The sequence below is a fragment of the Phyllobates terribilis genome, unplaced genomic scaffold (genome assembly GCF_046119375.1).
Source record: "Phyllobates terribilis strain yellow unplaced genomic scaffold, ASM4611937v1 Scaffold_10__3_contigs__length_209671492, whole genome shotgun sequence".
NCBI classification, from domain to species: domain Eukaryota; kingdom Metazoa; phylum Chordata; class Amphibia; order Anura; family Dendrobatidae; genus Phyllobates; species Phyllobates terribilis.
The window spans coordinates 19,485,857-19,557,945 of record NW_027362770.1 but is presented as its reverse complement, the minus strand read 5'-3'; positions in this window follow the sequence as shown (position 1 = coordinate 19,557,945).

Sequence of the window (72,089 nt, the reverse complement as noted above, 5' to 3'; positions counted from 1 at the left end):
CTGACGCTAACCCTAGTTGTCCTGACGCTAACCCTACTTGTCCTGACGCTAACCCTAGTTGTCCTGACGCTAACCCTAGTTGTCCTGACGCTAACCCTACTTGTCCTGACGCTAACCCTAGTTGTCCTGACGCTAACCCTCGTTGTCCTGACGCTAACCCTAGTTGTCCTGACGCTAACCCTAGTTGTCCTGACGTTAACCCTAGTTGTCCTGACGCTAACCCTACTTGTCCTGACGCTAACCCTAGTTGTCCTGACGCTAACCCTCGTTGTCCTGACGCTAACCCTAGTTGTCCTGACGCTAACCCTAGTTGTCCTGACGCTAACCCGAGTTGTCCTGACGCTAACCCGAGTTGTCCTGACGCTAACCCTAGTTGTCCTGACCCTAACCCTAGTTGTCCTGACGCTAACCCGAGTTGTCCTGACGCTAACCCTAGTTGTCCTGACGCTAACCCTAGTTGTCCTGACGCTAACCCGAGTTGTACTGACGCTAACCCTAGTTGTCCTGACGCTAACCCGAGTTGTCCTGACGCTAACCCGAGTTGTCCTGACGCTAACCCGAGTTGTCCTGACGCTTACCCGAGTTGTCCTGACGATAACCCTAGTTGTCCTGACGCTAACCCGAGTTGTCCTGACGCTAACCTGAGTTGTCCTGACGCTAACCCGAGTTGTCCTGACGCTAACCCGAGTTGTCCTGACGCTAACCCGAGTTGTCCTGACGCTAACCCTAATTGTCCTGACGCTAACCCGAGTTGTCCTGACGATAACCCTAGTTGTCCTGACGCTAACCCTAGTTGTCCTGACGCTAACCCTAGTTGTCCTGACGCTAACCCTAGTTGTCCTGACGCTAACCCTAGTTGTCCTGACGCTAACCCTACTTGTCCTGACGCTAACCCTAGTTGTCCTGACGCTAACCCTAGTTGTCCTGACGCTAACCCTGGTTGTCCTGACGCTAATCCTACTTGTCCTGACGCTAACCCTAGTTGTCCTGACGCTAACCCTAGTTGTCCTGACGCTAACCCTAGTTGTCCTGACGCTAACCCTACATGTCCTGACGCTAACCCTAGTTGTCCTGACGCTAACCCTAGTTGTCCTGACGCTAACCCTAGTTGTCCTGACGCTAACCCTACTTGTCCTGACGCTAACCATAGTTGTCCTGACGCTAAACCTAGTTGTCCTGACGCTAACCCTAGTTGTCCTGACGCTAACCCTTCTTGTCCTGATGCTAACCCTACTTGTCCTGACGCTAACCCTACTTGTCCTGAATCTAACCCTAGTTGTCCTGACGCTAACCCTAGTTGTCCTGACGCTAACCCTAGTTGTCCTGACGCTAACCCTAGTTGTCCTGATGCTAACCCTAGTTGTCCTGATGCTAAACCTAGTTGTCCTGACGCTAACCCTAGTTGTCCTGACGCTAACCCTAGTTGTCCTGACGCTAACCCTAGTTGTACTGACGCTAACCCTAGTTGTCCTCACGCTAACCCTAGTTGTCCTGACGCTAACCCTAGTTGTCCTGACGCTAACCCTAGTTGTCCTGACGCTAACCCTAGTTGTCCTGACGCCTACCCTAGTTGTCCTGACGCCAACCCTAGTTGTCCTGACGCCACCCTAGTTGTCCTGACGCCAACCCTAGTTGTCCTGACGCCAACCCTAGTTGTCCTGACGCTAACCCTAGTTGTCCTGACGCTAACCCTAGTTGTCCTGACGCCAACCCTAGTTGTCCTGACGCTAACCCTAGTTGTCCTGACGCTAACCCTAGTTGTCCTGACGCTAACCCTACTTGTCCTGACGCTAACCCTAGTTGTCCTGACGCTAACCCTACTTGTCCTGACGCTAACCCTAGTTTTCCTGACGCTAACCCTAGTTGTCCTGACGCTAACCCTACTTGTCCTGACGCTAACCCTAGTTTTCCTGACGCTAACCCTAGTTGTCCTGACGCTAACCCTACTTGTCCTGACGCTAACCCTAGTTGTCCTGACGCTAACCCTAGTTGTCCTGACGCTAACCCTAGTTGTCCTGACGCTTATCCTAGTTATCCTGACGCTTACCCTAGTTATCCTGACGCTAACCCTAGTTGTCCTGACGCTAACCCTATTTGTCCTGATGCTAACCCTAGTTGTCCTGACGCTAACCCTAGTTGTCCTGATGCTAACCCTAGTTGTCCTGACGCTAACCCTAGATGTCCTGACGCTAACCCTACTTGTCCTGACGCTAACCCTGGTTGTCCTGACGCTAACCCTAGTTGTCCTGACGCTAACCCTAGTTGTCCTGACGCTAACCCTAGTTGTCCTGACGCTAACCCTAGTTGTCCTGACGCTAACCCTAGTTGTCCTGACGCTAACCCGAGATGTCCTGACGCTAACCCGAGTTGTCCTGACGCTAACCCTAGTTGTCCTGACGCTAACCCGAGTTGTCCTGACGCTAACCCTAGTTGTCCTGACGCTAATCCGAGTTGTCCTGACGCTAACCCGAGTTGTCCTGACGCTAACCCGAGTTGTCCTGACGCTAACCCGAGTTGTCCTGACGCTAACCCGAGTTGTCCTGACGATAACCCGAGTTGTCCTGACGCTAACCCGAGTTGTCCTGACGCTAACCCGAGTTGTCCTGACGCTAACCCGAGTTGTCCTGACGCTAACCCGAGTAGTCCTGAAGCTAACCCGAGTTGTCCTGACGCTAACCCGAGTTGTCCTGACGCTAACCCTAATTGTCCTGACTCTAACCCGAGTTGTCCTGACGCTAACCCTAGTTGTCCTGACGCTAACCCTAGTTGTCCTGACGCTAACCCTAGTTGTCCTGACGCTAACCCTAGTTGTCCTGACGCTAACCCTAGTTGTCCTGACGCTAACCCTAGTTGTCCTGACGCTAACCCTACTTGTCCTGACGCTAACCCTAGTTTTCCTGACGCTAACCCTAGTTGTCCTGACGCTAACCCTACTTGTCCTGACGCTAACCCTAGTTGTCCTGACGCTAACCCTAGTTGTCCTGACGCTAACCCTAGTTGTCCTGACGCTAACCCTAGTTGTCCTGATGCTAACCCTTGTTGTCCTGATGCTAAACCTAGTTGTCCTGACGCTAACCCTAGTTGTCCTGACGCTAACCCTAGTTGTCCTGACGCTAACCCTAGTTGTCCTGACGCTAACCCTAGTTTTCCTCACGCTAACCCTAGTTTTCCTGACGCTAACCCTAGTTGTCCTGACGCTAACCCTAGTTGTCCTGACGCTAACCCTAGTTGTCCTGACGCCTACCCTAGTTGTCCTGACGCCAACCCTAGATGTCCTGACGCCACCCTAGTTGTCCTGACGCCAACCCTAGTTGTCCTGACGCTAACCCTAGTTGTCCTGACGCTAACCCTAGTTGTCCTGACGCCAACCCTAGTTGTCCTGACGCTAACCCTAGTTGTCCTGACGCTAACCCTAGTTGTCCTGACCCTAACCCTAGTTGTCCTGACGCTAACCCTAGTTGTCCTGACGCTAACCCTACTTGTCCTGACGCTAACCCTAGTTTTCCTGACGCTAACCCTAGTTGTCCTGACGCTAACCCTACTTGTCCTGACGCTAACCCTAGTTGTCCTGACGCTAACCCTAGTTGTCCTGACGCTAACCCTAGTTGTCCTGACGCTTATCCTAGTTATCCTGACGCTTACCCTAGTTATCCTGACGCTAACCCTAGTTGTCCTGACGCTAACCCTAGTTGTCCTGATGCTAACCCTACTTGTCCTGACGCTAACCCTAGTTTTCCTGACGCTAACCCTAGTTGTCCTGACGCTAACCCTACTTGTCCTGACGCTAACCCTAGTTGTCCTGACGCTAACCCTAGTTGTCCTGACGCTAACCCTAGTTGTCCTGACGCTAACCCTAGTTGTCCTGACGCTAACCCTAGTTGTCCTGACGCTTATCCTAGTTATCCTGACGCTTACCCTAGTTATCCTGACGCTAACCCTAGTTGTCCTGACGCTAACCCTAGTTGTCCTGATGCTAACCCTACTTGTCCTGACGCTAACCCTAGTTTTCCTGACGCTAACCCTAGTTGTCCTGACGCTAACCCTACTTGTCCTGACGCTAACCCTAGTTGTCCTGACGCTAACCCTAGTTGTCCTGACGCTAACCCTAGTTGTCCTGACGCTAACCCTAGTTGTCCTGATGCTAACCCTTGTTGTCCTGATGCTAAACCTAGTTGTCCTGACGCTAACCCTAGTTGTCCTGACGCTAACCCTAGTTGTCCTGACGCTAACCCTAGTTGTCCTGACGCTAACCCTAGTTTTCCTCACGCTAACCCTAGTTTTCCTGACGCTAACCCTAGTTGTCCTGACGCTAACCCTAGTTGTCCTGACGCTAACCCTAGTTGTCCTGACGCCTACCCTAGTTGTCCTGACGCCAACCCTAGATGTCCTGACGCCACCCTAGTTGTCCTGACGCCAACCCTAGTTGTCCTGACGCTAACCCTAGTTGTCCTGACGCTAACCCTAGTTGTCCTGACGCCAACCCTAGTTGTCCTGACGCTAACCCTAGTTGTCCTGACGCTAACCCTAGTTGTCCTGACCCTAACCCTAGTTGTCCTGACGCTAACCCTAGTTGTCCTGACGCTAACCCTACTTGTCCTGACGCTAACCCTAGTTTTCCTGACGCTAACCCTAGTTGTCCTGACGCTAACCCTACTTGTCCTGACGCTAACCCTAGTTGTCCTGACGCTAACCCTAGTTGTCCTGACGCTAACCCTAGTTGTCCTGACGCTTATCCTAGTTATCCTGACGCTTACCCTAGTTATCCTGACGCTAACCCTAGTTGTCCTGACGCTAACCCTAGTTGTCCTGATGCTAACCCTAGTTGTCCTGACGCTAACCCTAGTTGTCCTGATGCTAACCCTAGTTGTCCTGACGCTAACCCTAGATGTCCTGACGCTAACCCTACTTGTCCTGACGCTAACCCTGGTTGTCCTGACGCTAACCCTAGTTGTCCTGACGCTAACCCTAGTTGTCCTGACGCTAACCCTAGTTGTCCTGACGCTAACCCTAGTTGTCCTGACGCTAACCCGAGTTGTCCTGACGCTAACCCGAGTTGTCCTGACGCTAACCCTAGTTGTCCTGACGCTAACCCGAGTTGTCCTGACGCTAACCCTAGTTGTCCTGACGCTAATCCGAGTTGTCCTGACGCTAACCCGAGTTGTCCTGACGCTAACCCGAGTTGTCCTGACGCTAACCCGAGTTGTCCTGACGCTAACCCGAGTTGTCCTGACGATAACCCGAGTTGTCCTTACGCTAACCCGAGTTGTCCTGACGCTAACCCGAGTTGTCCTGACGCTAACCCTAGTTGTCCTGACGCTAACCCTAGTTGTCCTGATGCTAACCCTAGTTGTCCTGACGCTAACCCTAGTTGTCCTGACGCTAACCCTACTTGTCCTGACGCTAACCCTAGTTGTCCTGACGCTAACCCTAGTTGTCCTGACGCTAACCCTACTTGTCCTGACGCTAACCCTAGTTGTCCTGACGCTAACCCTAGTTGTCCTGACGCTAACCCTAGTTGTCCTGACGCTAACACTAGTTGTCCTGATGCTAACCCTTGTTGTCCTGATGCTAAACCTAGTTGTCCTGACGCTAACCCTAGTTGTCCTGACGCTAACCCTAGTTGTCCTGACGCTAACCCTAGTTGTCCTGACGCTAACCCTAGTTTTCCTCACGCTAACCCTAGTTTTCCTGACGCTAACCCTAGTTGTCCTGACGCTAACCCTAGTTGTCCTGACGCTAACCCTAGTTGTCCTGACGCCTACCCTAGTTGTCCTGACGCCAACCCTAGATGTCCTGACGCCACCCTAGTTGTCCTGACGCCAACCCTAGTTGTCCTGACGCTAACCCTAGTTGTCCTGACGCTAACCCTAGTTGTCCTGACGCCAACCCTAGTTGTCCTGACGCTAACCCTAGTTGTCCTGACGCTAACCCTAGTTGTCCTGACCCTAACCCTAGTTGTCCTGACGCTAACCCTAATTGTCCTGACGCTAACATTAGTTGTCCTGACGCTAACCCTACTTGTCCTGACGCTAACCCTAGTTTTCCTGACGCTAACCCTACTTGTCCTGACGCTAACCCTAGTTTTCCTGAGGCTAACCCTAGTTGTCCTGACGCTAACCCTACTTGTCCTGACGCTAACCCCAGTTGTCCTGACGCTAACCCTAGTTGTCCTGACGCTAACCCTAGTTGTCCTGACGCTAACCCTAGTTGTCCTGACGCTTACCCTAGTTATCCTGACGCTAACCCTAGTTGTCCTGACGCTAACCCTAGTTGTCCTGACGCTAACCCTAGTTGTCCTGACGCTAACCCTAGTTGTCCTGACGCTAACCCTAGTTGTCCTGACGCTAACCCGAGTTGTCCTGACGCTAACCCGAGTTGTCCTGACGCTAACCCTAGTTGTCCTGACGCTAACCCGAGTTGTCCTGACGCTAACCCTAGTTGTCCTGACGCTAACCCGAGTTGTCCTGACGCTAACCCGAGTTGTCCTGACGCTAACCCGAGTTGTCCTGATGATAACCCGAGTTGTCCTGACGCTAACCCGAGTTGTCCTGACGCTAACCCGAGTTGTCCTGACGCTAACCCGAGTTGTCCTGACGCTAACCCGAGTAGTCCTGAAGCTAACCCGAGTTGTCCTGACGCTAACCCGAGTTTTCCTGACGCTAACCCTAATTGTCCTGACGCTAACCCGAGTTGTCCTGACGCTAACCCTAGTTGTCCTGACGCTAACCCTAGTTGTCCTGACGCTAACCCTAGTTGTCCTGACGCTAACCCTAGTTGTCCTGACGCTAACCCTATTTGTCCTGACGCTAACCCTACTTGTCCTGACGCTAACCCTAGTTGTCCTGACGCTAACCCTAGTTGTCCTGACGCTAACCCTACTTGTCCTGACGCTAACCCTAGTTGTCCTGACGCTAACCCTAGTTGTCCTGACGCTAACCCTAGTTGTCCTGACGCTAACCCTACATGTCCTGACGCTAACCCTAGTTGTCCTGACGCTAACCCTAGTTGTCCTGACGCTAACCCTACTTGTCCTGACGCTAACCCTAGTTGTCCTGACGCTAACCCTAGTTGTCCTGACGCTAAACCTAGTTGTCCTGACGCTAACCCTACTTGTCCTGACGCTAACCCTACTTGTCCTGACGCTAACCCTACTTGTCCTGACGCTAACCCTACTTGTCCTGACGCTAACCCTAGTTGTCCTGACGCTAACCCTAGTTGTCCTGACGCTAACCCTAGTTGTCCTGACGCTAACCCTTCTTGTCCTGATGCTAACCCTACTTGTCCTGACGCTAAACCTACTTGTCCTGACGCTAACCCTACTTGTCCTGACGCTAACCCTGGTTGTCCTGACGCTAACCCTAGTTGTCCTCACGCTAACCCTAGTTGTCCTGACGCTAACCCTAGTTGTCCTGATGCTAACCCTAGTTGTCCTGATGCTAACCCTACTTGTCCTGACGCTAACCCTAGTTGTCCTGACGCTAACCCTAGTTGTCCTGACGCTAACCCTACTTGTCGTGACGCTAACCCTACTTGTCCTGACGCTAACCCTACTTGTCCTGACGCTAACCATAGTTGTCCTGACGCTAACCCTACTTGTCCTGACGCTAACCCTAGTTGTCCTGACGCTAACCCTAGTTGTCCTGACGCTAACCCTAGTTGTCCTGACGCTAACCCTACTTGTCCTGACAATAACCCTACTTGTCCTCACAATAACCCTACTTGTCCTGACGCTAACCCTAGTTGTCCTGATGCTAACCCTAGTTGTCCTGATGCTAACCCTAGTTGTCCTGATGCTAACCCTAGTTGTCCTGACGCTAAACCTAGTTGTTCTGACGCTAACCATAGTTGTCCTGACGCTAACCCTAGTTGTCCTGACGCTAACCCTAGTTGTCCTGACGCTAACCCTACTTGTCCTGACGCTAACCCTAGTTTTCCTGACGCTAACCCTTCTTGTCCTGACGCTAACCCTAGTTTTCCTGAGGCTAACCCTAGTTGTCCTGACGCTAACCCTACTTGTCCTGACGCTAACCCTAGTTGTCCTGATGCTAACCCTAGTTGTCCTGACGCTAACCCTAGATGTCCTGACGCTAACCCTACTTGTCCTGACGCTAACCCTGGTTGTCCTGACGCTAACCCTAGTTGTCCTGACGCTAACCCTAGTTGTCCTGACGCTAACCCTAGTTGTCCTGACGCTAACCCTAGTTGTCCTGACGCTAACCCGAGTTGTCCTGACGCTAACCCGAGTTGTCCTGACGCTAACCCTAGTTGTCCTGACGCTAACCCGAGTTGTCCTGACGCTAACCCTAGTTGTCCTGACGCTAATCCGAGTTGTCCTGACGCTAACCCGAGTTGTCCTGACGCTAACCCGAGTTGTCCTGACGCTAACCCGAGTTGTCCTGACGCTAACCCGAGTTGTCCTGACGATAACCCGAGTTGTCCTGACGCTAACCCGAGTTGTCCTGACGCTAACCCGAGTTGTCCTGACGCTAACCCGAGTTGTCCTGACGCTAACCCGAGTTGTCCTGACGCTAACCCGAGTAGTCCTGAAGCTAACCCGAGTTGTCCTGACGCTAACCCGAGTTGTCCTGACGCTAACCCTAATTGTCCTGACTCTAACCCGAGTTGTCCTGACGCTAACCCTAGTTGTCCTGACGCTAACCCTAGTTGTCCTGACGCTAACCCTAGTTGTCCTGACGCTAACCCTAGTTGTCCTGATGCTAACCCTAGTTGTCCTGATGCTAACCCTTGTTGTCCTGATGCTAAACCTAGTTGTCCTGACGCTAACCCTAGTTGTCCTGACGCTAACCCTAGTTGTCCTGACGCTAACCCTAGTTTTCCTCACGCTAACCCTAGTTTTCCTGACGCTAACCCTAGTTGTCCTGACGCTAACCCTAGTTGTCCTGACGCCTACCCTAGTTGTCCTGACGCCAACCCTAGTTGTCCTGACGCCACCCTAGTTGTCCTGACGCCAACCCTAGTTGTCCTGACGCTAACCCTAGTTGTCCTGACGCTAACCCTAGTTGTCCTGACGCTAACCCTAGTTGTCCTGACGCCAACCCTAGTTGTCCTGACGCTAACCCTAGTTGTCCTGACGCTAACCCTAGTTGTCCTGACGCTAACCCTAATTGTCCTGACGCTAACCCTAGTTGTCCTGACGCTAACCCTACTTGTCCTGACGCTAACCCTAGTTTTCCTGACGCTAACCCTACTTGTCCTGACGCTAACCCTAGTTTTCCTGAGGCTAACCCTAGTTGTCCTGATGCTAACCCTACTTGTCCTGACGCTAACCCCAGTTGTCCTGACGCTAACCCTAGTTGTCCTGACGCTAACCCTAGTTGTCCTGACGCTAACCCTAGTTGTCCTGACGCTTACCCTAGTTATCCTGACGCTAACCCTAGTTGTCCTGACGCTAACCCTAGTTGTCCTGACGCTAACCCTAGTTGTCCTGACGCTAACCCTAGTTGTCCTGACGCTAACCCTAGTTGTCCTGACGCTAACCCGAGTTGTCCTGACGCTAACCCGAGTTGTCCTGACGCTAACCCTAGTTGTCCTGACGCTAACCCGAGTTGTCCTGACGCTAACCCTAGTTGTCCTGACGCTAACCCGAGTTGTCCTGACGCTAACCCGAGTTGTCCTGACGCTAACCCGAGTTGTCCTGATGATAACCCGAGTTGTCCTGACGCTAACCCGAGTTGTCCTGACGCTAACCCGAGTTGTCCTGACGCTAACCCGAGTTGTCCTGACGCTAACCCGAGTAGTCCTGAAGCTAACCCGAGTTGTCCTGACGCTAACCCGAGTTGTCCTGACGATAACCCTAATTGTCCTGACGCTAACCCGAGTTGTCCTGACGCTAACCCTAGTTGTCCTGACGCTAACCCTAGTTGTCCTGACGCTAACCCTAGTTGTCCTGACGCTAACCCTAGTTGTCCTGACGCTAACCCTATTTGTCCTGACGCTAACCCTACTTGTCCTGACGCTAACCCTAGTTGTCCTGACGCTAACCCTAGTTGTCCTGACGCTAACCCTACTTGTCCTGACGCTAACCCTAGTTGTCCTGACGCTAACCCTAGTTGTCCTGACGCTAACCCTAGTTGTCCTGACGCTAACCCTACATGTCCTGACGCTAACCCTAGTTGTCCTGACGCTAACCCTAGTTGTCCTGACGCTAACCCTACTTGTCCTGACGCTAACCCTAGTTGTCCTGACGCTAACCCTAGTTGTCCTGACGCTAAACCTAGTTGTCCTGACGCTAACCCTACTTGTCCTGACGCTAACCCTACTTGTCCTGACGCTAACCCTACTTGTCCTGACGCTAACCCTACTTGTCCTGACGCTAACCCTAGTTGTCCTGACGCTAACCCTAGTTGTCCTGACGCTAACCCTAGTTGTCCTGACGCTAACCCTTCTTGTCCTGATGCTAACCCTACTTGTCCTGACGCTAAACCTACTTGTCCTGACGCTAACCCTACTTGTCCTGACGCTAACCCTGGTTGTCCTGACGCTAACCCTAGTTGTCCTCACGCTAACCCTAGTTGTCCTGACGCTAACCCTAGTTGTCCTGATGCTAACCCTAGTTGTCCTGATGCTAACCCTACTTGTCCTGACGCTAACCCTAGTTGTCCTGACGCTAACCCTAGTTGTCCTGACGCTAACCCTACTTGTCGTGACGCTAACCCTACTTGTCCTGACGCTAACCCTACTTGTCCTGACGCTAACCATAGTTGTCCTGACGCTAACCCTACTTGTCCTGACGCTAACCCTAGTTGTCCTGACGCTAACCCTAGTTGTCCTGACGCTAACCCTAGTTGTCCTGACGCTAACCCTACTTGTCCTGACAATAACCCTACTTGTCCTCACAATAACCCTACTTGTCCTGACGCTAACCCTAGTTGTCCTGATGCTAACCCTAGTTGTCCTGATGCTAACCCTAGTTGTCCTGATGCTAACCCTAGTTGTCCTGACGCTAAACCTAGTTGTTCTGACGCTAACCATAGTTGTCCTGACGCTAACCCTAGTTGTCCTGACGCTAACCCTAGTTGTCCTGACGCTAACCCTACTTGTCCTGACGCTAACCCTAGTTTTCCTGACGCTAACCCGAGTTGTCCTGACGCTAACCCTAGTTGTCCTGACGCTAACCCGAGTTGTCCTGACGCTAACCCGAGTTGTCCTGACGCTAACCTGAGTTGTCCTGACGCTAACCCGAGTTGTCCTGACGATAACCCGAGTTGTCCTGACGCTAACCCGAGTTGTCCTGACGCTAACCCGAGTTGTCCTGACGCTAACCCGAGTTGTCCTGACGCTAACGCGAGTTGTCCTGACGCTAACGCGAGTAGTCCTGAAGCTAACCCGAGTTGTCCTGACGCTAACCCGAGTTGTCCTGACGCTAACCCTAATTGTCCTGACGCTAACCCGAGTTGTCCTGACGCTAACCCTAGTTGTCCTGACGCTAACCCTAGTTGTCCTGAAGCTAACCCTAGTTGTCCTGACGCTAACCCTAGTTGTCCTGACGCTAACCCTAGTTGTCCTGACGCTAACCCTAGTTGTCCTGACGCTAACCCTACTTGTCCTGACGCTAACCCTAGTTGTCCTGACGCTAACCCTAGTTGTCCTGACGCTAACCCTACTTGTCCTGACGCTAACCCTAGTTGTCCTGACGCTAACCCTAGTTGTCCTGACGCTAACCCTAGTTGTCCTGACGCTAACCCTACATGTCCTGACGCTAACCCTAGTTGTCCTGACGCTAACCCTAGTTGTCCTGACGCTAACCCTAGTTGTCCTGACGCTAACCCTACTTGTCCTGACGCTAACCCTAGTTGTCCTGACGCTAAACCTAGTTGTCCTGACGCTAACCCTACTTGTCCTGACGCTAACCCTAGTTGTCCTGACGCTAACCCTACTTGTCCTGACGCTAACCCTACTTGTCCTGACGCTAACCCTAGTTGTCCTGACGCTAACCCTAGTTGTCCTGACGCTAACCCTAGTTGTCCTGACGCTAACCCTTCTTGTCCTGATGCTAACCCTACTTGTCCTGACGCTAACCCTAGTTGTCCTGACGCTAACCCTACTTGTCCTGACGCTAACCCTGGTTGTCCTGACGCTAACCCTAGTTGTCCTGACGCTAACCCTAGTTGTCCTGACGCTAACCCTAGTTGTCCTGACGCTAACCCTAGTTGTCCTGACGCTAACCCGAGTTGTCCTGACGCTAACCCGAGTTGTCCTGACGCTAACCCTAGTTGTCCTGACGCTAACCCGAGTTGTCCTGACGCTAACCCTAGTTGTCCTGACGCTAATCCGAGTTGTCCTGACGCTAACCCGAGTTGTCCTGACGCTAACCCGAGTTGTCCTGACGCTAACCCGAGTTGTCCTGACGCTAACCCGAGTTGTCCTGACGATAACCCGAGTTGTCCTGACGCTAACCCGAGTTGTCCTGACGCTAACCCGAGTTGTCCTGACGCTAACCCGAGTTGTCCTGACGCTAACCCGAGTTGTCCTGACGCTAACCCGAGTAGTCCTGAAGCTAACCCGAGTTGTCCTGACGCTAACCCGAGTTGTCCTGACGCTAACCCTAATTGTCCTGACTCTAACCCGAGTTGTCCTGACGCTAACCCTAGTTGTCCTGACGCTAACCCTAGTTGTCCTGACGCTAACCCTAGTTGTCCTGACGCTAACCCTAGTTGTCCTGATGCTAACCCTAGTTGTCCTGATGCTAACCCTTGTTGTCCTGATGCTAAACCTAGTTGTCCTGACGCTAACCCTAGTTGTCCTGACGCTAACCCTAGTTGTCCTGACGCTAACCCTAGTTTTCCTCACGCTAACCCTAGTTTTCCTGACGCTAACCCTAGTTGTCCTGACGCTAACCCTAGTTGTCCTGACGCCTACCCTAGTTGTCCTGACGCCAACCCTAGTTGTCCTGACGCCACCCTAGTTGTCCTGACGCCAACCCTAGTTGTCCTGACGCTAACCCTAGTTGTCCTGACGCTAACCCTAGTTGTCCTGACGCTAACCCTAGTTGTCCTGACGCCAACCCTAGTTGTCCTGACGCTAACCCTAGTTGTCCTGACGCTAACCCTAGTTGTCCTGACGCTAACCCTAATTGTCCTGACGCTAACCCTAGTTGTCCTGACGCTAACCCTACTTGTCCTGACGCTAACCCTAGTTTTCCTGACGCTAACCCTACTTGTCCTGACGCTAACCCTAGTTTTCCTGAGGCTAACCCTAGTTGTCCTGATGCTAACCCTACTTGTCCTGACGCTAACCCCAGTTGTCCTGACGCTAACCCTAGTTGTCCTGACGCTAACCCTAGTTGTCCTGACGCTAACCCTAGTTGTCCTGACGCTTACCCTAGTTATCCTGACGCTAACCCTAGTTGTCCTGACGCTAACCCTAGTTGTCCTGACGCTAACCCTAGTTGTCCTGACGCTAACCCTAGTTGTCCTGACGCTAACCCTAGTTGTCCTGACGCTAACCCGAGTTGTCCTGACGCTAACCCGAGTTGTCCTGACGCTAACCCTAGTTGTCCTGACGCTAACCCGAGTTGTCCTGACGCTAACCCTAGTTGTCCTGACGCTAACCCGAGTTGTCCTGACGCTAACCCGAGTTGTCCTGACGCTAACCCGAGTTGTCCTGATGATAACCCGAGTTGTCCTGACGCTAACCCGAGTTGTCCTGACGCTAACCCGAGTTGTCCTGACGCTAACCCGAGTTGTCCTGACGCTAACCCGAGTAGTCCTGAAGCTAACCCGAGTTGTCCTGACGCTAACCCGAGTTGTCCTGACGATAACCCTAATTGTCCTGACGCTAACCCGAGTTGTCCTGACGCTAACCCTAGTTGTCCTGACGCTAACCCTAGTTGTCCTGACGCTAACCCTAGTTGTCCTGACGCTAACCCTAGTTGTCCTGACGCTAACCCTATTTGTCCTGACGCTAACCCTACTTGTCCTGACGCTAACCCTAGTTGTCCTGACGCTAACCCTAGTTGTCCTGACGCTAACCCTACTTGTCCTGACGCTAACCCTAGTTGTCCTGACGCTAACCCTAGTTGTCCTGACGCTAACCCTAGTTGTCCTGACGCTAACCCTACATGTCCTGACGCTAACCCTAGTTGTCCTGACGCTAACCCTAGTTGTCCTGACGCTAACCCTACTTGTCCTGACGCTAACCCTAGTTGTCCTGACGCTAACCCTAGTTGTCCTGACGCTAAACCTAGTTGTCCTGACGCTAACCCTACTTGTCCTGACGCTAACCCTACTTGTCCTGACGCTAACCCTACTTGTCCTGACGCTAACCCTACTTGTCCTGACGCTAACCCTAGTTGTCCTGACGCTAACCCTAGTTGTCCTGACGCTAACCCTAGTTGTCCTGACGCTAACCCTTCTTGTCCTGATGCTAACCCTACTTGTCCTGACGCTAAACCTACTTGTCCTGACGCTAACCCTACTTGTCCTGACGCTAACCCTGGTTGTCCTGACGCTAACCCTAGTTGTCCTCACGCTAACCCTAGTTGTCCTGACGCTAACCCTAGTTGTCCTGATGCTAACCCTAGTTGTCCTGATGCTAACCCTACTTGTCCTGACGCTAACCCTAGTTGTCCTGACGCTAACCCTAGTTGTCCTGACGCTAACCCTACTTGTCGTGACGCTAACCCTACTTGTCCTGACGCTAACCCTACTTGTCCTGACGCTAACCATAGTTGTCCTGACGCTAACCCTACTTGTCCTGACGCTAACCCTAGTTGTCCTGACGCTAACCCTAGTTGTCCTGACGCTAACCCTAGTTGTCCTGACGCTAACCCTACTTGTCCTGACAATAACCCTACTTGTCCTCACAATAACCCTACTTGTCCTGACGCTAACCCTAGTTGTCCTGATGCTAACCCTAGTTGTCCTGATGCTAACCCTAGTTGTCCTGATGCTAACCCTAGTTGTCCTGACGCTAAACCTAGTTGTTCTGACGCTAACCATAGTTGTCCTGACGCTAACCCTAGTTGTCCTGACGCTAACCCTAGTTGTCCTGACGCTAACCCTACTTGTCCTGACGCTAACCCTAGTTTTCCTGACGCTAACCCGAGTTGTCCTGACGCTAACCCTAGTTGTCCTGACGCTAACCCGAGTTGTCCTGACGCTAACCCGAGTTGTCCTGACGCTAACCTGAGTTGTCCTGACGCTAACCCGAGTTGTCCTGACGATAACCCGAGTTGTCCTGACGCTAACCCGAGTTGTCCTGACGCTAACCCGAGTTGTCCTGACGCTAACCCGAGTTGTCCTGACGCTAACGCGAGTTGTCCTGACGCTAACGCGAGTAGTCCTGAAGCTAACCCGAGTTGTCCTGACGCTAACCCGAGTTGTCCTGACGCTAACCCTAATTGTCCTGACGCTAACCCGAGTTGTCCTGACGCTAACCCTAGTTGTCCTGACGCTAACCCTAGTTGTCCTGAAGCTAACCCTAGTTGTCCTGACGCTAACCCTAGTTGTCCTGACGCTAACCCTAGTTGTCCTGACGCTAACCCTAGTTGTCCTGACGCTAACCCTACTTGTCCTGACGCTAACCCTAGTTGTCCTGACGCTAACCCTAGTTGTCCTGACGCTAACCCTACTTGTCCTGACGCTAACCCTAGTTGTCCTGACGCTAACCCTAGTTGTCCTGACGCTAACCCTAGTTGTCCTGACGCTAACCCTACATGTCCTGACGCTAACCCTAGTTGTCCTGACGCTAACCCTAGTTGTCCTGACGCTAACCCTAGTTGTCCTGACGCTAACCCTACTTGTCCTGACGCTAACCCTAGTTGTCCTGACGCTAAACCTAGTTGTCCTGACGCTAACCCTACTTGTCCTGACGCTAACCCTAGTTGTCCTGACGCTAACCCTACTTGTCCTGACGCTAACCCTACTTGTCCTGACGCTAACCCTAGTTGTCCTGACGCTAACCCTAGTTGTCCTGACGCTAACCCTAGTTGTCCTGACGCTAACCCTTCTTGTCCTGATGCTAACCCTACTTGTCCTGACGCTAACCCTAGTTGTCCTGACGCTAACCCTAGTTGTCCTGACGCTAACCCTAGTTGTCCTGACGCTAACCCTAGTTGTCCTGACGCTAACCCTAGTTGTCCTGATGCTAACCCTAGTTGTCCTGATGCTAACCCTAGTTGTCCTGATGCTAAACCTAGTTGTCCTGACGCTAACCCTAGTTGTCCTGACGCTAACCCTAGTTGTCCTGACGCTAACCCTAGTTGTCCTGACGCTAACCCTAGTTGTCCTGACGCTAACCCTAGTTGTCCTGACGCTAACCCTAGTTGTCCTCACGCTAACCCTAGTTGTCCTGACGCTAACCCTAGTTGTCCTGACGCTAACCCTAGTTGCCCTGACGCTAACCCTAGTTGTCCTGACGCCTACCATAGTTGTCCTGACGCCAACCCTAGTTGTCCTGACGCCACCCTAGTTGTCCTGACGCCAACCCTAGTTGTCCTGACGCTAACCCTAGTTGTCCTGACGCTAACCCTAGTTGTCCTGACGCCAACCCTAGTTGTCCTGACACTAACCCTAGTTGTCCTGACGCTAACCCTAGTTGTCCTGACGCTAACCCTAGTTGTCCTGACGCTAACCCTACTTGTCCTGACGCTAACCCTAGTTTTCCTGACGCCAACCCTAGTTGTCCTAACGCTAACCCTACTTGTCCTGACGCTAACCCTAGTTGTCCTGACGCGAACCCTACTTGTCCTGACGCTAACCCTAGTTGTCCTGACGCTAACCCAAGTTGTCCTAACACTAACCCTTCTCGTCCTGACGCTAACCCTAGTTGTCCTGACGCTAACCCTAGTTGTCCTGACGCTAACCCTAGTTGTCCTGATGCTAACCCTAGTTGTCATGACGCTAACCCTAGATGTCCTGACGCTAACCCTACTTGTCCTGACGCTAACCCTGGTTGTCCTGACGCTAACCCTAGTTGTCCTCACGCTAACCCTAGTTGTCCTGACGCTAACCCTAGTTGTCCTGATGCTAACCCTAGTTGTCCTGATGCTAACCCTACTTGTCCTGACGCTAACCCTAGTTGTCCTGACACTAACCCTAGTTGTCCTGACGCTAACCCTACTTGTCGTGACGCTAACCCTACTTGTCCTGACGCTAAACCTACTTGTCCTGACGATAACCATAGTTGTCCTGACGCTAACCCTACTTGTCCTGACGCTAACCCTAGTTGTCCTGACGCTAACCCTAGTTGTCCTGACGCTAACCCTAGTTGTCCTGACGCTAACCCTACTTGTCCTGACAATAACCCTACTTGTCCTGACAATAACCCTACTTGTCCTGATGCTAACCCTAGTTGTCCTGATGCTAACCCTAGTTGTCCTGATGCTAACCTTAGTTGTCCTGACGCTAAACCTAGTTGTTCTGACGCTAACCATAGTTGTCCTGACGCTAACCCTAGTTGTCCTGACGCTAACCCTAGTTGTCCTGACGCTAACCCTAGTTGTCCTGACGCTAACCCTAGTTGTCCTGACGCTAACCCTAGTTGTCCTGACGCTAACCCTAGTTGTCCTGACGCCTACCCTAGTTGTTCTGACGCCAACCCTTGTTGTCCTGACCCCAACCCTAGTTGTCCTGACGCCAACCCTAGTTGTCCTGACGCTAACCCTAGTTGTCCTGACGCTAACCCTAGTTGTCCTGACGCCAACCATAGTTGTCCTGACGCTAACCCTAGTTGTCCTGACGCCAACCCTAGTTGTCCTGACGCTAACCCTAGTTGTCCTGACGCTAACCCTAGTTGTCCTGACGCTAACCCAAGTTGTCCTGACGCTAACCCTACTTGTCCTGACGCTAACCCTAGTTTTCCTGACGCTAACCCTAGTTGTCCTGACGCTAACCCTACTTGTCCTGACGCTAACCCTAGTTTTCCTGACGCTAACCCTAGTTGTCCTGACGCTAACCCTTCTTGTCCTCACGCTAACCCTAGTTTTCCTGACGCTAACCCTAGTTGTCCTGACGCTAACCCTACTTGTCCTGACGCTAACCCTAGTTTTCCTGACGCTAACCCTAGTTGTCCTGACGCTAACCCTACTTGTCCTGACGCTAACCCTAGTTGTCCTGACGCTAACCCTAGTTGTCCTGACGCTAACCCTACTTGTCCTGACGCTAACCCTAGTTGTCCTGACGCTAACCCTAGTTGTCCTGACACTAACCCTAGTTGTCCTGACGCTAACCCTAGTTGTCCTGACGCTAACCCTAGTTGTCCTGACGCTAACCCTAGTTGTCCTGACGCTAACCCTAGTTGTCCTGACGCTTACCCTAGTTATCCTGACGCTAACCCTAGTTGTCCTGACGCTAACCCTAGTTGTCCTGACGCTAACCCTAGTTGTCCTGACGCTAACCCTAGCTGTCCTGATGCTAACCCTAGTTGTCCTGACGCTAACCCTAGATGTCCTGACGCTAACCCTACTTGTCCTGACGCTAACCCTGGTTGTCCTGACGCTAACCCTAGTTGTAATGACGCTAACCCTAGTTGTCCTGAAGCTAACCCTAGTTGTCCTGACGCTAACCCTAGTTGTCCTGACGCTAACCCTAGTTGTCCTGACGCTAACCCTAGTTGTCCTGATGCTAACCCTACTTGTCTTGACGCTAAGCCTAGTTGTCCTGACGCTAACCCTAGTTGTCCTGACGCTAACCCTACTTGTCCTGACGCTAACCCTAGTTGTCCTGACGCTAACCCTAGTTGTCCTGACGCTAACCCTACTTGTCCTGACGCATACCCTACTTGTCCTGACGCTAACCCTACTTGTCCTGACGCTAACCCTAGTTGTCCTGACGCTAACCCTAGTTGTCCTGACGCTAACCCTAGTTGTCCTGACGCTAACCCTAGTTGTCCTGATGCTAACCCTAGTTGTCCTGACGCTAAACCTAGTTGTCCTGACGCTAACCCTAGTTGTCCTGACGCTAACCCTAGTTATCCTGACGCTAACCCTACTTGTCCTGACGCTAACCCTAGTTGTCCTGACGCTAACCCTAGTTGTCCTGACGCTAACCCTACTTGTCCTGACGCTAACCCTAGTTGTCCTGACGCTAACCCTAGTTGTCCTGACGCTAACCCTAGTTGTCCTGACGCTAACCCTAGTTGTCCTGACTCTAACCCTACTTGTCCTGACGCTAACCCTACTTGTCCTGACGCTAACCCTACTTGTCCTGACGCTAACCCTAGTTGTCCTGACGCTAACCCTAGTTGTCCTGACGCTAACCCTAGTTGTCCTGACGCTAACCCTTCTTGTCCTGATGCTAACCCTACTTGTCCTGACGCTAACCCTACTTGTCCTGACGCTAACCCTAGTTGTCCTGACGCTAACCCTAGTTGTCCTGACGCTAACCCTAGTTGTCCTGATGCTAACCCTAGTTGTCCTGACGCTAACCCTAGTTGTCCTGATGCTAACCCTAGTTGTCCTGATGCTAAACCTAGTTGTCCTGACGCTAACCCTAGTTGTCCTGACGCTAACCCTAGTTGTCCTGACGCTAACCCTAGTTGTCCTGACGCTAACCCTAGTTGTCCTGACGCCTACCCTAGTTGTCCTGACGCCAACCCTAGTTGTCCTGACGCCACCCTAGTTGTCCTGACGCCAACCCTAGTTGTCCTGACGCTAACCCTAGTTGTCCTGACGCTAACCCTAGTTGTCCTGATGCCAACCCTAGTTGTTCTGATGCTAACCCTAGTTGTCTTGACGCTAACCCTAGTTGTCCTGACGCTAACCCTAGTTGTCCTGACGCTAACCCTACTTGTCCTGACGCTAACCCTAGTTTTCCTGACGCTAAACCTAGTTGTCCTGACGCTAACCCTACTTGTCCTGACGTTAACCCTAGTTGTCCTGACGCTAACCCTAGTTGTCCTGACGCTAACCCTACTTGTCCTGACGCTAACCCTATTTGTCCTGACGCTAACCCTAGTTGTCCTGACGCTAACCCTACTTGTCCTGACGCTAACCCTAGTTGTCCTGACGCTAACCCTAGTTGTCCTGACGCTAACCCTACTTGTCGTGATGCTAACCCTAGTTGTCCTGACGCTAACCCTACTTGTCCTGACGCTAACTATACTTGTCCTGATGCTAACCATAGTTGTCCTGACGCTAACCCTACTTGTCCTGACGCTAACCCTAGTTGTCCTGACGCTAACCCTAGTTGTCCTGACGCTAACCCTAGTTGTCCTGACGCTAACCCTAGTTGTCCTGACGCTAACCCTAGTTGTCCTGACGCTAACCCTACTTGTCCTGACAATAACACTAGTTGTCCTGACGCTAACCCTAGTTGTCCTGACGCTAACCCTAGTTGTCCTGATGCTAACCCTAGTTGTCCTGATGCTAACCCTAGTTGTCCTGACGCTAAACCTAGTTGTTCTGACGCTAACCCTAGTTGTCCTGACGCTAACCCTAGTTGTCCTGACGCTAACCCTAGTTGTCCTGACGCTAACCCTAGTTGTCCTGATGCTAACCCTAGTTGTCCTGATGCTAAACCTAGTTGTCCTGACGCTAACCCTAGTTGTCCTGACGCTAACCCTAGTTGTCCTGACGCTAACCCTAGTTGTCCTGACGCTAACCCTAGTTGTCCTGAAGCCTACCCTAGTTGTCCTGACGCCAACCCTAGTTGTCCTGACGCCACCCTAGATGTCCTGACGCCAACCCTAGTTGTCCTGACGCTAACCCTAGTTGTCCTGACGCTAACCCTAGTTGTCCTGACCCCAACCCTAGTTGTTCTGACGCTAACCCTATTTGTCCTGACGCTAACCCTAGTTGTCCTGACGCTAACCCTAGTTGTCCTGACGCTAACCCTACTTGTCCTGACGCTAACCCTAGTTTTCCTGACGCTAACCCTAGTTGTCCTGACGCTAACCCTACTTGTCCTGACGCTAACCCTAGTTGTCCTGACGCTAACCCTAGTTGTCCTGACGCTAACCCTACTTGTCCTGACGCTAACCCTAGTTGTCCTGACTCTAACCCTACTTGTCCTGACGCTAACCCTACTTGTCCTGACGCTAACCCTACTTGTCCTGACGCTAACCCTAGTTGTCCTGACGCTAACCCTAGTTGTCCTGACGCTAACCCTAGTTGTCCTGACGCTAACCCTTCTTGTCCTGATGCTAACCCTACTTGTCCTGACGCTAACCCTACTTGTCCTGACGCTAACCCTAGTTGTCCTGACGCTAACCCTAGTTGTCCTGACGCTAACCCTAGTTGTCCTGATGCTAACCCTAGTTGTCCTGACGCTAACCCTAGTTGTCCTGATGCTAACCCTAGTTGTCCTGATGCTAAACCTAGTTGTCCTGACGCTAACCCTAGTTGTCCTGACGCTAACCCTAGTTGTCCTGACGCTAACCCTAGTTGTCCTGACGCTAACCCTAGTTGTCCTGACGCCTACCCTAGTTGTCCTGACGCCAACCCTAGTTGTCCTGACGCCACCCTAGTTGTCCTGACGCCAACCCTAGTTGTCCTGACGCTAACCCTAGTTGTCCTGACGCTAACCCTAGTTGTCCTGATGCCAACCCTAGTTGTTCTGATGCTAACCCTAGTTGTCTTGACGCTAACCCTAGTTGTCCTGACGCTAACCCTAGTTGTCCTGACGCTAACCCTACTTGTCCTGATGCTAACCCTAGTTTTCCTGACGCTAAACCTAGTTGTCCTGACGCTAACCCTACTTGTCCTGACGTTAACCCTAGTTGTCCTGACGCTAACCCTAGTTGTCCTGACGCTAACCCTACTTGTCCTGACGCTAACCCTATTTGTCCTGACGCTAACCCTAGTTGTCCTGACGCTAACCCTACTTGTCCTGACGCTAACCCTAGTTGTCCTGACGCTAACCCTAGTTGTCCTGACGCTAACCCTACTTGTCGTGATGCTAACCCTAGTTGTCCTGACGCTAACCCTACTTGTCCTGACGCTAACTATACTTGTCCTGATGCTAACCATAGTTGTCCTGACGCTAACCCTACTTGTCCTGACGCTAACCCTAGTTGTCCTGACGCTAACCCTAGTTGTCCTGACGCTAACCCTAGTTGTCCTGACGCTAACCCTAGTTGTCCTGACGCTAACCCTAGTTGTCCTGACGCTAACCCTACTTGTCCTGACAATAACACTAGTTGTCCTGACGCTAACCCTAGTTGTCCTGACGCTAACCCTAGTTGTCCTGATGCTAACCCTAGTTGTCCTGATGCTAACCCTAGTTGTCCTGACGCTAAACCTAGTTGTTCTGACGCTAACCCTAGTTGTCCTGACGCTAACCCTAGTTGTCCTGACGCTAACCCTAGTTGTCCTGACGCTAACCCTAGTTGTCCTGATGCTAACCCTAGTTGTCCTGATGCTAAACCTAGTTGTCCTGACGCTAACCCTAGTTGTCCTGACGCTAACCCTAGTTGTCCTGACGCTAACCCTAGTTGTCCTGACGCTAACCCTAGTTGTCCTGAAGCCTACCCTAGTTGTCCTGACGCCAACCCTAGTTGTCCTGACGCCACCCTAGATGTCCTGACGCCAACCCTAGTTGTCCTGACGCTAACCCTAGTTGTCCTGACGCTAACCCTAGTTGTCCTGACCCCAACCCTAGTTGTTCTGACGCTAACCCTATTTGTCCTGACGCTAACCCTAGTTGTCCTGACGCTAACCCTAGTTGTCCTGACGCTAACCCTACTTGTCCTGACGCTAACCCTAGTTTTCCTGACGCTAACCCTAGTTGTCCTGACGCTAACCCTACTTGTCCTGACGCTAACCCTAGTTGTCCTGACGCTAACCCTAGTTGTCCTGACGCTAACCCTACTTGTCCTGACGCTAACCCTAGTTGTCCTGACACTAACCCTTCTCGTCCTGACGCTAACCCTAGTTGTCCTGACGCTAACCCTAGTTGTCCTGACGCTAACCCTAGTTGTCCTGACGCTTACCCTAGTTATCCTGACGCTAACCCTAGTTGTCCTGACGCTAACCCTAGTTGTCCTGACGCTAACCCTAGTTGTCCTGACGCTAACCCTAGTTGTCCTGATGCTAACCCTAGTTGTCCTGACGCTAACCCTAGATGTCCTGACGCTAACCCTACTTGTCCTGACGCTAACCCTGGTTGTCCTGACGCTAACCCTAGTTGTCCTGACGCTAACCCTAGTTGTCCTGACGCTAACCCTAGTTGTCCTGACGCTAACCCTACATGTCCTGACGCTAACCCTAGTTGTCCTGACGCTAACCCTAGTTGTCCTGACGCTAACCCTAGTTGTCCTGACGCTAACCCTACTTGTCCTGACGCTAACCCTAGTTGTCCTGACGCTAACCCTAGTTGTCCTGACGCTAACCCTACTTGTCGTGACGCTAACCCTAGTTGTCCTGACGCTAACCCTACTTGTCCTGACGCTAACCCTACTTGTCCTGACGCTAACCATAGTTGTCCTGACGCTAACCCTAGTTGTCCTGACGCTAACCCTAGTTGTCCTGACGCTAACCCTAGTTGTCCTGACGCTAACCCTAGTTGTCCTGACGCTAACCCTAGTTGTCCTGACGCTAACCCTAGTTGTCCTGACAATAACCCTACTTGTCCTGACGCTAACCCTAGTTGTCCTGACGCTAACCCTAGTTGTCCTGACGCTAACCCTAGTTGTCCTGATGCTAACCCTAGTTGTCCTGACGCTAAACCTAGTTGTTCTGACGCTAACCCTAGTTGTCCTGAGGGTAACCATAGTTGTCCTGACGCTAACCCTACTTGTCCTGACGCTAACCCTAGTTGTCCTGACGCTAACCCTAGTTGTCCTGATGCTAACCCTAGTTGTCCTGACGCTAACCCTACTTGTCCTGACAATAACCCTACTTGTCCTGACGCTAACCCTAGTTGTCCTGACGCTAACCCTAGTTGTCCTGACGCTAACCCTAGTTGTCCTGATGCTAACCCTAGTTGTCCTGATGCTAAACCTAGTTGTTCTGACGCTAACCCTAGTTGTCCTGACGCTAACCCTAGTTGTCCTGACGCTAACCCTAGTTGTCCTGATGCTAACCCTAGTTGTCCTGACGCTAAACCTAGTTGTTCTGACGCTAACCCTAGTTGTCCTGACGCTAACCCTAGTTGTCCTGACGCTAACCCTAGTTGTCCTGACGCTAACCCTAGTTGTCCTGACGCTAACCCTAGTTGTCCTGACGCTAACCCTACTTGTCCTGACGCTAACCCTAGTTGTCCTGACGCTAAACCTAGTTGTCCTGACGCTAACCCTACTTGTCGTGACGCTAACCCTAGTTGTCCTGACGCTAACCCTACTTGTCCTGACGCTAACCCTACTTGTCCTGACGCTAACCATAGTTGTCCTGAGGCTAACCCTACTTGTCCTGACGCTAACCCTAGTTGTCCTGACGCTAACCCTAGTTGTCCTGACGCTAACCCTAGTTGTCCTGACGCTAACCCTACTGGTCCTGACAATATCCCTACTTGTCCTGACGCTAACCCTAGTTGTCCTGACGCTAACCCTAGTTGTCCTGACGCTAACCCTAGTTGTCCTGATGCTAACCCTAGTTGTCCTGACGCTAAACCTAGTTGTTCTGACGCTAACCCTAGTTGTCCTGACGCTAACCATAGTTGTCCTGACGCTAACCCTACTTGTCCTGACGCTAACCCTAGTTGTCCTGACGCTAACCCTAGTTGTCCTGATGCTAACCCTAGTTGTCCTGACGCTAACCCTACTTGTCCTGACAATAACCCTACTTGTCCTGACGCTAACCCTAGTTGTCCTGACGCTAACCCTAGTTGTCCTGACGCTAACCCTAGTTGTCCTGATGCTAACCCTAGTTGTCCTGACGCTAAACCTAGTTGTTCTGACGCTAACCCTAGTTGTCCTGACGCTAACCCTAGTTGTCCTGACGCTAACCCTAGTTGTCCTGATGCTAACCCTAGTTGTCCTGACGCTAAACCTAGTTGTTCTGACGCTAACCCTAGTTGTCCTGACGCTAACCCTAGTTGTCCTGACGCTAACCCTAGTTGTCCTGACGCTAACCCTAGTTGTCCTGACGCTAACCCTAGTTGTCCTGATGCTAACCCTAGTTGTCCTGACGCTAACCCTAGTTGTCCTGACGCCTACCCTAGTTGTTCTGACGCCAACCCTAGTTGTCCTGACGCTAACCCTACTTGTCCTGACGCTAACCCTAGTTGTCCTGACGCTAACCCTAGTTGTCCTGACGCTAACCCTAGTTGTCCTGACGCTAACCCTACTTGTCCTGACAATAACCCTACTTGTCCTGACGCTAACCCTAGTTGTCCTGACGCTAACCCTAGTTGTCCTGACGCTAACCCTAGTTGTCCTGATGCTAACCTTAGTTGTCCTGACGCTAACCATAGTTGTCCTGACGCTAACCCTACTTGTCCTGACGCTAACCCTAGTTGTCCTGACGCTAACCCTAGTTGTCCTGATGCTAACCCTAGTTGTCCTGACGCTAACCCTACTTGTCCTGACAATAACCCTACTTGTCCTGACGCTAACCCTAGTTGTCCTGACGCTAACCCTAGTTGTCCTGACGCTAACCCTAGTTGTCCTGATGCTAACCCTAGTTGTCCTGACGCTAAACCTAGTTGTTCTGACGCTAACCCTAGTTGTCCTGACGCTAACCCTAGTTGTCCTGACGCTAACCCTAGTTGTCCTGATGCTAACCCTAGTTGTCCTGATGCTAAACCTAGTTGTTCTGACGCTAACCCTAGTTGTCCTGACGCTAACCCTAGTTGTCCTGACGCTAACCCTAGTTGTCCTGACGCTAACCCTAATTGTCCTGACGCTAACCCTAGTTGTCCTGATGCTAACCCTAGTTGTCCTGACGCTAACCCTAGTTGTCCTGACGCCTACCCTAGTTGTTCTGACGCCAACCCTAGTTGTCCTGACGCCAACCCTAGTTGTCCTGACGCTAACCCTAGTTGTCCTGACGCTAACCCTAGTTGTCCTGACGCTAACCCTAGTTGTCCTGACGCTAACCCTAGTTGTCCTGACGCTAACCCTACTTGTCCTGACGCTAACCCTAGTTTTCCTGACTCTAACCCTAGTTGTCCTGACGCTAACCCTACTTGTCCTGACGCTAACCCTAGTTTTCCTGACGCTAACCCTAGTTGTCCTGACGCTAACCCTACTTGTCCTGACGCTAACCCTAGTTTTCCTGACGCTAACCCTAGTTGTCCTGACGCTAACCCTACTTGTCCTGACGCTAACCCTAGTTTTCCTGACGCTAACCCTAGTTGTCCTGACGCTAACCTACTTGTCCTGACGCTAACCCTAGTTGTCCTGACGCTAACCCTAGTTGTCCTGACGCTAACCCTACTTGTCCTGACGCTAACCCTAGTTGTCCTGACACTAACCCTTCTCGTCCTGACGCTAACCCTAGTTGTCCTGACGCTAACCCTAGTTGTCCTGACGCTAACCCTAGTTGTCCTGACGCTAACCCTAGTTGTCCTGACGCTTACCCTAGTTATCCTGACGCTAACCCTAGTTGTCCTGACGCTAACCCTAGTTGTCCTGACGCTAACCCTAGTTGTCCTGATTCTAACCCTAGTTGTCCTGACGCTAACCCTAGATGTCCTGACGCTAACCCTACTTGTCCTGACGCTAACCCTGGTTGTCCTGACGCTTACCCTAGTTGTCCTGACGCTATCCCTAGTTGTCCTGACGCTAACCCTAGTTGTCCTGACGCTAACCCTACTTGTCCTGACGCTAACCCTACTTGTCCTGACGCTAACCCTAGTTGTCCTGACGCTAACCCTAGTTGTCCTGACGCTAACCCTACTTGTCCTGACGCTAACCCTAGTTGTCCTGACGCTAACCCTAGTTGTCCTGACGCTAACCCTAGTTGCCTGACGCTAACCCTAGTTGTCCTGACGCTAACCCTAGTTGTCCTGATGCTAACCCTAGTTGTCCTGACGCTAAACCTAGTTGTCCTGACGCTAACCCTAGTTGTCCTGACGCTAACCCTAGTTGTCCTGACGCTAACCCTACTTGTCCTGATTCTAACCCTAGTTGTCCTGACGCTAACCCTAGATGTCCTGACGCTAACCCTACTTGTCCTGACGCTAACCCTGGTTGTCCTGACGCTAACCCTACTTGTCCTGACGCTAACCCTAGTTGTCCTGACGCTAACCCTGGTTGTCCTGACGCTAACCCTACTTGTCCTGACGCTAACCCTAGTTGTCCTGACGCTAACCCTAGTTGTCCTGACGCTAACCCTACTTGTCCTGACGCTAACCCTAGTTGTCCTGACGCTAACCCTAGTTGTCCTGACGCTAACCCTAGTTGCCTGACGCTAACCCTAGTTGTCCTGACGCTAACCCTAGTTGTCCTGATGCTAACCCTAGTTGTCCTGACGCTAAACCTAGTTGTCCTGACGCTAACCCTAGTTGTCCTGACGCTAACCCTAGTTGTCCTGACGCTAACCCTACTTGTCCTGACGCTAACCCTAGTTGTCCTGACGCTAACCCTAGTTGTCCTGACGCTAACCCTACTTGTCCTGACGCTAACCCTACTTGTCCTGACGCTAACCCTACTTGTCCTGACGCTAACCCTAGTTGTCCTGACGCTAACCCTAGCTGTCCTGACGCTAACCCTAGTTGTCCTTACGCTAACCCTAGTTGTCCTCACGCTAACCCTAGTTGTCCTGATGCTAACCCTAGTTGTCCTGACGCTAACCCTAGTTGTCCTGACGCTAACCCTAGTTGTCCTGACGCCAACCCTAGTTGTCCTGACGCCAACCCTAGTTGTCCTATCGCTAACCCTAGTTGTCCTGACGCTAACCCTAGTTGTCCTGACGCCAACCCTAGTTGTCCTGACGCTAACCCTAGTTGTCCTGACGCTAACCCTAGTTGTCCTGACGCTAACCCTACTTGTCCTGACGCTAACCCTAGTTTTCCTGACGCTAACCCTAGTTGTCCTGATGCTAACCCTACTTGTCCTGACGCTAACCCTAGTTGTCCTGACGCTAACCCTAGTTGTCCTGACGCTAACCCTACTTGTCCTGACGCTAACCCTAGTTGTCCTGACGCTAACCCTAGTTGTCCTGATGCTAACCCTAGTTGTCCTGACGCTAACCCTAGATGTCCTGACGCTAACCCTACTTGTCCTGACGCTAACCCTGGTTGTCCTGACGCTAACCCTACTTGTCCTGACGCTAACCCTAGTTGTCCTGATGCTAACCCTGGTTGTCCTGACGCTAACCCTACTTGTCCTGACGCTAACCCTAGTTGTCCTGACGCTAAGCCTAGTTGTCCTGACGCTAACCCTACTTGTCCTGACGCTATCCCTAGTTGTCCTGACGCTAACCCTAGTTGTCCTGACGCTAACCCTAGTTGCCTGACGCTAACCCTAGTTGTCCTGACGCTAACCCTAGTTGTCCTGATGCTAACCTTAGTTGTCCTGACGCTAAACCTAGTTGTCCTGACGCTAACCCTAGTTGTCCTGACGCTAACCCTAGTTGTCCTGACGCTAACCCTACTTGTCCTGACGCTAACCCTAGTTGTCCTGACGCTAACCCTAGTTGTCCTGACGCTAACCCTACTTGTCCTGACGCTAACCCTACTTGTCCTGACGCTAACCCTACTTGTCCTGACGCTAACCCTAGTTGTCCTGACGCTAACCCTAGTTGTCCTGACGCTAACCCTAGCTGTCCTGACGCTAACCCTAGTTGTCCTTACGCTAACCCTAGTTGTCCTCACGCTAACCCTAGTTGTCCTGATGCTAACCCTAGTTGTCCTGACGCTAACCCTAGTTGTCCTGACGCTAACCCTAGTTGTCCTGACGCCAACCCTAGTTGTCCTGACGCCAACCCTAGTTGTCCTATCGCTAACCCTAGTTGTCCTGACGCTAACCCTAGTTGTCCTGACGCCAACCCTAGTTGTCCTGACGCTAACCCTAGTTGTCCTGACGCTAACCCTAGTTGTCCTGACGCTAACCCTACTTGTCCTGACGCTAACCCTAGTTTTCCTGACGCTAACCCTAGTTGTCCTGACGCTAACCCTACTTGTCCTGACGCTAACCCTAGTTGTCCTGACGCTAACCCTAGTTGTCCTGACGCTAACCCTACTTGTCCTGACGCTAACCCTAGTTGTCCTGACGCTAACCCTAGTTGTCCTGATGCTAACCCTAGTTGTCCTGACGCTAAACCTAGTTGTTCTGACGCTAACCCTAGTTGTCCTGACGCTAACCCTAGTTGTCCTGACGCTAACCCTAGTTGTCCTGACGCTAACCCTAGTTGTCCTGACGCTAACCCTAGTTGTCCTGACGCCTACCCTAGTTGTTCTGACGCCAACCCTAGTTGTCCTGACGCCAACCCTAGTTGTCCTGACGCTAACCCTAGTTGTCCTGATGCCAACCCTAGTTGTCCTGACGCTAACCCTAGTTGTCCTGACGCTAACCCTAGTTGTCCTGACGCTAACCCTAGTTGTCCTGACGCTAACCCTACTTGTCCTGAAGCTAACCCTAGTTTTCCTGACTCTAACCCTAGTTGTCCTGACGCTAACCCTACTTGTCCTGACGCTAACCCTAGTTGTCCTGACGCTAACCCTACTTGTCCTGACGCTAACCCTAGTTGTCCTGACGCTAACCCTAGTTGTCCTGATGCTAACCCTAGTTGTCCTGACGCTAAACCTAGTTGTCCTGACGCTAACCCTAGTTGTCCTGACGCTAACCCTACTGGTCCTGACAATATCCCTACTTGTCCTGACGCTAACCCTAGTTGTCCTGACGCTAACCCTAGTTGTCCTGACGCTAACCCTAGTTGTCCTGATGCTAACCCTAGTTGTCCTGACGCTAAACCTAGTTGTTCTGACGCTAACCCTAGTTGTCCTGACGCTAACCATAGTTGTCCTGACGCTAACCCTACTTGTCCTGACGCTAACCCTAGTTGTCCTGACGCTAACCCTAGTTGTCCTGATGCTAACCCTAGTTGTCCTGACGCTAACCCTACTTGTCCTGACAATAACCCTACTTGTCCTGACGCTAACCCTAGTTGTCCTGACGCTAACCCTAGTTGTCCTGACGCTAACCCTAGTTGTCCTGATGCTAACCCTAGTTGTCCTGACGCTAAACCTAGTTGTTCTGACGCTAACCCTAGTTGTCCTGACGCTAACCCTAGTTGTCCTGACGCTAACCCTAGTTGTCCTGATGCTAACCCTAGTTGTCCTGACGCTAAACCTAGTTGTTCTGACGCTAACCCTAGTTGTCCTGACGCTAACCCTAGTTGTCCTGACGCTAACCCTAGTTGTCCTGACGCTAACCCTAGTTGTCCTGACGCTAACCCTAGTTGTCCTGATGCTAACCCTAGTTGTCCTGACGCTAACCCTAGTTGTCCTGACGCCTACCCTAGTTGTTCTGACGCCAACCCTAGTTGTCCTGACGCTAACCCTACTTGTCCTGACGCTAACCCTAGTTGTCCTGACGCTAACCCTAGTTGTCCTGACGCTAACCCTAGTTGTCCTGACGCTAACCCTACTTGTCCTGACAATAACCCTACTTGTCCTGACGCTAACCCTAGTTGTCCTGACGCTAACCCTAGTTGTCCTGACGCTAACCCTAGTTGTCCTGATGCTAACCCTAGTTGTCCTGACGCTAAACCTAGTTGTTCTGACGCTAACCTTAGTTGTCCTGACGCTAACCATAGTTGTCCTGACGCTAACCCTACTTGTCCTGACGCTAACCCTAGTTGTCCTGACGCTAACCCTAGTTGTCCTGATGCTAACCCTAGTTGTCCTGACGCTAACCCTACTTGTCCTGACAATAACCCTACTTGTCCTGACGCTAACCCTAGTTGTCCTGACGCTAACCCTAGTTGTCCTGACGCTAACCCTAGTTGTCCTGATGCTAACCCTAGTTGTCCTGACGCTAAACCTAGTTGTTCTGACGCTAACCCTAGTTGTCCTGACGCTAACCCTAGTTGTCCTGACGCTAACCCTAGTTGTCCTGATGCTAACCCTAGTTGTCCTGATGCTAAACCTAGTTGTTCTGACGCTAACCCTAGTTGTCCTGACGCTAACCCTAGTTGTCCTGACGCTAACCCTAGTTGTCCTGACGCTAACCCTAGTTGTCCTGACGCTAACCCTAGTTGTCCTGATGCTAACCCTAGTTGTCCTGACGCTAACCCTAGTTGTCCTGACGCCTACCCTAGTTGTTCTGACGCCAACCCTAGTTGTCCTGACGCCAACCCTAGTTGTCCTGACGCTAACCCTAGTTGTCCTGACGCTAACCCTAGTTGTCCTGACGCTAACCCTAGTTGTCCTGACGCTAACCCTAGTTGTCCTGACGCTAACCCTACTTGTCCTGACGCTAACCCTAGTTTTCCTGACTCTAACCCTAGTTGTCCTGACGCTAACCCTACTTGTCCTGACGCTAACCCTAGTTTTCCTGACGCTAACCCTAGTTGTCCTGACGCTAACCCTACTTGTCCTGACGCTAACCCTAGTTTTCCTGACGCTAACCCTAGTTGTCCTGACGCTAACCCTACTTGTCCTGACGCTAACCCTAGTTTTCCTGACGCTAACCCTAGTTGTCCTGACGCTAACCTACTTGTCCTGACGCTAACCCTAGTTGTCCTGACGCTAACCCTAGTTGTCCTGACGCTAACCCTACTTGTCCTGACGCTAACCCTAGTTGTCCTGACACTAACCCTTCTCGTCCTGACGCTAACCCTAGTTGTCCTGACGCTAACCCTAGTTGTCCTGACGCTAACCCTAGTTGTCCTGACGCTAACCCTAGTTGTCCTGACGCTTACCCTAGTTATCCTGACGCTAACCCTAGTTGTCCTGACGCTAACCCTAGTTGTCCTGACGCTAACCCTAGTTGTCCTGATTCTAACCCTAGTTGTCCTGACGCTAACCCTAGATGTCCTGACGCTAACCCTACTTGTCCTGACGCTAACCCTGGTTGTCCTGACGCTTACCCTAGTTGTCCTGACGCTATCCCTAGTTGTCCTGACGCTAACCCTAGTTGTCCTGACGCTAACCCTACTTGTCCTGACGCTAACCCTACTTGTCCTGACGCTAACCCTAGTTGTCCTGACGCTAACCCTAGTTGTCCTGACGCTAACCCTACTTGTCCTGACGCTAACCCTAGTTGTCCTGACGCTAACCCTAGTTGTCCTGACGCTAACCCTAGTTGCCTGACGCTAACCTTAGTTGTCCTGACGCTAACCCTAGTTGTCCTGATGCTAACCCTAGTTGTCCTGACGCTAAACCTAGTTGTCCTGACGCTAACCCTAGTTGTCCTAACGCTAACCCTAGTTGTCCTGACGCTAACCCTACTTGTCCTGATTCTAACCCTAGTTGTCCTGACGCTAACCCTAGATGTCCTGACGCTAACCCTACTTGTCCTGACGCTAACCCTGGTTGTCCTGACGCTAACCCTACTTGTCCTGACGCTAACCCTAGTTGTCCTGACGCTAACCCTGGTTGTCCTGACGCTAACCCTACTTGTCCTGACGCTAACCCTAGTTGTCCTGACGCTAACCCTAGTTGTCCTGACGCTAACCCTACTTGTCCTGACGCTAACCCTAGTTGTCCTGACGCTAACCCTAGTTGTCCTGACGCTAACCCTAGTTGCCTGACGCTAACCCTAGTTGTCCTGACGCTAACCCTAGTTGTCCTGATGCTAACCCTAGTTGTCCTGACGCTAAACCTAGTTGTCCTGACGCTAACCCTAGTTGTCCTGACGCTAACCCTAGTTGTCCTGACGCTAACCCTACTTGTCCTGACGCTAACCCTAGTTGTCCTGACGCTAACCCTAGTTGTCCTGACGCTAACCCTACTTGTCCTGACGCTAACCCTACTTGTCCTGACGCTAACCCTACTTGTCCTGACGCTAACCCTAGTTGTCCTGACGCTAACCCTAGCTGTCCTGACGCTAACCCTAGTTGTCCTTACGCTAACCCTAGTTGTCCTCACGCTAACCCTAGTTGTCCTGATGCTAACCCTAGTTGTCCTGACGCTAACCCTAGTTGTCCTGACGCTAACCCTAGTTGTCCTGACGCCAACCCTAGTTGTCCTGACGCCAACCCTAGTTGTCCTATCGCTAACCCTAGTTGTCCTGACGCTAACCCTAGTTGTCCTGACGCCAACCCTAGTTGTCCTGACGCTAACCCTAGTTGTCCTGACGCTAACCCTAGTTGTCCTGACGCTAACCCTACTTGTCCTGACGCTAACCCTAGTTTTCCTGACGCTAACCCTAGTTGTCCTGATGCTAACCCTACTTGTCCTGACGCTAACCCTAGTTGTCCTGACGCTAACCCTAGTTGTCCTGACGCTAACCCTACTTGTCCTGACGCTAACCCTAGTTGTCCTGACGCTAACCCTAGTTGTCCTGATGCTAACCCTAGTTGTCCTGACGCTAACCCTAGATGTCCTGACGCTAACCCTACTTGTCCTGACGCTAACCCTGGTTGTCCTGACGCTAACCCTACTTGTCCTGACGCTAACCCTAGTTGTCCTGATGCTAACCCTGGTTGTCCTGACGCTAACCCTACTTGTCCTGACGCTAACCCTAGTTGTCCTGACGCTAACCCTAGTTGTCCTGACGCTAACCCTACTTGTCCTGACGCTAACCCTAGTTGTCCTGACGCTAACCCTAGTTGTCCTGACGCTAACCCTAGTTGCCTGACGCTAACCCTAGTTGTCCTGACGCTAACCCTAGTTGTCCTGATGCTAACCCTAGTTGTCCTGACGCTAAACCTAGTTGTCCTGACGCTAACCCTAGTTGTCCTGACGCTAACCCTAGTTGTCCTGACGCTAACCCTACTTGTCCTGACGCTAACCCTAGTTGTCCTGACGCTAACCCTAGTTGTCCTGACGCTAACCCTAGTTGTCCTGACGCTAACCCTACTTGTCCTGACGCTAACCCTACTTGTCCTGACGCTAACCCTACTTGTCCTGACGCTAACCCTAGTTGTCCTGACGCTAACCCTAGTTGTCCTGACGCTAACCCTAGCTGTCCTGACGCTAACCCTAGTTGTCCTTACGCTAACCCTAGTTGTCCTCACGCTAACCCTAGTTGTCCTGATGCTAACCCTAGTTGTCCTGACGCTAACCCTAGTTGTCCTGACGCTAACCCTAGTTGTCCTGACGCCAACCCTAGTTGTCCTGACGCCAACCCTAGTTGTCCTATCGCTAACCCTAGTTGTCCTGACGCTAACCCTAGTTGTCCTGACGCCAACCCTAGTTGTCCTGACGCTAACCCTAGTTGTCCTGACGCTAACCCTAGTTGTCCTGACGCTAACCCTACTTGTCCTGACGCTAACCCTAGTTTTCCTGACGCTAACCCTAGTTGTCCTGATGCTAACCCTACTTGTCCTGACGCTAACCCTAGTTGTCCTGACGCTAACCCTAGTTGTCCTGACGCTAACCCTACTTGTCCTGACGCTAACCCTAGTTGTCCTGACGCTAACCCTAGTTGTCCTGATGCTAACCCTAGTTGTCCTGACGCTAAACCTAGTTGTTCTGACGCTAACCCTAGTTGTCCTGACGCTAACCCTAGTTGTCCTGACGCTAACCCTAGTTGTCCTGACGCTAACCCTAGTTGTCCTGACGCTAACCCTAGTTGTCCTGACGCCTACCCTAGTTGTTCTGACGCCAACCCTAGTTGTCCTGACGCCAACCCTAGTTGTCCTGACGCTAACCCTAGTTGTCCTGATGCCAACCCTAGTTGTCCTGACGCTAACCCTAGTTGTCCTGACGCTAACCCTAGTTGTCCTGACGCTAACCCTAGTTGTCCTGACGCTAACCCTACTTGTCCTGAAGCTAACCCTAGTTTTCCTGACTCTAACCCTAGTTGTCCTGACGCTAACCCTACTTGTCCTGACGCTAACCCTAGTTGTCCTGACGCTAACCCTACTTGTCCTGACGCTAACCCTAGTTGTCCTGACGCTAACCCTAGTTGTCCTGATGCTAACCCTAGTTGTCCTGACGCTAAACCTAGTTGTTCTGACGCTAACCCTAGTTGTCCTGACGCTAACCCTAGTTGTCCTGACGCTAACCCTAGTTGTCCTGACGCTAACCCTAGTTGTCCTGACGCCTACCCTAGTTGTTCTGACGCCAACCCTAGTTGTCCTGACGCCAACCCTAGTTGTCCTGACGCTAACCCTAGTTGTCCTGACGCCAACCCTAGTTGTCCTGACGCTAAACCTAGTTGTCCTGACGCTAACCCTAGTTGTCCTGACGCTAACCCTAGTTGTCCTGACGCTAACCCTAGTTGTCCTGACGCCAACCCTAGTTGTCCTGACGCTAAACCTAGTTGTCCTGACGCTAACCCTACTTGTCCTGACGCTAACCCTAGATGTCCTGACGCTAACCCTACTTGTCCTGACGCTAACCCTGGTTGTCCTGACGCTAACCCTACTTGTCCTGACGCTAACCCTAGTTGTCCTGACGCTAACCCTGGTTGTCCTGACGCTAACCCTACTTGTCCTGACGCTAACCCTAGTTGTCCTGACGCTAACCCTAGTTGTCCTGACGCTAACCCTACTTGTCCTGACGCTAACCCTAGTTGTCCTGACGCTAACCCTAGTTGTCCTGACGCTAACCCTAGTTGCCTGACGCTAACCCTAGTTGTCCTGACGCTAACCCTAGTTGTCCTGATGCTAACCCTAGTTGTCCTGACGCTAAACCTAGTTGTCCTGACGCTAACCCTAGTTGTCCTGACGCTAACCCTAGTTGTCCTGACGCTAACCCTACTTGTCCTGACGCTAACCCTAGTTGTCCTGACGCTAACCCTAGTTGTCCTGACGCTAACCCTAGTTGTCCTGACGCTAACCCTACTTGTCCTGACGCTAACCCTACTTGTCCTGACGCTAACCCTACTTGTCCTGACGCTAACCCTAGTTGTCCTGATGCTAACCCTAGCTGTCCTGACGCTAACCCTAGTTGTCCTTACGCTAACCCTAGTTGTCCTCACGCTAACCCTAGTTGTCCTGATGCTAACCCTAGTTGTCCTGACGCTAACCCTAGTTGTCCTGACGCTAACCCTAGTTGTCCTGACGCCAACCCTAGTTGTCCTGACGCCAACCCTAGTTGTCCTATCGCTAACCCTAGTTGTCCTGACGCTAACCCTAGTTGTCCTGACGCCAACCCTAGTTGTCCTGACGCTAACCCTAGTTGTCCTGACGCTAACCCTAGTTGTCCTGACGCTAACCCTACTTGTCCTGACGCTAACCCTAGTTTTCCTGACGCTAACCCTAGTTGTCCTGATGCTAACCCTACTTGTCCTGACGCTAACCCTAGTTGTCCTGACGCTAAAGCTAGTTGTCCTGACGCTAACCCTACTTGTCCTGACGCTAACCCTAGTTGTCCTGACGCTAACCCTAGTTGTCCTGATGCTAACCCTAGTTGTCCTGACGCTAAACCTAGTTGTTCTGACGCTAACCCTAGTTGTCCTGACGCTAACCCTAGTTGTCCTGACGCTAACCCTAGTTGTCCTGACGCTAACCCTAGTTGTCCTGACGCTAAACCTAGTTGTCCTGACGCCTACCCTAGTTGTTCTGACGCCAACCCTAGTTGTCCTGACGCCAACCCTAGTTGTCCTGACGCTAACCCTAGTTGTCCTGATGCCAACCCTAGTTGTCCTGACGCTAACCCTAGTTGTCCTGACGCTAACCCTAGTTGTCCTGACGCTAACCCTAGTTGTCCTGACGCTAACCCTACTTGTCCTGAAGCTAACCCTAGTTTTCCTGACTCTAACCCTAGTTGTCCTGACGCTAACCCTACTTGTCCTGACGCTAACCCTAGTTGTCCTGACGCTAACCCTACTTGTCCTGACGCTAACCCTAGTTGTCCTGACGCTAACCCTAGTTGTCCTGATGCTAACCCTAGTTGTCCTGACGCTAAACCTAGTTGTTCTGACGCTAACCCTAGTTGTCCTGACGCTAACCCTAGTTGTCCTGACGCTAACCCTAGTTGTCCTGACGCTAACCCTAGTTGTCCTGACGCCTACCCTAGTTGTTCTGACGCCAACCCTAGTTGTCCTGACGCCAACCCTAGTTGTCCTGACGCTAACCCTAGTTGTCCTGACGCCAACCCTAGTTGTCCTGACGCTAAACCTAGTTGTCCTGACGCTAACCCTAGTTGTCCTGACGCTAACCCTAGTTGTCCTGACGCTAACCCTACTTGTCCTGAAGCTAACCCTAGTTTTCCTGACTCTAACCCTAGTTGTCCTGACGCTAACCCTACTTGTCCTGACGCTAACCCTCGTTTTCCTGACGCTAACCCTAGTTGTCCTGACGCTAACCCTACTTGTCCTGACGCTAACCCTACTTGTCCTGACGCTAACCCTAGTTTTCCTGACGCTAACCCTAGTTGTCCTGACGCTAACCCTACTTGTCCTGACGCTAACCCTAGTTTTCCTGACGCTAACCCTAGTTGTCCTGACGCTAACCCTAGTTGTCCTGACGCTAACCCTAGTTGTCCTGACGCTAACCCTAGTTGTCCTGACGCTAACCCTAGTTGTCCTGACGCTAACCCTAGTTGTCCTGACACTAACCCTTCTCGTCCTGACGCTAACCCTAGTTGTCCTGACGCTAACCCTAGTTGTCCTGACGCTAACCCTAGTTGTCCTGACGCTAACCCTAGTTGTCCTGACGCTAACCCTAGTTGTCCTGACGCTAACCCTAGTTGTCCTGATTCTAACCCTAGTTGTCCTGACGCTAACCCTAGATGTCCTGACGCTAACCCTGGTTGTCCTGACGCTAACCCTAGTTGTCCTGACGCTAACCCTAGTTGTTCTGACGCTAACCCTAGTTGTCCTGACGCTAACCCTACTTGTCCTGACGCTAACCCTACTAGTCCTGACGCTAACCCTAGTTGTCCTGACGCTAACCCTAGTTGTCCTGACGCTAACCCTAGTTGTCCTGACGCTAACCCTAGTTGTCCTGACGCTAACCCTACTTGTCCTGACGCTAACCCTAGTTGTCCTGACGCTAACCCTAGTTGTCCTGACGCTAACCCTAGTTGCCTGACGCTAACCCTAGTTGTCCTGACGCTAACCCTAGTTGTCCTGATGCTAACCCTAGTTGTCCTGACGCTAAACCTAGTTGTCCTAACGCTAACCCTAGTTGTCCTGACGCTAACCCTAGTTGTCCTGACGCTAACCCTACTTGTCCTGACGCTAACCCTAGTTGTCCTGACGCTAACCCTAGTTGTCCTGACGCTAACCCTAGTTGTCCTGACGCTATCCCTACTTGTCCTGACGCTAACCCTACTTGTCCTGACGCTAACCCTACTTGTCCTGACGCTAACCCTAGTTGTCCTGACGCTAACCCTAGTTGTCCTGACGCTAACCCTAGCTGTCCTGACGCTAACCCTAGTTGTCCTTACGCTAACCCTAGTTGTCCTCACGCTAACCCTAGTTGTCCTGACGCTAACCCTAGTTGTCCTGACGCTAACCCTAGTTGTCCTGACGCTAACCCTAGTTGTCCTGACGCCAACCCTAGTTGTCCTGACGCCAACCCTAGTTGTCCTATCGCTAACCCTAGTTGTCCTGACGCTAACCCTAGTTGTCCTGACGCCAACCCTAGTTGTCCTGACGCTAACCCTAGTTGTCCTGACGCTAACCCTAGTTGTCCTGACGCTAACCCTAGTTGTCCTGACGCTAACCCTACTTGTCCTGACGCTAACCCTAGTTTTCCTGACGCTAACCCTACTTGTCCTGACGCTAACCCTAGTTGTCCTGACGCTAACCCTAGTTGTCCTGACACTAACCCTTCTCGTCCTGACGCTAACCCTAGTTGTCCTGACGCTAACCCTAGTTGTCCTGATGCTAACCCTAGTTGTCCTAACGCTTACCCTAGTTATCCTGACTCTAACCCTAGTTGTCCTGACGCTAACCCTAGTTGTCCTGACGCTAACCCTAGTTGTCCTGACGCTAACCCTAGTTGTCCTGACGCTAACCCTAGTTGTCCTGACGCTAACCCTACTTGTCCTGACGCTAACCCTAGTTGTCCTGATGCTAACCCTAGTTGTCCTGATGCTAACCCTAGTTGTCCTGACGCTAACCCTAGTTGTCCTGACGCTAACCCTAGTTGTCCTGACGCTAACTCTACTTGTCCTGACGCTAACCCTAGTTTTCCTGACGCTAACCCTAGTTTTCCTGACGCTAACCCTAGTTGTCCTGACGCTAACCCTACTTGTCCTGACGCTAACCCTAGTTGTCCTGACGCTAACCCTAGTTGTCCTGACGCTAACCGTAGTTGTCCTGACGCTAACCCTAGTTGTCCTGACGCTAACCCTAGTTGTCCTGACGCTAACCCTAGTTGTCCTGACGCTAACCCTACTTGTCCTGACGCTAACCCTAGTTGTCCTGACGCTAACCCTAGTTGTCCTGACGCTAACCCTAGTTGTCCTGACGCTAACCCTACTTGTCCTGACGCTAACCCTAGTTGTCCTGACGCTAACCCTAGTTGTCCTGACGCTAACCCTACATGTCCTGACGCTAACCCTAGTTGTCCTGACGCTAACCCTAGTTGTCCTGACGCTAACCCTACTTGTCCTGACGCTAACCCTAGTTGTCCTGACGCTAACCCTAGTTGTCCTGACGCTAACCCTAGTTGTCCTGACGCTAACCCTAGTTGTCCTGACGCTAACCCTACTTGTCCTGACGCTAACCCTACTTGTCCTGACGCTAACCCTAGTTGTCCTGACGCTAACCCTAGTTGTCCTGACGCTAACCCTAGTTGTCCTGACGCTAACCCTACTTGTCCTGACGCTAACCCTAGTTGTCCTGACGCTAACCCTACTTGTCCTGACGCTAACCCTAGTTGTCCTGACGCTAACCCTACTTGTCCTGATGCTAACCCTAGTTGTCCTGACGCTAACCCTAGTTGTCCTGACGCTAACCCTAGTTGTCCTGACGCTAACCCTAGTTGTCCTGACGCTAACCCTACTTGTCCTGACGCTAACCCTAGTTGTCCTGACGCTAACCCTAGTTGTCCTGACGCTAACCCTATTTGTCCTGACGCTAATCCTAGTTGTCCTGACGCTAACCCTAGTTGTCCTGACGCTAACCCTAGTTGTCCTGACGCTAACCCTAGTTGTCCTGACGCTAACCCTACTTGTCCTGACGCTAACCCTAGTTGTCCTGACGCTAACCCTAGTTGTCCTGACGCTAACCCTAGTTGTCCTGACGCTAACCCTAGATGTCCTGACGCTAACCCTACTTGTCCTGACGCTAACCCTGGTTGTCCTGACGCTAACCCTAGTTGTCCTGACGCTAACCCTAGTTGTCCTGACGCTAACCCTAGTTGTCCTGACGCTAACCCTAGTTGTCCTGATGCTAACCCTAGTTGTCCTGACGCTAACCCTACTTGTCCTGACGCTAACCCTAGTTGTCCTGACGCTAACCCTAGTTGTCCTGACGCTAACCCTACTTGTCCTGACGCTAACCCTACTTGTCCTGACGCTAACCCTAGTTGTCCTGACGCTAACCCTAGTTGTCCTGATGCTAACCCTAGTTGTCCTGACGCTAACCCTAGTTGTTCTGACGCTAACCCTACTTGTCCTGACGCTAACCCTACTTGTCCTGACGCTAACCCTATTTGTCCTGACGCTAACCCTAGTTGTCCTGACGCTATCCCTAGTTGTCTTGACGCTAACCCTAGATGTCCTGACGCTTACCCTAGTTGTCCTGACGCTAACCCTAGTTTTCCTGACGCTAACCCTACTTGTCCTGACGCTAACCCTACTTGTCCTGACGCTAACCCTAGTTGTCCTGACGCTAACCCTAGTTGTCCTGATGCTAACCCTAGTTGTCCTGACGCTAACCCTAGTTGTTCTGACGCTAACCCTACTTGTCCTGACGCTAACCCTACTTGTCCTGACGCTAACCCTATTTGTCCTGACGCTAACCCTAGTTGTCCTGACGCTATCCCTAGTTGTCTTGACGCTAACCCTAGATGTCCTGACGCTTACCCTAGTTGTCCTGACGCTAACCCTAGTTTTCCTGACGCTAACCCTAGTTGTCCTGACGCTAACCCTAGTTGTCCTGACGCTAACCCTAGTTGTCCTGACGCTAACCCTAGTTGTCCTGACGCTAACCCTACTTGTCCTGACGCTAACCCTAGTTGTCCTGACGCTAACCCTAGTTGTCCTGACGCTAACCCTTCTCGTCCTGACGCTAACCCTAGTTGTCCTGACGCTAACCCTAGTTGTCCTGACGCTAACCCTAGTTGTCCTGACGCTAACCCTAGTTGTCCTGACGCTTACCCTAGTTATCCTGACTCTAACCCTAGTTGTCCTGACGCTAACCCTAGTTGTCCTGACGCTAACCCTAGTTGTCCTGATGCTAACCCTAGTTGTCCTGACGCTAACCCTAGATGTCCTGGCGCTAACCCTACTTGTCCTGACGCTAACCCTGGTTGTCCTGACGCTAACCCGAGTTGTCCTGACGCTAACCCTTGTTGTCCTGACGCTGACCCTAGTTGTCCTGACGCTAACCCTAGTTGTCCTGACGCTAACCCTAGTTGTCCTGACGCTAACCCTACTTGTCCTGACGCTAACCCTAGTTGTCCTGACGCTAACCCTACTTGTCCTGACGCTAACCCTAGTTGTCCTGATGCTAACCCTAGTTGTCCTGATGCTAACCCTAGTTGTCCTGATGCTAACCCTAGTTGTCCTGACGCTAACCCTAGTTGTCCTGACGCTAACTCTACTTGTCCTGACGCTAACCCTAGTTTTCCTGACGCTAACCCTAGTTTTCCTGACGCTAACCCTAGTTGTCCTGACGCTAACCCTACTTGTCCTGACGCTAACCCTAGTTGTCCTGACGCTAACCCTAGTTGTCCTGACGCTAACCGTAGTTGTCCTGACGCTAACCCTAGTTGTCCTGACGCTAACCCTAGTTGTCCTGACGCTAACCCTACTTGTCCTGACGCTAACCCTAGTTGTCCTGACGCTAACCCTAGTTGTCCTGACGCTAACCCTAGTTGTCCTGACGCTAACCCTACTTGTCCTGACGCTAACCCTAGTTGTCCTGACGCTAACCCTAGTTGTCCTGACGCTAACCCTAGTTGTCCTGACGCTAACCCTACATGTCCTGACGCTAACCCTAGTTGTCCTGACGCTAACCCTAGTTGTCCTGACGCTAACCCTACTTGTCCTGACGCTAACCCTAGTTGTCCTGACGCTAACCCTAGTTGTCCTGACGCTAACCCTAGTTGTCCTGACGCTAACCCTAGTTGTCCTGACGCTAACCCTACTTGTCCTGACGCTAACCCTACTTGTCCTGACGCTAACCCTAGTTGTCCTGACGCTAACCCTAGTTGTCCTGACGCTAACCCTAGTTGTCCTGACGCTAACCCTACTTGTCCTGACGCTAACCCTAGTTGTCCTGACGCTAACCCTACTTGTCCTGACGCTAACCCTAGTTGTCCTGACGCTAACCCTACTTGTCCTGACGCTAACCCTAGTTGTCCTGACGCTAACCCTAGTTGTCCTGACGCTAACCCTAGTTGTCCTGACGCTAACCCTAGTTGTCCTGACGCTAACCCTACTTGTCCTGACGCTAACCCTAGTTGTCCTGACGCTAACCCTAGTTGTCCTGACGCTAACCCTATTTGTCCTGACGCTAATCCTAGTTGTCCTGACGCTAACCCTAGTTGTCCTGACGCTAACCCTAGTTGTCCTGACGCTAACCCTAGTTGTCCTGACGCTAACCCTACTTGTCCTGACGCTAACCCTAGTTGTCCTGACGCTAACCCTAGTTGTCCTGACGCTAACCCTAGTTGTCCTGACGCTAACCCTAGATGTCCTGATGCTAACCCTACTTGTCCTGACGCTAACCCTGGTTGTCCTGACGCTAACCCTAGTTGTCCTGACGCTAACCCTAGTTGTCCTGACGCTAACCCTAGTTGTCCTGACGCTAACCCTAGTTGTCCTGATGCTAACCCTAGTTGTCCTGACGCTAACCCTACTTGTCCTGACGCTAACCCTAGTTGTCCTGACGCTAACCCTAGTTGTCCTGACGCTAACCCTACTTGTCCTGACGCTAACCCTACTTGTCCTGACGCTAACCCTAGTTGTCCTGACGCTAACCCTAGTTGTCCTGATGCTAACCCTAGTTGTCCTGACGCTAACCCTAGTTGTTCTGACGCTAACCCTACTTGTCCTGACGCTAACCCTACTTGTCCTGACGCTAACCCTACTTGTCCTGACGCTAACCCTATTTGTCCTGACGCTAACCCTAGTTGTCCTGACGCTATCCCTAGTTGTCCTGACGCTAACCCTAGTTGTCCTGACGCTTACCCTAGTTGTCCTGACGCTAACCCTAGTTGTCCTGATGCTAACCCTACATGTCCTGATGCTAACCTTAGTTGTCCTGACGCTAACCCTACTTGTCCTGACGCTAACCCTACTTGTCCTGACGCTAACCCTACTTGTCCTGACGCTAACCCTAGTTGTCCTGACGCTAACCCTAGTTGTCCTGACGCTAACTCTAGTTGTCCTGACGCTAACCCTAGTTGTCCTGACGCTAACCCTAGTTGTCCTGACGCTAACCCTAGTTGTCCTGACGCTAACCCTACTTGTCCTGACGCTAACCCTACTTGTCCTGACGCTAACCCTACTTGTCCTGACGCTAACCCTACTTGTCCTGACGCTAACTCTAGTTGTCCTGACGCTAACCCTAGTTGTCCTGACGCTAACCCTAGCTCTCCTGACGCTAACCCTAGTTGTCCTTACGCTAACCCTAGTTGTCCTGACGCTAACCCTAGTTGTCCTGACGCTAACCCTAGTTGTCCTGACGCTAACCCTAGTTGTCCTGACGCTAACCCTAGTTGTCCTGACGCCAACCCTAGTTGTCCTGACGCCAACCCTAGTTGTCCTGACGCCAACCCTATTTGTCCTGACGCTAACCCTAGTTGTCCTGACGCTAACCCTAGTTGTCCTGACGCCGACCCTAGTTGTCCTGACGCTAACCCTAGTTGTCCTGACGCTAACCCTAGTTGTCCTGACGCTAACCCTACTTGTCCTGACGCTAACCCTAGTTTTCCTGACGCTAACCCTAGTTGTCCTGACCCTAACCCTACTTGTCCTGACGCTAACCCTAGTTGTCCTGACGCTAACCCTAGTTGTCCTGACGCTTACCCTAGTTATCCTGACTCTAACCCTAGTTGTCCTGATGCTAACCCTAGTTGTCCTGACGCTAACCCTAGTTGTCCTGACGCTAACCCTAGTTGTCCTGATGCTAACCCTAGTTGTCCTTACGCTAACCCTAGATGTCCTGGCGCTAACCCTACTTGTCCTGACGCTAACCCTGGTTGTCCTGACGCTAACCCGAGTTGTCCTGACGCTAACCCTAGTTGTCCTGACGCTAACCCTAGTTGTCCTGACGCTAACCCTAGTTGTCCTGACGCTAACCCTAGTTGTCCTGACGCTAACCCTAGTTGTCCTGACGCTAACCCTAGTTGTCCTGATGCTAACCCTACATGTCCTGACGCTAACCCTAGTTGTCCTGACGCTAACCCTACTTGTCCTGACGCTAACCCTAGTTGTCCTGACGCTAACCCTAGTTGTCCTGACGCTAACCCTAGCTGTCCTGACGCTAACTCTAGTTGTCCTGACGCTAACCCTAGTTGTCCTGACGCTAACCCTAGTTGTCCTGACGCTAACCCTAGTTGTCCTGACGCTAACCCTAGTTGAAATGACGCTAACCCAAGTTGTCCTGACGCTAACCCTAGTTGTCCTGACGCTAACCCTAGTTGTCCTGACGCTAACCCTACTTGTCCTGACGCTTACCCTAGTTATCCTGACTCTAACCCTAGTTGTCCTGACGCTAACCCTAGTTGTCCTGACGCTAACCCTAGTTGTCCTGACGCTAACCCTAGTTGTCCTGATGCTAACCCTAGTTGTCCTGACGCTAACCCTAGATGTCCTGGCGCTAACCCTACTTGTCCTGACGCTAACCCTGGTAGTCCTGACGCTAACCCGAGTTGTCCTGACGCTAACCCTAGTTGTCCTGACGCTAACCCTAGTTGTCCTGACGCTAACCCTAGTTGTCCTGACGCTAACCCTAGTTGTCCTGACGCTAACCCTAGTTGTCCTGACGCTAACCCTACTTGTCCTGACGCTAACCCTAGTTGTCCTGACGCTAACCCTACTTGTCCTGACGCTAACCCTAGTTGTCCTGATGCTAACCCTAGTTGTCCTGATGCTAACCCTAGTTGTCCTGACGCTAACCCTAGTTGTCCTGACGCTAACCCTAGTTGTCCTGACGCTAACCCTAGTTGTCCTGACGCTAACCCTACTTGTCCTGACGCTAACCCTACTTGTCCTGACGCTAACCCTACTTGTCCTGACGCTAACCCTACTTGTCCTGACGCTAACCCTAGTTGTCCTGACGCTAACCCTAGTTGTCCTGACGCTAACCCTAGCTCTCCTGACGCTAACCCTAGTTGTCCTTACGCTAACCCTAGTTGTCCTCACGCTAACCCTAGTTGTCCTGACGCTAACCCTAGTTGTCCTGACGCTAACCCTAGTTGTCCTGACGCTAACCCTAGTTGTCCTGACGCCAACCCTTGTTGTCCTGACGCCAACCCTAGTTGTCCTGACGCCAACAGTATTTGTCCTGACGCTAACCCTAGTTGTCCTGACGCTAACCCTAGTTGTCCTGACGCCGACCCTAGTTGTCCTGACGCTAACCCTAGTTGTCCTGACGCTAACCCTAGTTGTCCTGACGCTAACCCTACTTGTCCTGACGCTAACCCTAGTTTTCCTGACGCTAACCCTAGTTGTCCTGACCCTAACCCTACTTGTCCTGACGCTAACCCTAGTTGTCCTGACGCTAACCCTAGTTGTCCTGACGCTTACCCTAGTTATCCTGACTCTAACCCTAGTTGTCCTGATGCTAACCCTAGTTGTCCTGACGCTAACCCTAGTTGTCCTGACGCTAACCCTAGTTGTCCTGATGCTAACCCTAGTTGTCCTTACGCTAACCCTAGATGTCCTGGCGCTAACCCTACTTGTCCTGACGCTAACCCTGGTTGTCCTGACGCTAACCCGAGTTGTCCTGACGCTAACCCTAGTTGTCCTGACGCTAACCCTAGTTGTCCTGACGCTAACCCTAGTTGTCCTGACGCTAACCCTAGTTGTCCTGACGCTAACCCTAGTTGTCCTGACGCTAACCCTAGTTGTCCTGACGCTAACCCTAGTTGTCCTGATGCTAACCCTACATGTCCTGACGCTAACCCTAGTTGTCCTGACGCTAACCCTACTTGTCCTGACGCTAACCCTACTTGTCCTGACGCTAACCCTAGTTGTCCTGACGCTAACCCTAGTTGTCCTGACGCTAACCCTAGCTGTCCTGACGCTAACTCTAGTTGTCCTGACGCTAACCCTAGTTGTCCTGACGCTAACCCTAGTTGTCCTGACGCTAACCCTAGTTGTCCTGACGCTAACCCTAGTTGAAATGACGCTAACCCAAGTTGTCCTGACGCTAACCCTAGTTGTCCTGACGCTAACCCTAGTTGTCCTGACGCTAACCCTACTTGTCCTGACGCTTACCCTAGTTATCCTGACTCTAACCCTAGTTGTCCTGACGCTAACCCTAGTTGTCCTGACGCTAACCCTAGTTGTCCTGACGCTAACCCTAGTTGTCCTGATGCTAACAATAGTTGTCCTGACGCTAACCCTAGATGTCCTGGCGCTAACCCTACTTGTCCTGACGCTAACCCTGGTAGTCCTGACGCTAACCCGAGTTGTCCTGACGCTAACCCTAGTTGTCCTGACGCTAACCCTAGTTGTCCTGACGCTAACCCTAGTTGTCCTGACGCTAACCCTAGTTGTCCTGACGCTAACCCTAGTTGTCCTGACGCTAACCCTACTTGTCCTGACGCTAACCCTAGTTGTCCTGACGCTAACCCTACTTGTCCTGACGCTAACCCTAGTTGTCCTGATGCTAACCCTAGTTGTCCTGATGCTAACCCTAGTTGTCCTGATGCTAACCCTAGTTGTCCTGACGCTAACCCTAGTTGTCCTGACGCTAACTCTACTTGTCCTGACGCTAACCCTAGTTTTCCTGACGCTAACCCTAGTTGTCCTGACGCTAACCCTACTTGTCCTGACGCTAACCCTAGTTGTCCTGACGCTAACCCTAGTTGTCCTCACGCTAACCCTACTTGTCCTGACGCTAACCCTAGTTGTCCTGACGCTAACCCTAGTTGTCCTGACGCTAACCCTAGTTGTCCTGACGCTAACCCTAGTTGTCCTGATGCTAACCCTAGTTGTCCTGACGCTAACCCTACTTGTCCTGACGCTAACCCTAGTTGTCCTGACGCTAACCCTAGTTGTCCTGACGCTAACCCTACTTGTCCTGACGCTAACCCTACTTGTCCTGACGCTAACCCTACTTGTCCTGACGCTAACCCTAGTTGTCCTGACGCTAACCCTAGCTCTCCTGACGCTAACCCTAGTTGTCCTTACGCTAACCCTAGTTGTCCTCACGCTAACCCTAGTTGTCCTGACGCTAACCCTAGTTGTCCTGACGCTAACCCTAGTTGTCCTGACGCTAACCCTAGTTGTCCTGACGCCAACCCTAGTTGTCCTGACGCCAACCCTAGTTGTCCTGACGCCAACCCTATTTGTCCTGACGCTAACCCTAGTTGTCCTGACGCTAACCCTAGTTGTCCTGACGCCGACCCTAGTTGTCCTGACGCTAACCCTAGTTGTCCTGACGCTAACCCTAGTTGTCCTGACGCTAACCCTACTTGTCCTGACGCTAACCCTAGTTTTCCTGACGCTAACCCTAGTTGTCCTGACCCTAACCCTACTTGTCCTGACGCTAACCCTAGTTGTCCTGACGCTAACCCTAGTTGTCCTGACGCTTACCCTAGTTATCCTGACTCTAACCCTAGTTGTCCTGATGCTAACCCTAGTTGTCCTGACGCTAACCCTAGTTGTCCTGACGGTAACCCTAGTTGTCCTGATGCTAACCCTAGTTGTCCTTACGCTAACCCTAGATGTCCTGGCGCTAACCCTACTTGTCCTGACGCTAACCCTGGTTGTCCTGACGCTAACCCGAGTTGTCCTGACGCTAACCCTAGTTGTCCTGACGCTAACCCTAGTTGTCCTGACGCTAACCCTAGTTGTCCTGACGCTAACCCTAGTTGTCCTGACGCTAACCCTAGTTGTCCTGACGCTAACCCTACTTGTCCTGACGCTAACCCTACTTGTCCTGACGCTAACCCTAGTTGTCCTGACGCTAACCCTAGTTGTCCTGACGCTAACCCTAGTTGTCCTGACGCTAACCCTACTTGTCCTGACGCTAACCCTACTTGTCCTGACGCTAACCCTAGTTGTCCTGACGCTAACCCTAGTTGTCCTGACGCTAACCCTAGCTCTCCTGACGCTAACCCTAGTTGTCCTTACGCTAACCCTAGTTGTCCTCACGCTAACCCTAGTTGTCCTGACGCTAACCCTAGTTGTCCTGACGCTAACCCTAGTTGTCCTGACGCTAACCCTAGTTGTCCTGACGCCAACCCTAGTTGTCCTGACGCCAACCCTAGTTGTCCTGACGCCAACCCTATTTGTCCTGACGCTAACCCTGGTTGTCCTGACGCTAACCCGAGTTGTCCTGACGCTAACCCTAGTTGTCCTGACGCTAACCCTAGTTGTCCTGACGCTAACCCTAGTTGTCCTGACGCTAACCCTAGTTGTCCTGACGCTAACCCTAGTTGTCCTGACGCTAACCCTAGTTGTCCTGATGCTAACCCTACATGTCCTGACGCTAACCCTAGTTGTCCTGACGCTAACCCTACTTGTCCTGACGCTAACCCTACTTGTCCTGACGCTAACCCTAGTTGTCCTGACGCTAACCCTAGTTGTCCTGACGCTAACCCTAGCTGTCCTGACGCTAACTCTAGTTGTCCTGACGCTAACCCTAGTTGTCCTGACGCTAACCCTAGTTGTCCTGACGCTAACCCTAGTTGTCCTGACGCTAACCCTAGTTGAAATGACGCTAACCCAAGTTGTCCTGACGCTAACCCTAGTTGTCCTGACGCTAACCCTAGTTGTCCTGACGCTAACCCTACTTGTCCTGACGCTTACCCTAGTTATCCTGACTCTAACCCTAGTTGTCCTGACGCTAACCCTAGTTGTCCTGACGCTAACCCTAGTTGTCCTGATGCTAACCCTAGTTGTCCTGACGCTAACCCTAGATGTCCTGGCGCTAACCCTACTTGTCCTGACGCTAACCCTGGTAGTCCTGACGCTAACCCGAGTTGTCCTGACGCTAACCCTAGTTGTCCTGACGCTAACCCTAGTTGTCCTGACGCTAACCCTAGTTGTCCTGACGCTAACCCTAGTTGTCCTGACGCTAACCCTAGTTGTCCTGACGCTAACCCTACTTGTCCTGACGCTAACCCTAGTTGTCCTGACGCTAACCCTACTTGTCCTGACGCTAACCCTAGTTGTCCTGATGCTAACCCTAGTTGTCCTGATGCTAACCCTAGTTGTCCTGATGCTAACCCTAGTTGTCCTGACGCTAACCCTAGTTGTCCTGACGCTAACTCTACTTGTCCTGATGCTAACCCTAGTTTTCCTGACGCTAACCCTAGTTGTCCTGACGCTAACCCTACTTGTCCTGACGCTAACCCTAGTTGTCCTGACGCTAACCCTAGTTGTCCTCACGCTAACCCTACTTGTCCTGACGCTAACCCTAGTTGTCCTGACGCTAACCCTAGTTGTCCTGACGCTAACCCTAGTTGTCCTGACGCTAACCCTAGTTGTCCTGATGCTAACCCTAGTTGTCCTGACGCTAACCCTACTTGTCCTGACGCTAACCCTAGTTGTCCTGACGCTAACCCTAGTTGTCCTGACGCTAACCCTACTTGTCCTGACGCTAACCCTATTTGTCCTGACGCTAACCCTAGTTGTCCTGACGCTAACCCTAGTTGTCCTGACGCTAACCCTAGCTCTCCTGACGCTAACCCTAGTTGTCCTTACGCTAACCCTAGTTGTCCTCACGCTAACCCTAGTTGTCCTGACGCTAACCCTAGTTGTCCTGACGCTAACCCTAGTTGTCCTGACGCTAACCCTAGTTGTCCTGACGCCAACCCTAGTTGTCCTGACGCCAACCCTAGTTGTCCTGACGCCAACCCTATTTGTCCTGACGCTAACCCTAGTTGTCCTGACGCTAACCCTAGTTGTCCTGACGCCGACCCTAGTTGTCCTGACGCTAACCCTAGTTGTCCTGACGCTAACCCTAGTTGTCCTGACGCTAACCCTACTTGTCCTGACGCTAACCCTAGTTTTCCTGACGCTAACCCTATTTGTCCTGACCCTAACCCTACTTGTCCTGACGCTAACCCTAGTTGTCCTGACGCTAACCCTAGTTGTCCTGACGCTTACCCTAGTTATCCTGACTCTAACCCTAGTTGTCCTGATGCTAACCCTAGTTGTCCTGACGCTAACCCTAGTTGTCCTGACGCTAACCCTAGTTGTCCTGATGCTAACCCTAGTTGTCCTTACGCTAACCCTAGATGTCCTGGCGCTAACCCTACTTGTCCTGACGCTAACCCTGGTTGTCCTGACGCTAACCCGAGTTGTCCTGACGCTAACCCTAGTTGTCCTGACGCTAACCCTAGTTGTCCTGACGCTAACCCTAGTTGTCCTGACGCTAACCCTAGTTGTCCTGACGCTAACCCTAGTTGTCCTGACGCTAACCCTACTTGTCCTGACGCTAACCCTACTTGTCCTGACGCTAACCCTAGTTGTCCTGACGCTAACCCTAGTTGTCCTGACGCTAACCCTAGTTGTCCTGACGCTAACCCTACTTGTCCTGATGCTAACCCTACTTGTCCTGACGCTAACCCTAGTTGTCCTGACGCTAACCCTAGTTGTCCTGACGCTAACCCTAGCTCTCCTGACGCTAACCCTAGTTGTCCTTACGCTAACCCTAGTTGTCCTCACGCTAACCCTAGTTGTCCTGACGCTAACCCTAGTTGTCCTGACGCTAACCCTAGTTGTCCTGACGCTAACCCTAGTTGTCCTGACGCCAACCCTAGTTGTCCTGACGCCAACCCTAGTTGTCCTGACGCCAACCCTATTTGTCCTGACGCTAACCCTAGTTGTCCTGACGCTAACCCTAGTTGTCCTGACGCCGACCCTAGTTGTCCTGACGCTAACCCTAGTTGTCCTGACGCTAACCCTAGTTGTCCTGACGCTAACCCTACTTGTCCTGACGCTAACCCTAGTTTTCCTGACGCTAACCCTAGTTGTCCTGACCCTAACCCTACTTGTCCTGACGCTAACCCTAGTTGTCCTGACGCTAACTCTAGTTGTCCTGACGCTTACCCTAGTTATCCTGACTCTAACCCTAGTTGTCCTGATGCTAACCCTAGTTGTCCTGACGCTAACCCTAGTTGTCCTGACGCTAACCCTAGTTGTCCTGATGCTAACCCTAGTTGTCCTTACGCTAACCCTAGATGTCCTGGCGCTAACCCTACTTGTCCTGACGCTAACCCTGGTTGTCCTGACGCTAACCCGAGTTGTCCTGACGCTAACCCTAGTTGTCCTGACGCTAACCCTAGTTGTCCTGACGCTAACCCTAGTTGTCCTGACGCTAACCCTAGTTGTCCTGACGCTAACCCTAGTTGTCCTGACGCTAACCCTAGTTGTCCTGACGCTAACCCTAGTTGTCCTGATGCTAACCCTACATGTCCTGACGCTAACCCTAGTTGTCCTGACGCTAACCCTACTTGTCCTGACGCTAACCCTACTTGTCCTGACGCTAACCCTAGTTGTCCTGACGCTAACCCTAGTTGTCCTGACGCTAACCCTAGCTGTCCTGACGCTAACTCTAGTTGTCCTGACGCTAACCCTAGTTGTCCTGACGCTAACCCTAGTTGTCCTGACGCTAACCCTAGTTGTCCTGACGCTAACCCTAGTTGAAATGACGCTAACCCAAGTTGTCCTGACGCTAACCCTAGTTGTCCTGACGCTAACCCTAGTTGTCCTGACGCTTACCCTAGTTATCCTGACTCTAACCCTAGTTGTCCTGACGCTAACCCTAGTTGTCCTGACGCTAACCCTAGTTGTCCTGACGCTAACCCTAGTTGTCCTGATGCTAACCCTAGTTGTCCTGACGCTAACCCTAGATGTCCTGGCGCTAACCCTACTTGTCCTGACGCTAACCCTGGTTGTCCTGACGCTAACCCGAGTTGTCCTGACGCTAACCCTAGTTGTCCTGACGCTAACCCTAGTTGTCCTGACGCTAACCCTAGTTGTCCTGACGCTAACCCTAGTTGTCCTGACGCTAACCCTAGTTGTCCTGACGCTAACCCTACTTGTCCTGACGCTAACCCTAGTTGTCCTGACGCTAACCCTACTTGTCCTGACGCTAACCCTAGTTGTCCTGACGCTAACCCTACTTGTCCTGACGCTAACCCTAGTTGTCCTGACGCTAACCCTACTTGTCCTGACGCTAACCCTAGTTGTCCTGATGCTAACCCTAGTTGTCCTGATGCTAACCCTAGTTGTCCTGATGCTAACCCTAGTTGTCCTGACGCTAACCCTAGTTGTCCTGACGCTAACTCTACTTGTCCTGATGCTAACCCTAGTTTTCCTGACGCTAACCCTAGTTGTCCTGACGCTAACCCTACTTGTCCTGACGCTAACCCTAGTTGTCCTGACGCTAACCCTAGTTGTCCTCACGCTAACCCTACTTGTCCTGACGCTAACCCTAGTTGTCCTGACGCTAACCCTAGTTGTCCTGACGCTAACCCTAGTTGTCCTGACGCTAACCCTAGTTGTCCTGATGCTAACCCTAGTTGTCCTGACGCTAACCCTACTTGTCCTGACGCTAACCCTAGTTGTCCTGACGCTAACCCTAGTTGTCCTGACGCTAACCCTACTTGTCCTGACGCTAACCCTAGTTGTCCTGACGCTAACCTAGTTGTCCTGACGCTAACCCTAGTTGTCCTGACGCTAACCCTAGTTGTCCTGACGCTAACCCTAGTTGTCCTGACGCTAACCCTACTTGTCCTGACGCCAACCCTAGTTGTCCTGACGCTAACCCTAGTTGTCCTGATGCTAACCCTAGTTGTCCTGACGCTAACCCTAGTTGTCCTGACGCTAACCCTAGTTGTCCTGACGCTAACCCTACTTGTCCTGACGCTAACCCTACTTGTCCTGATGCTAACCCTAGTTGTCCTGACGCTAACCCTAGTTGTCCTGACGCTAACCCTAGTTGTCCTGATGCTAACCCTAGTTGTCCTGACGCCTACCCTAGTTGTCCTGACGCCAACCCTAGTTGTCCTGACGCCAACCCTATTTGTCCTGACGCCAACCCTAGTTGTCCTGACGCCAACCCTAGTTGTCCTGACGCTAACCCTAGTTGTCCTGACGCTAACCCTAGTTGTCCTGATGCTAACCCTAGTTGTCCTGACGCTAACCCTAGTTGTCCTGACGCTAACCCTACTTGTCCTGACGCTAACCCTACTTGTCCTGACGCTAACCCTAGTTGTCCTGACGCTAACCCTAGTTGTCCTGACGCCAACCCTAGTTGTCCTGATGCTAACCCTAGTTGTCCTGACGCTAACCCTAGTTGTCCTGACGCTAACCCTAGTTGTCCTGACGCTAACCCTAGTTGTCCTGACGCTAACCCTACTTGTCCTGACGCTAACCCTAGTTGTCCTGACGCTAACCCTACTTGTCCTGACGCTAACCCTACTTGTCCTGACGCTAACCCTAGTTGTCCTGACGCTAACCCTAGTTGTCCTGACGCCAACCCTAGTTGTCCTGATGCTAACCCTAGTTGTCCTGACGCTAACCCTACTTGTCCTGACGCTAACCCTAGTTGTCCTGACGCTAACCCTAGTTGTCCTGACGCTAACCCTACTTGTCCTGACGCTAACCCTAGTTGTCCTGACGCTAACCCTAGTTGTCCTGACGCTAACCCTAGTTGTCCTGACGCTAACCCTAGTTGTCCTGATGCTAACCCTAGTTGTCCTGACGCTAACCCTACTTGTCCTGACGCTAACCATACTTGTCCTGAAGCTAACCCTAGTTGTCCTTACGCTAACCCTAGTTGTCTTGACGCTAACCCTACTTGTCCTGACGCTAACCCTACTTGTCCTGACGCTAACCCTAGTTGTCCTGACGCTAACCCTAGTTGTCCTGACGCTAGCCCTACATGTCCTGACGCTAACCCTAGTTGTCCTGACGCTAACCCTAGTTGTCCTGATGCTAACCCTAGTTGTCCTGACGCTAACCCTACTTGTCCTGACGCTAACCCTAGTTGTCCTGACGCTAACCCTAGTTGTCCTGACGCTAACCCTAGTTGTCCTGACGCTAACCCTACTTGTCCTGACGCTAACCCTAGTTGTCCTGACTCTAACCCTAGTTGTCCTGACGCTAACCCTAGTTGTCCTGACGCCAACCCTACTTGTCCTGACGCTAACCCTACTTGTCCTGACGCTAACCCTAGTTGTCCTGACGCTAACCCTAGTTGTCCTGACGCTAACCCTACTTGTCCTGACGCTAACCCTAGTTGTCCTGACGCTAACCCTACTTGTCCTGACGCTAACCCTAGTTGTCCTGACGCCAACCCTAGTTGTCATGACGCCAACCCTAGTTGTCCTGACGCCAACCCTAGTTGTCCTGACGCTAACCCTAGTTGTCCTGACGCCAACCCTAGTTGTCCTGACGCTAACCCTAGTTGTCCTGACGCTAACCCTAGTTGTCCTGACGCTAACCCTAGTTGTCCTGATGCTAACCCTAGTTGTCCTGACGCTAACCCTACTTGTCCTGACGCTAACCCTACTTGTCCTGACGCTAACCCTAGTTGTCCTGACGCTAACCCTAGTTGTCCTGACGCCAACCCTAGTTGTCCTGATGCTAACCCTAGTTGTCCTGACGCTAACCCTAGTTGTCCTGACGCTAACCCTAGTTGTCCTGACGCTAACCCTAGTTGTCCTGACGCTAACCCTACTTGTCCTGACGCTAACCCTAGTTGTCCTGACGCTAACCCTACTTGTCCTGACGCTAACCCTACTTGTCCTGACGCTAACCCTAGTTGTCCTGACGCTAACCCTAGTTGTCCTGACGCCAACCCTAGTTGTCCTGATGCTAACCCTAGTTGTCCTGACGCTAACCCTACTTGTCCTGACGCTAACCCTAGTTGTCCTGACGCTAACCCTAGTTGTCCTGACGCTAACCCTACTTGTCCTGACGCTAACCCTAGTTGTCCTGACGCTAACCCTAGTTGTCCTGACGCTAACCCTAGTTGTCCTGACGCTAACCCTAGTTGTCCTGATGCTAACCCTAGTTGTCCTGACGCTAACCCTACTTGTCCTGACGCTAACCATACTTGTCCTGAAGCTAACCCTAGTTGTCCTTACGCTAACCCTAGTTGTCTTGACGCTAACCCTACTTGTCCTGACGCTAACCCTACTTGTCCTGACGCTAACCCTAGTTGTCCTGACGCTAACCCTAGTTGTCCTGACGCTAGCCCTACATGTCCTGACGCTAACCCTAGTTGTCCTGACGCTAACCCTAGTTGTCCTGATGCTAACCCTAGTTGTCCTGACGCTAACCCTACTTGTCCTGACGCTAACCCTAGTTGTCCTGACGCTAACCCTAGTTGTCCTGACGCTAACCCTAGTTGTCCTGACGCTAACCCTACTTGTCCTGACGCTAACCCTAGTTGTCCTGACTCTAACCCTAGTTGTCCTGACGCTAACCCTAGTTGTCCTGACGCCAACCCTACTTGTCCTGACGCTAACCCTACTTGTCCTGACGCTAACCCTAGTTGTCCTGACGCTAACCCTAGTTGTCCTGACGCTAACCCTACTTGTCCTGACGCTAACCCTAGTTGTCCTGACGCTAACCCTACTTGTCCTGACGCTAACCCTAGTTGTCCTGACGCCAACCCTAGTTGTCATGACGCCAACCCTAGTTGTCCTGACGCCAACCCTAGTTGTCCTGACGCTAACCCTAGTTGTCCTGACGCCAACCCTAGTTGTCCTGACGCTAACCCTAGTTGTCCTGACGCTAACCCTAGTTGTCCTGACGCTAACCCTAGTTGTCCTGATGCTAACCCTAGTTGTCCTGACGCTAACCCTACTTGTCCTGACGCTAACCCTACTTTTCCTGAAGCTAACCCTAGTTGTCCTGACGCTAACCCTAGTTGTCCTGACGCTAACCCTACTTGTCCTGACGCTAACCCTACTTGTCCTGACGCTAACCCTAGTTGTCCTGACGCTAACCCTAGTTGTCCTGACGCTAACCCTAGTTGTCCTGACGCTAACACTACTTGTCCTGACGCTAACCCTAGTTGTCCTGATGCTAACCCTAGTTGTCCTGACGCTAACCCTAGTTGTCCTGACGCTAACCCTAGTTGTCCTGACGCTAACCCTAGTTGTCCTGACGCCTACCCTAGTTGTCCTGACGCCAACCCTAGTTGTCCTGACGCCAACCCTAGTTGTCCTGACGCCAACCCCAGTTGTCCTGACGCTAACCCTAGTTGTCCTGACGCCAACCCTAGTTGTCCTGACGCCAACCCTAGTTGTCCTGACGCTAACCCTAGTTGTCCTGATGCTAACCCTAGTTGTCCTGACGCTAACCCTAGTTGTCCTGACGCTAACCCTAGTTGTCCTGATGCTAACCCTAGTTGTCCTGATGCTAACCCTACTTGTCCTGACGCTAACCCTAGTTGTCCTGACGCTAACCCTAGTTGTCCTGACGCTAACCCTACTTGTCCTGACGCTAACCCTAGTTGTCCTGACGCTAACCCTAGTTGTCCTGACGCTAACCCTACTTGTCCTGACGCTAAACCTAGTTGTCCGGACGCTAACCCTAGTTGTCCTGACGCTAACCCTAGTTGTCCTGATGCTAACCCTACTTGTCCTGACGCTAACCCTACTTGTCCTGACGCTAACCCTAGTTGTCCTGACGCCAACCCTAGTTGTCATGACGCCAACCCTAGTTGTCCTGATGCCAACCCTAGTTGTCCTGACGCTAACCCTAGTTGTCCTGACGCCAACCCTAGTTGTCCTGACGCTAACCCTAGTTGTCCTGACGCTAACCCTAGTTGTCCTGACGCTAACCCTAGTTGTCCTGATGCTAACCCTAGTTGTCCTGACGCTAACCCTACTTGTCCTGACGCTAACCATACTTGTCCTGAAGCTAACCCTAGTTGTCCTTACGCTAACCCTAGTTGTCCTGACGCTAACCCTACTTGTCCTGACGCTAACCCTACTTGTCCTGACGCTAACCCTAGTTGTCCTGACGCTAACCCTAGTTGTCCTGACGCTAGCCCTACATGTCCTGACGCTAACCCTAGTTGTCCTGACGCTAACCCTAGTTGTCCTGATGCTAACCCTAGTTGTCCTGACGCTAACCCTACTTGTCCTGACGCTAACCCTAGTTGTCCTGACGCTAACCCTAGTTGTCCTGACGCTAACCCTACTTGTCCTGACGCTAACCCTAGTTGTCCTGACTCTAACCCTAGTTGTCCTGACGCTAACCCTAGTTGTCCTGACGCCAACCCTACTTGTCCTGACGCTAACCCTACTTGTCCTGACGCTAACCCTAGTTGTCCTGACGCTAACCCTAGTTGTCCTGACGCTAACCCTACTTGTCCTGACGCTAACCCTAGTTGTCCTGACGCTAACCCTTCTTGTCCTGACGCTAACCCTACTTGTCCTGACGCTAACCCTAGTTGTCCTGACGCTAACCCTAGTTGTCCTGACGCTAACACTACTTGTCCTGACCCTAACCCTAGTTGTCCTGACGCTAACCCTAGTTGTCCTGACGCGAACCCTAGTTGTCCTGACGCTAACCCTAGTTGTCCTGACGCTGACCCTAGTTGTCCTGACGCTAACCCTAGTTGTCCTGACGCTAACCCTAGTTGTCATTACGCTAACCCTAGTTGTCCTGACGCTAACCCTAGTTGTCCTGACGCCTACCCTAGTTGTCCTGACCCAAACCCTAGTTGTCCTGACGTCAACCCTAGTTGTCCTGACGCCAACCCTAGTTGTCCTGACGCTAACCCTAGTTGTCCTGATGCTAACCCTAGTTGTCCTGACGCTAACCCTAGTTGTCCTGACGCTAACCCTAGTTGTCCTGACGCTAACCCTAGTTGTCCTGACGCTAACCCTAGTTGTCCTGACGCTAACCCTAGTTGTCCTGACGCTAACCCTACTTGTCCTGACGCTAACCCTAGTTGTCCTGACGCTAACCCTAGTTGTCCTGACGCTAACCCTACTTGTCCTGACGCTAACCCTAGTTGTCCTGACGCTAACCCTACTTGTCCTGACGCTAACCCTAGTTGTCCTGACGCTAACCCTACTTGTCCTGACGCTAACCCTACTTGTCCTGACGCTAACCCTAGTTGTCCTGACGCTAACCCTAGTTGTCCTAACGCTAACCCTAGTTGTCCTGACGCTAACCCTAGTTGTCCTGACGCTAACCCTACTTGTCCTGACGCTAGCCCAACTTGTCCTGACGCTAACCCTACTTGTCCTGACGCTAACCCTAGTTGTCCTGACGCTAACCCTAGTTGTCCTGACGCTAACCCTACATGTCTTGACGCTAACCCTAGTTGTCCTGACACTAACTCTACTTGTCCTGACGCTAACCCTAGTTGTCCTGACGCTAACCCTAGTTGTCCTGACGCTAACTCTACTTGTCCTGACGCTAACCCTAGTTGTCCTGACGCTAACCCTAGTTGTCCTGACGCTAACCCTAGTTGTCCTGACGCTAACCCTAGTTGTCCTGACGCTAACTCTACTTGTCCTGACGCTAACCCTAGTTGTCCTGACGCTAACCCTAGTTGTCCTGACGCCAACCCTACTTGTCCTGACGCTAACCCTACTTGTCCTGACGCTAACCCTAGTTGTCCTGACGCTAACCCTAGTTCTCCTGACGCTAACCCTACTTGTCCTGACGCTAACCCTAGTTGTCCTGACGCTAACCCTACTTGTCCTGACGCTAACCCTAGTTGTCCTGACGCTAACCCTAGTTGTCCTGACGGTAACTCTAGTTGTCCTGACGCTAACCCTAGTTGTCCTGACGCTAACCCTAGTTGTCCTGACTCTAACCCTAGTTGTCCTGACGCTAACCCTACTTGTCCTGACGCTAACCCTAGTTGTCCTGACGCTAACCCTAGTTGTCCTGACGCTAACCCTAGTTGTCCTGACGCTAACCCTAGTTGTCCTGACGCTAACCCTAGTTGTCCTGACGCTAACCCTAGTTGTCCTGACGCCAACCCTAGTTGTCATGACGCCAACCCTAGTTGTCCTGACGCCAACCCTAGTTGTCCTGACGCTAACCCTAGTTGTCCTGACGCCAACCCTAGTTGTCCTGACGCTAACCCTACTTGTCCTGACGCTAACCCTACTTGTCCTGACGCCAACCCTAGTTGTCCTGACGCCAACCCTAGTTGTCCTGACGCCAACCCCAGTTGTCCTGACGCTAACCCTAGTTGTCCTGACGCCAACCCTAGCTGTCCTGACGCCAACCCTAGTTGTCCTGACGCTAACCCTAGTTGTCCTGACGCTAACCCTAGTTGTCCTGACGCTAACCCTAGTTGTCCTGACGCTAACCCTAGTTGTCCTGACGCTAACCCTACTTGTCCTGATGCTAACCCTAGTTGTCCTGACGCTAACCCTAGTTGTCCTGACGCTAACCCTAGTTGTCCTGACGCTAACCATAGTTGTCCTGACGCTAACCCTACTTGTCCTGACGCTAACCCTAGTTGTCCTGACGCTAACCCTAGTTGTCCTGACGCTAACCCTACTTGTCCTGACGCTAACCCTACTTGTCCTGACGCTAACCCTACTTGTCCTGACGCTAACCCTAGTTGTCCTGACGCTAACCCTAGTTGTCCTAACGCTAACCCTAGTTGTCCTGACGCTAACCCTAGTTGTCCTGACGCTAACCCTACTTGTCCTGACGCTAACCCTACTTGTCCTGACGCTAACCCTAGTTGTCCTGACGCTAACCCTAGTTGTCCTGACGCTAACCCTAGTTGTCCTGATGCTAACCCTAGTTGTCCTGACGCTAACCCTACATGTCCTGACGCTAACCCTAGTTGTCCTGACGCTAACCCTAGTTGTCCTGACGCTAACCCTAGTTGTCCTGACGCTAACCCTACTTGTCCTGACGCTAACCCTAGTTGTCCTGACGCTAACCCTAGTTGTCCTGACGCTAACCCTACTTGTCCTGACGCTAACCCTAGTTGTCCTGACTCTAACCCTAGTTGTCCTGACGCTAACCCTAGTTGTCCTGACGCCAACCCTACTTGTCCTGACGCTAACCCTACTTGTCCTGACGCTAACCCTAGTTGTCCTGACGCTAACCCTAGATGTCCTGACGCTAACCCTACTTGTCCTGACGCTAACCCTAGTTGTCCTGACGCTAACCCTACTTGTCCTGACGCTAACCCTAGTTGTCCTGACGCCAACCCTAGTTGTCATGACGCCAACCCTAGTTGTCCTGACGCCAACCCTAGTTGTCCTGACGCTAACCCTAGTTGTCCTGACGCCAACCCTAGTTGTCCTGACGCTAACCCTAGTTGTCCTGACGCTAACCCTAGTTGTCCTGACGCTAACCCTAGTTGTCCTGATGCTAACCCTAGTTGTCCTGACGCTAACCCTACTTGTCCTGACGCTAACCATACTTGTCCTGAAGCTAACCCTAGTTGTCCTTACGCTAACCCTAGTTGTCCTGACGCTAACCCTACTTGTCCTGACGCTAACCCTACTTGTCCTGACGCTAACCCTAGTTGTCCTGACGCTAACCCTAGTTGTCCTGACGCTAACCCTACATGTCCTGACGCTAACCCTAGTTGTCCTGACGCTAACCCTAGTTGTCCTGACGCTAACCCTACTTGTCCTGACGCTAACCCTAGTTGTCCTGACGCTAACCCTAGTTGTCCTGACGCTAACCCTACTTGTCCTGACGCTAACCCTAGCTGTCCTGACTCTAACCCTAGTTGTCCTGACGCTAACCCTAGTTGTCCTGACGCCAACCCTACTTGTCCTGACGCTAACCCTACTTGTCCTGACGCTAACCCTAGTTGTCCTGACGCTAACCCTAGTTGTCCTGACGCTAACCCTACTTGTCCTGACGCTAACCCTAGTTGTCCTGACGCTAACCCTACTTGTCCTGACGCTAACCCTAGTTGTCCTGACGCCAACCCTAGTTGTCATGACGCCAACCCTAGTTGTCCTGACGCCAACCCTAGTTGTCCTGACGCTAACCCTAGTTGTCCTGACGCCAACCCTAGTTGTCCTGACGCTAACCCTAGTTGTCCTGACGCTAACCCTAGTTGTCCTGACGCTAACCCTAGTTGTCCTGATGCTAACCCTAGTTGTCCTGACGCTAACCCTACTTGTCCTGACGCTAACCCTACTTGTCCTGAAGCTAACCCTAGTTGTCCTGACGCTAACCCTAGTTGTCCTGACGCTAACCCTACTTGTCCTGACGCTAACCCTAGTTGTCCTGACGCTAACCCTAGTTGTCCTGACGCTAACCCTAGTTGTCCTGACGCTAACACTACTTGTTCTGACGCTAACCCTAGTTGTCCTGATGCTAACCCTAGTTTTCCTGACGCTAACCCTAGTTGTCCTGACGCTAACCCTAGTTGTCCTGACGCTAACCCTAGTTGTCCTGACGCCTACCCTAGTTGTCCTGACGCCAACCCTAGTTGTCCTGACGCCAACCCTAGTTGTCCTGACGCCAACCCCAGTTGTCCTGACGCTAACCCTAGTTGTCCTGACGCCAACCCTAGTTGTCCTGACGCCAACGCTAGTTGTCCTGACGCTAACCCTAGTTGTCCTGATGCTAACCCTAGTTGTCCTGACGCTAACCCTAGTTGTCCTGACGCTAACCCTAGTTGTCCTGACGCTAACCCTAGTTGTCCTGATGCTAACCCTACTTGTCCTGACGCTAACCCTAGTTGTCCTGACGCTAACCCTAGTTGTCCTGACGCTAACCCTACTTGTCCTGACGCTAACCCTAGTTGTCCTGACGCTAACCCTAGTTGTCCTGACGCTAACCCTACTTGTCCTGACGCTAAACCTAGTTGTCCTGACGCTAACCCTAGTTGTCCTGACGCTAACCCTAGTTGTCCTGACGCTAACCCTACTTGTCCTGACGCTAACCCTAGTTGTCCTGACGCTAACCCTAGTTGTCCTGACGCTAACCCTTCTTGTCCTGACGCTAACCCTACTTGTCCTGACGCTAACCCTAGTTGTCCTGACGCTAACCCTAGTTGTCCTGACGCTAACACTACTTGTCCTGACCCTAACCCTAGTTGTCCTGACGCTAACCCTAGTTGTCCTGACGCGAACCCTAGTTGTCCTGACGCTAACCCTAGTTGTCCTGACGCTGACCCTAGTTGTCCTGACGCTAACCCTAGTTGTCCTGACGCTAACCCTAGTTGTCCTTACGCTAACCCTAGTTGTCCTGACGCTAACCCTAGTTGTCCTGACGCCTACCCTAGTTGTCCTGACGCAAACCCTAGTTGTCCTGACGTCAACCCTAGTTGTCCTGACGCCAACCCTAGTTGTCCTGACGCTAACCCTAGTTGTCCTGATGCTAACCCTAGTTGTCCTGACGCTAACCCTAGTTGTCCTGACGCTAACCCTAGTTGTCCTGACGCTAACCCTAGTTGTCCTGATGCTAACCCTACTTGTCCTGACGCTAACCCTAGTTGTCCTGACGCTAACCCTAGTTGTCCTGACGCTAACCCTACTTGTCCTGACGCTAACCCTAGTTGTCCTGATGCTAACCCTAGTTGTCCTGACGCTAACCCTACTTGTCCTGACGCTAACCCTAGTTGTCCTGACGCTAACCCTAGTTGTCCTGACGCTAACCCTACTTGTCCTGACTCTAACCCTACTTGTCCTGACGCTAACCCTAGTTGTCCTGACGCTAACCCTAGTTGTCCTGACGCTAACCCTACTTGTCCTGACGCTAACCCTACTTGTCCTGACGCTAACCCTAGTTGTCCTGACGCTAACCCTAGTTGTCCTGACGCTAACACTACTTGTCCTGACGCTAACCCTAGTTGTCCTGACGCTAACCCTAGTTGTCCTGACGCGAACCCTAGTTGTCCTGACGCGAACCCTAGTTGTCCTGACGCTAACCCTAGTTGTCCTGACGCTGACCCTAGTTGTCCTGACGCTAACCCTAGTTGTCCTGACGCTAACCCTACTTGTCCTGACGCTAACCCTACTTGTCCTGACGCTAACCCTAGTTGTCCTGACGCTAACCCTAGTTGTCCTGACGCTAACCCTACTTGTCCTGACGCTAAACCTAGTTGTCCTGACGCTAACCCTAGTTGTCCTGACGCTAACCCTAGTTGTCCTGACGCTAACCCTACTTGTCCTGACGCTAACCCTACTTGTCCTGACGCTAACCCTAGTTGTCCTGACGCTAACCCTTCTTGTCCTGACGCTAACCCTACTTGTCCTGACGCTAACCCTAGTTGTCCTGACGCTAACCCTAGTTGTCCTGACGCTAACACTACTTGTCCTGACCCTAACCCTAGTTGTCCTGACGCTAACCCTAGTTGTCCTGACGCGAACCCTAGTTGTCCTGACGCTAACCCTAGTTGTCCTGACGCTGACCCTAGTTGTCCTGACGCTAACCCTAGTTGTCCTGACGCTAACCCTAGTTGTCCTTACGCTAACCCTAGTTGTCCTGACGCTAACCCTAGTTGTCCTGACGCCTACCCTAGTTGTCCTGACGCAAACCCTAGTTGTCCTGACGTCAACCCTAGTTGTCCTGACGCCAACCCTAGTTGTCCTGACGCTAACCCTAGTTGTCCTGATGCTAACCCTAGTTGTCCTGACGCTAACCCTAGTTGTCCTGACGCTAACCCTAGTTGTCCTGACGCTAACCCTAGTTGTCCTGATGCTAACCCTACTTGTCCTGACGCTAACCCTAGTTGTCCTGACGCTAACCCTATTTGTCCTGACGCTAACCCTACTTGTCCTGACGCTAACCCTAGTTGTCCTGATGCTAACCCTAGTTGTCCTGACGCTAACCCTACTTGTCCTGACGCTAACCCTAGTTGTCCTGACGCTAACCCTAGTTGTCCTGACGCTAACCCTACTTGTCCTGACGCTAACCCTACTTGTCCTGACGCTAACCCTAGTTGTCCTGACGCTAACCCTAGTTGTCCTGACGCTAACCCTACTTGTCCTGACGCTAACCCTACTTGTCCTGACGCTAACCCTAGTTGTCCTGACGCTAACCCTAGTTGTCCTGACGCTAACACTACTTGTCCTGACGCTAACCCTAGTTGTCCTGACGCTAACCCTAGTTGTCCTGACGCGAACCCTAGTTGTCCTGACGCGAACCCTAGTTGTCCTGACGCTAACCCTAGTTGTCCTGACGCTGACCCTAGTTGTCCTGACGCTAACCCTAGTTGTCCTGACGCTAACCCTAGTTGTCCTGACGCTAACCCTAGTTGTCCTGACGCCTACCCTAGTTGTCCTGACGCAAACCCTAGTTGTCCTGATGCCAACCCTAGTTGTCCTGACGCCAACCCTAGTTGTCCTGACGCCAACCCTAGTTGTCCTGATGCCAACCCTAGTTGTCCTGACGCTAACCCTAGTTGTCCTGACGCTAACCCTAGTTGTCCTGACGCTAACCCTAGTTGTCCTGACGCTAACCCTAGTTGTCCTGACGCTAACCCTACTTGTCCTGACGCTAACCCTAGTTGTCCTGACGCTAACCCTAGTTGTCCTGACGCTAACCCTAGTTGTCCTGACGCTAACCCTACTTGTCCTGACGCTAACCCTAGTTGTCCTGACGCTAACCCTACTTGTCCTGACGCTAACCCTACTTGTCCTGACGCTAACCCTAGTTGTCCTGACGCTAACCCTAGTTGTCCTGACGCTAACCCTACTTGTCCTGATGCTAACCCTACTTGTCCTGACGCTAACCCTAGTTGTCCTGACGCTAACCCTAGTTGTCCTGACGCTAACCCTACTTGTCCTGACGCTAACCCTACTTGTCCTGACGCTAACCCTAGTTGTCCTGATGCTAACCCTAGTTGTCCTGACGCTAACCCCACTTGTCCTGACGCTAACCCTAGATGTCCTGACGCTAACACTACTTGTCCTGACGCTAACCCTAGTTGTCCTGATGCTAACCCTAGTTGTCCTGACGCTAACCCTAGTTGTCCTGACGCTAACCCTAGTTGTCCTGACGCTAACCCTAGTTGTCCTGACGCCAACCCTAGTTGTCCTGACGCCAACCCTAGTTGTCCTGACGCCAACCCCACTTGTCCTGACGCTAACCCTAGTTGTCCTGACGCCAACCCTAGCTGTCCTGACGCCAACCCTAGTTGTCCTGACGCTAACCCTAGTTGTACTGATGCTAACCCTAGTTGTCCTGACGCTAACCCTAGTTGTCCTGACGCTAACCCTAGTTGTCCTGACGCTAACCCTACTTGTCCTGACGCTAACCCTAGTTGTCCTGACGCTAACCCTAGTTGTCCTGACGCTAACCCTACTTGTCCTGACACTAACCCTAGTTGTCCTGACGCTAACCCTAGTTGTCCTGACGCTAACTCTACTTGTCCTGACGCTAACCCTACTTGTCCTGACGCTAACCCTAGTTGTCCTGACGCTAACCCTAGTTGTCCTAACGCTAACCCTAGTTGTCCTGACGCTAACCCTAGTTGTCCTGACGCTAACCCTACTTGTCCTGACGCTAGCCCTACTTGTCCTGACGCTAACCCTAGTTGTCCTGACGCTAACCCTAGTTGTCCTGACGCTAACCCTACTTGTCCTGACGCTAACCCTAGTTGTCCTGACGCTAACCCTAGTTGTCCTGACGCTAACCCTACATGTCCTGACGCTAACCCTAGTTGTCCTGACGCTAACCCTAGTTGTCCTGACGCTAACCCTAGTTGTCCTGACGCTAACCCTAGTTGTCCTGACGCTAACTCTACTTGTCCTGACGCTAACCCTAGTTGTCCTGACGCTAACCCTAGTTGTCCTCACGCTAACTCTACTTGTCCTGACGCTAACCCTAGTTGTCCTGACGCTAACCCTAGTTGTCCTGACGCTAACCCTAGTTGTCCTGACACTAACCCTAGTTGTCCTGACGCTAACTCTACTTGTCCTGACGCTAAACCTAGTTGTCCTGACGCTAACCCTAGTTGTCCTGACGCTAACCCTAGTTGTCCTGACGCTAACCCTAGTTGTCCTGACGCTAACCCTAGTTGTCCTGACGCCAACCCTACTTGTCCTGACGCTAACCCTACTTGTCCTGACGCTAACCCTAGTTGTCCTGACGCTAACCCTAGTTGTCCTGACGCTAACCCTACTTGTCCTGACGCTAACCCTAGTTCTCCTGACGCTAACCCTACTTGTCCTGACGCTAACCCTAGTTGTCCTGACGCTAACCCTAGTTGTCCTGACGGTAACTCTAGTTGTCCTGACGCTAACCCTAGTTGTCCTGACGCTAACCCTAGTTGTCCTGACGCTAACCCTAGTTGTCCTGACGCTAACCCTACTTGTCCTGACGCTAACCCTACTTGTCCTGACGCTAACCCTAGTTGTCCTGACGCTAACCCTAGTTGACCTGATGCTAACCTTAGTTGTCCTGACGCTAACCCTAGTTGTCCTGACGCTAACCCTAGTTGTCCTGACGCTAACCCTAGTTGTCCTGACGCTAACCCTAGTTGTCCTGACGCTAACCCTAGTTGTCCTGACGCTAACCCTAGTTGTCCTGACGCCAACCCTAGTTGTCCTGACGCTAACCCTAGTTGTCCTGACGCTAACCCTAGTTGTCCTGACGCCAACCCTAGCTGTCCTGACGCCAACCCTAGTTGTCCTGACGCTAACCCTAGTTGTCCTGATGCTAACCCTAGTTGTCCTGACGCTAACCCTAGTTGTCCTGACGCTAACCCTAGTTGTCCTGACGCTAACCCTAGTTGTCCTGACTCTAACCCTACTTGTCCTGACGCTAACCCTAGTTGTCCTGACGCTAACCCTAGTTGTCCTGACGCTAACCCTAGTTGTCCTGACGCTAACCCTAGTTGTCCTGACGCTAACCCTACTTGTCCTGACGCTAACCCTAGTTGTCCTGACGCTAACCCTACTTGTCCTGACGCTAACCCTAGTTGTCCTGACGCTAACCCTAGTTGTCCTAACGCTAACCCTAGTTGTCCTGACGCTAACCCTAGTTGTCCTGACGCTAACCCTACTTGTACTGACGCTAGCCCTACTTGTCCTGACGCTAACCCTAGTTGTCCTGATGCCAACCCTAGTTGTCCTGACGCCAACCCTAGTTGTCCTGACGCCAACCCTAGTTGTCCTGATGCCAACCCTAGTTGTCCTGACGCTAACCCTAGTTGTCCTGACGCTAACCCTTGTTGTCCTGACGCTAACCCTAGTTGTCCTGACGCTAACCCTAGTTGTCCTGACGCTAACCCTACTTGTCCTGACGCTAACCCTAGTTGTCCTGACGCTAACCCTAGTTGTCCTGACGCTAACCCTAGTTGTCCTGACGCTAACCCTACTTGTCCTGACGCTAACCCTAGTTGTCCTGACGCTAACCCTACTTGTCCTGACGCTAACCCTACTTGTCCTGACGCTAACCCTAGTTGTCCTGACGCTAACCCTAGTTGTCCTGACGCTAACCCTACTTGTCCTGATGCTAACCCTACTTGTCCTGACGCTAACCCTAGTTGTCCTGACGCTAACCCTAGTTGTCCTGACGCTAACCCTAGTTGTCCTGACGCTAACCCTACTTGTCCTGACGCTAACCCTAGTTGTCCTGATGCTAACCCTAGTTGTCCTGACGCTAACCCCAGTTGTCCTGACGCTAACCCTAGTTGTCCTGACGCTAACACTACTTGTCCTGACGCTAACCCTAGTTGTCCTGATGCTAACCCTAGTTGTCCTGACGCTAACCCTAGTTGTCCTGACGCTAACCCTAGTTGTCCTGACGCCAACCCTAGTTGTCCTGACGCCAACCCTAGTTGTCCTGACGCCAACCCCACTTGTCCTGACGCTAACCCTAGTTGTCCTGACGCCAACCCTAGCTGTCCTGACGCCAACCCTAGTTGTCCTGACGCTAACCCTAGTTGTACTGATGCTAACCCTAGTTGTCCTGACGCTAACCCTAGTTGTCCTGACGCTAACCCTAGTTGTCCTGACGCTAACCCTACTTGTCCTGACGCTAACCCTAGTTGTCCTGACGCTAACCCTAGTTGTCCTGACGCTAACCCTACTTGTCCTGACACTAACCCTAGTTGTCCTGACGCTAACCCTAGTTGTCCTGACGCTAACTCTACTTGTCCTGACGCTAACCCTACTTGTCCTGACGCTAACCCTAGTTGTCCTGACGCTAACCCTAGTTGTCCTAACGCTAACCCTAGTTGTCCTGACGCTAACCCTAGTTGTCCTGACGCTAACCCTACTTGTCCTGACGCTAGCCCTACTTGTCCTGACGCTAACCCTAGTTGTCCTGACGCTAACCCTAGTTGTCCTGACGCTAACCCTACTTGTCCTGACGCTAACCCTAGTTGTCCTGACGCTAACCCTAGTTGTCCTGACGCTAACCCTACATGTCCTGACGCTAACCCTAGTTGTCCTGACGCTAACCCTAGTTGTCCTGACGCTAACCCTAGTTGTCCTGACGCTAACCCTAGTTGTCCTGACGCTAACTCTACTTGTCCTGACGCTAACCCTAGTTGTCCTGACGCTAACCCTAGTTGTCCTGACGCTAACTCTACTTGTCCTGACGCTAACCCTAGTTGTCCTGACGCTAACCCTAGTTGTCCTGACGCTAACCCTAGTTGTCCTGACACTAACCCTAGTTGTCCTGACGCTAACTCTACTTGTCCTGACGCTAAACCTAGTTGTCCTGACGCTAACCCTAGTTGTCCTGACGCTAACCCTAGTTGTCCTGACGCTAACCCTAGTTGTCCTGACGCTAACCCTAGTTGTCCTGACGCCAACCCTACTTGTCCTGACGCTAACCCTACTTGTCCTGACGCTAACCCTAGTTGTCCTGACGCTAACCCTAGTTGTCCTGACGCTAACCCTACTTGTCCTGACGCTAACCCTAGTTCTCCTGACGCTAACCCTACTTGTCCTGACGCTAACCCTAGTTGTCCTGACGCTAACCCTAGTTGTCCTGACGGTAACTCTAGTTGTCCTGACGCTAACCCTAGTTGTCCTGACGCTAACCCTAGTTGTCCTGACGCTAACCCTAGTTGTCCTGACGCTAACCCTACTTGTCCTGACGCTAACCCTACTTGTCCTGACGCTAACCCTAGTTGTCCTGACGCTAACCCTAGTTGACCTGATGCTAACCTTAGTTGTCCTGACGCTAACCCTAGTTGTCCTGACGCTAACCCTAGTTGTCCTGACGCTAACCCTAGTTGTCCTGACGCTAACCCTAGTTGTCCTGACGCTAACCCTAGTTGTCCTGACGCTAACCCTAGTTGTCCTGACGCCAACCCTAGTTGTCCTGACGCTAACCCTAGTTGTCCTGACGCCAACCCTAGTTGTCCTGACGCTAACCCTAGTTGTCCTGACGCCAACCCTAGCTGTCCTGACGCCAACCCTAGTTGTCCTGACGCTAACCCTACTTGTCCTGACGCTAACCCTACTTGTCCTGACGCTAACCCTAGTTGTCCTGACGCTAACCCTAGTTGACCTGATGCTAACCTTAGTTGTCCTGACGCTAACCCTAGTTGTCCTGACGCTAACCCTAGTTGTCCTGACGCTAACCCTAGTTGTCCTGACACTAACCCTAGTTGTCCTGACGCTAACCCTAGTTGTCCTGACGCTAACCCTAGTTGTCCTGACGCCAACCCTAGTTGTCCTGACGCTAACCCTAGTTGTCCTGACGCCAACCCTAGTTGTCCTGACGCTAACCCTAGTTGTCCTGACGCCAACCCTAGCTGTCCTGACGCCAACCCTAGTTGTCCTGACGCTAACCCTAGTTGTCCTGATGCTAACCCTAGTTGTCCTGACGCTAACCCTAGTTGTCCTGACGCTAACCCTAGTTGTCCTGACGCTAACCCTAGTTGTCCTGACTCTAACCCTACTTGTCCTGACGCTAACCCTAGTTGTCCTGACGCTAACCCTAGTTGTCCTGACGCTAACCCTAGTTGTCCTGACGCTAACCCTACTTGTCCTGACGCTAACCCTAGTTGTCCTGACGCTAACCCTACTTGTCCTGACGCTAACCCTAGTTGTCCTGATGCTAACCCTAGTTGTCCTAACGCTAACCCTAGTTGTCCTGACGCTAACCCTAGTTGTCCTGACGCTAACCCTACTTGTACTGACGCTAGCCCTACTTGTCCTGACGCTAACAATAGTTGTCCTGACGCTATCCCTAGTTGTCCTGACGCTAACCCTACTTGTCCTGACGCTAACCCTAGTTGTCCTGACGCTAACCCTAGTTGTCCTGACGCTAACCCTACATGTCCTGACGCTAACCCTAGTTGTACTAACGCTAACCCTAGTTGTCCTGACGCTAACCCTAGTTGTCCTGACGCTAACCCTAGTTGTCCTGACGCTAACTCTACTTGTCCTGACGCTAACCCTAGTTGTCCTGACGCTAACCCTAGTTGTCCTGACGCTAACTCTACTTGTCCTGACGCTAACCCTAGTTGTCCTGACGCTAACCCTAGTTGTCCTGACGCTAACCCTAGTTGTCCTGACGCTAACCCTAGTTGTCCTGATGCTAACTCTACTTGTCCTGACGCTAACCCTAGTTGTCCTGACGCTAACCCTAGTTGTCCTGACGCTAACCCTAGTTGTCCTGACGCTAACCCTACATGTCCTGACGCTAACCCTAGTTGTCCTGACGCTAACCCTAGTTGTCCTGACGCTAACCCTAGTTGTCCTGACGCTAACCCTAGTTGTCCTGACGCTAACTCTACTTGTCCTGACGCTAACCCTAGTTGTCCTGACGCTAACCCTAGTTGTCCTGACGCTAACTCTACTTGTCCTGACGCTAACCCTAGTTGTCCTGACGCTAACCCTAGTTGTCCTGACGCTAACCCTAGTTGTCCTGACGCTAACCCTAGTTGTCCTGACGCTAACTCTACTTGTCCTGACGCTAAACCTAGTTGTCCTGACGCTAACCCTAGTTGTCCTGATGCTAACCCTAGTTGTCCTGACGCTAACCCTAGTTGTCCTGACGCTAACCCTAGTTGTCCTGACTCCAACCCTACTTGTCCTTACGCTAACCCTACTTGTCCTGACGCTAACCCTAGTTGTCCTGACGCTAACCCTAGTTGTCCTGACGCTAACCCTACTTGTCCTGACGCTAACCCTAGTTCTCCTGACGCTAACCCTACTTGTCCTGACGCTAACCCTAGTTGTCCTGACGCTAACCCTAGTTGTCCTGACGGTAACTCTAGTTGTCCTGACGCTAACCCTAGTTGTCCTGACGCTAACCCTAGTTGTCCTGACGCTAACCCCAGTTGTCCTGACGCTAACCCTACTTGTCCTGACGCTAACCCTACTTGTCCTGACGCTAACCCTAGTTGTCCTGACGCTAACCCTAGTTGACCTGATGCTAACCCTAGTTGTCCTGACGCTAACCCTAGTTGTCCTGACGCTAACCCTAGTTGTCCTGACGCTAACCCTAGTTGTCCTGACGCTAACCCTAGTTGTCCTGACGCTAACCCTTTTTGTCCTGACGCCAACCCTAGTTGTCCTGACGCTAACCCTAGTTGTCCTGACGCCAACCCTAGTTGTCCTGACGCTAACCCTAGTTGTCCTGACGCCAACCCTAGCTGTCCTGACGCCAACTCTAGTTGTCCTGACGCAAACCCTAGTTGTCCTGATGCCAACCCTAGTTGTCCTGACGCCAACCCTAGTTGTCCTGATGCCAACCCTAGTTGTCCTGACGCTAACCCTAGTTGTCCTGACGCTAACCCTAGTTGTCCTGACGCTAACCCTAGTTGTCCTGACGCTAACCCTAGTTGTCCTGACGCTAACCCTACTTGTCCTGACGCTAACCCTAGTTGTCCTGACGCTAACCCTAGTTGTCCTGACGCTAACCCTAGTTGTCCTGACGCTAACCCTACTTGTCCTGACGCTAACCCTAGTTGTCCTGACGCTAACCCTACTTGTCCTGACGCTAACCCTACTTGTCCTGACGCTAACCCTAGTTGTCCTGACGCTAACCCTAGTT